General features: G+C 40.1%; 5 protein-coding genes across 6 annotated transcripts in view; all 5 read left to right on the top strand.

The window, feature by feature from the left end:
- The first annotated feature begins 3,230 nt into the window (after positions 1 to 3,230).
- LOC120717013 (target of Myb protein 1-like) lies at positions 3,231 to 22,593 on the top strand. Of its 2 annotated transcripts, XM_040004800.1 has the most exons (15): positions 3,237 to 3,442; positions 5,861 to 5,945; positions 7,297 to 7,375; positions 7,673 to 7,822; positions 8,651 to 8,785; positions 8,873 to 9,022; positions 9,168 to 9,284; positions 10,811 to 10,944; positions 11,027 to 11,069; positions 11,182 to 11,308; positions 12,835 to 12,901; positions 13,898 to 13,988; positions 14,077 to 14,136; positions 14,250 to 14,292; positions 14,379 to 14,940. In XM_040004800.1, exons 1-15 carry the CDS (start codon positions 3,370 to 3,372, stop codon positions 14,522 to 14,524), a joined length of 1,500 nt encoding a protein of 499 aa, XP_039860734.1. In that variant the 5' UTR covers positions 3,237 to 3,369; the 3' UTR covers positions 14,525 to 14,940. The 2 variants fall into 2 exon arrangements, with proteins under 2 accessions (XP_039860735.1, XP_039860734.1); XM_040004801.1 differs by lacking the exons at positions 14,077 to 14,136; positions 14,379 to 14,940 and adding an exon at positions 22,307 to 22,593 and having other exon boundaries at positions 3,231 to 3,442; positions 13,898 to 13,977; positions 14,250 to 14,260.
- LOC120717015 (noggin-2-like) lies at positions 15,035 to 16,589 on the top strand. The gene has a single exon (XM_040004803.1). It carries the CDS (start codon positions 15,219 to 15,221, stop codon positions 16,221 to 16,223), a length of 1,005 nt encoding a protein of 334 aa, XP_039860737.1. The 5' UTR covers positions 15,035 to 15,218; the 3' UTR covers positions 16,224 to 16,589.
- get3 (guided entry of tail-anchored proteins factor 3, ATPase) lies at positions 16,997 to 22,010 on the top strand. The gene is made up of 7 exons (XM_040004802.1): positions 16,997 to 17,139; positions 18,044 to 18,191; positions 18,643 to 18,791; positions 18,887 to 19,037; positions 19,209 to 19,316; positions 20,258 to 20,455; positions 20,546 to 22,010. The coding sequence occupies exons 1-7, from the start codon at positions 16,997 to 16,999 to the stop codon at positions 20,672 to 20,674; spliced, it is 1,026 nt and encodes a 341-aa protein (XP_039860736.1). The 3' UTR covers positions 20,675 to 22,010.
- Positions 22,594 to 23,115: 522 nt separating the features above from the next.
- LOC120717012 (bestrophin-2-like) lies at positions 23,116 to 30,164 on the top strand. The gene is made up of 8 exons (XM_040004798.1): positions 23,116 to 23,486; positions 25,410 to 25,643; positions 26,034 to 26,188; positions 26,281 to 26,358; positions 27,726 to 27,878; positions 27,995 to 28,075; positions 28,369 to 28,523; positions 28,768 to 30,164. Exons 1-8 carry the CDS (start codon positions 23,471 to 23,473, stop codon positions 29,546 to 29,548), a joined length of 1,653 nt encoding a protein of 550 aa, XP_039860732.1. The 5' UTR covers positions 23,116 to 23,470; the 3' UTR covers positions 29,549 to 30,164.
- A 30,725-nt stretch (positions 30,165 to 60,889) lies between these two features.
- LOC120716859 (transcription factor jun-B-like) overlaps positions 60,890 to 63,959 on the top strand; it is a 3,253-nt gene continuing 183 nt past the window's right edge. Inside the window, exon 1 of the mRNA XM_040004522.1 lies at positions 60,890 to 63,959. This exon is cut by the window's right edge and continues 183 nt beyond it. Within this exon, the coding sequence (XP_039860456.1) occupies positions 61,553 to 62,545 (993 nt within the window). The 5' untranslated portion in view covers positions 60,890 to 61,552 and the 3' untranslated portion in view covers positions 62,546 to 63,959.

The raw sequence follows: 63,959 nt of genomic DNA, 5'->3' as shown, positions 1-63,959 counted from the left end.
AAATATAAAAATAGGTCAAATCTTCCTTTAAGGCAACTTTCTTCTGATTGGCTGCGTCTAACAAACCTTAGAAAGTTTTGAACAGCAGGTGGGTGTGGCTTCTGTGCTCACAGTCTGAGATTAATTATTTATGCCCTCACTAACATCATTAAGATCCAACAGCATGATTCTTTTGCTGACACGGGACATTCAGAGCAGCCTGGAGTCTGAGCCCTTTGCTCAGAGGGATTATACAGACAGTAACCTCATTAATTGAAACTTAAAATGTGAAATGAATATCCACTATTGTAACAGTATATATAAAGAACTTGTACTTTTTTAGAATAATTTCTTTTATTCCTTGTTTTATACTCCACCACAATTAGAGTAAAATATTGTAAAATTCAGTTTAAACTAATGAATTACTGCCTATGCAAGGTATCTTAGAGCGAGAGGCAGGGTACACCCTGGACAGGTCACCAGTCTGTTGCAGGGCTGACACTTAGAAGAGGACAACCATTCGCACCTATGGACAATTTAAAATTTCCAGTTAACCTATTCCCACTAACTGCATGTCTCTGGGAGGAAGCCAGAGTACCCAGGGAGAACCCGCGCAAACATGCAAAATCCATACAGGAAGACCCTGGCCTGATGGTAGAATTGAACTCAGAAACTTCTTGCTGTGAGCCAACAGTGCTAACCACCGTGCCAACAATTCATTTTCATTTTTTCCCCACCCATTTCATTTTAATGCAAGCCACACTGACGATGCCAGATGGTGCAGTTGGCATTAACAACTGTATGAAGATGAGGTGATGATTTTGAATCAAAGTGCTACACAGTCTCAAAACATCTGAAAACTCAACATTTGCAAGACTGACAGTCATAAAAATAAGTGAATGAATTTAATAAAGTTGTATTTCCTGTTTTACCTGTATTACCTGTTCATGGTGAGAGATTCATTAGATTAGGGTCATTTGCAGTTTTGGAGAAGTGGTCAAACCAGGCTTTTCTCACTGTATATTAGAGGTTACGCACATATCCACTGCATGTAGATGGGGATTACAGTTAAAAAAGAATTTGCATCTTGGTCCTGTTTTGGACCACAGAGAGCTAATCCTGAAGTGTTTTTTTTTTCCAAGTCAAGAAAACTTAAGCGAATGGTTTATAGAATAAATGGCAGCACTAGTGGATCTTTTTTCCCCGCTGTCTTTACTGGCCTGGTGTGTTCATGCATGCAAGGAATTTAGTGAGTGTGTAGACACAAACATGGCAATAAAGTTGAGAAAAGATGGAAGCAACCAAATTATTAATATTATAAGATTATGACACTTAGAAATATAGTCTTTAGTCTATGTCTACTAGCGACTTGATTTTTAAGCATATAGGACAAAAAGTTTCTGTATACAGACAGTGCAAAGATCTGAATGTCAAGGTAGCTTAAATAGCACAAACCAGTTTCCCCCTCAACCCCAACCCCCCCTTTAAATTATTGTGTGGTGTAAATAAGTTTTACTATGTGCTTAAGATATTCACCTTCAATTAACATTCTATTTAAAATAAATAATTAAGGTCAGTCTGAGGTTTGAGAAAACAAGTGCAGGTTGAATTTTCTCAGTTTTTCCACATTCAGCCAATTTAATTACAAAGACACATTACTGTATTAAATCAGAGAAACCTGTCAGCAGGTTCATTGGACGTTGGTGTAGGATAACTGGCCATGGCTGTGATGTTTATTAATGAGAAAGCTGTAAAACTGACGAGTCAGACATAGGGCTTGGATTAAATTGCACCTGCAACACAAAGCTCTCTATGGAAAAATACAGTGAAAGCGTAAAATGCACATGTGGCTTCTTTGCAACTTTTGCAATGTGCAAACCCATCCTGTGGGCTAAATTGAACTCTTTTGAGGGCAAGCTGTATTAGATGTGGCTTAAACATTAAATAGGTTGTAGGTAGTGCTTAAACACTGTGTTTAAACACTGCTCTGTTGGTATTAGGGGCCAAGAAACTATTGCCTACATCATTAAACCACCAAGGCAGGATGGAGCCATGCTTGCCATCCTATCATCTCGAAGAAGCCTGAACATTCTCCTTTGACATTTCTCAAGACATTTTTGCTCAGAAAAATTACAATTAAATACTTTGTTACTGTACTTTTACAGGTATCTGCCTTTACTTGAGTATTTATTTTTCTGACAAGTTATTACTTTTATTTCCTACATTTTAACACAAATGTCGGTGTTTTCTACGGCTCAACAAACATCAGCAAATATCACACAAACTTTTTATGGAGTTTGTCACACACTGTGTCTGCTTTCTAAATGTACAGCTGTTGTATTTCCCAGAATGAGAGATAAGGTCACTCAGAGAAGGGGAAAGATATAAGAAAGACAGGGTCGGAGAGGAAGAAGAGCAGCTATAGTTAAAGGTAATGTCTGCCCATTGGCATTTGATAAACTGGAAATTTAAAGCTTACATGTAATTTCCTAATTTTTAATCAGGTATTGGGTGTGTATGTTATATTAGATATATATCATATCTGTTATTTTTGTTCACATTGTTAAACAAACTGTTAGTGACTAAGGTATACTAACTTAAGTATTTAAAGGTTGAATGAAAATACTCTGCAGTTTAGTTCAGAATAAACAGATTAGTTTGCTGTACTGTGGTAAATATGCAGTAAGTAACTGTGAATGGTTAATGTTGGTTTACATCAGTTGTAGCAGAAATTATTTTGAATTTAAGTTGACAATATTATGCTTAGATTCATTCTTCTACCAACTTTATATTGTCTAACATAAAGACAGAATAAACAACAGTACGCTGTCAGCGAAGGGAATGGAAATTAGCCAAGACAGCTTGTGAAATATTGGGTTACATTTTGTTGAAATCAGCTGTGTAAGTCCACAAAGAAAATCTGCTGGAGCTCAAAAAAAGAAATGATTATTATGATGATTTTATATATATATATATATATATATATATATATATATATATATATATATATATATATATATATATATATATATATATACATGACGTTCAGTTAGCACTGAACAAAAATAGCTGATAAGAAATGCCAGAGCCTGAACTTTTTTGAGTAATCGGTACTTTTACCATCTTTCACCAGTGTATTTTTAACACGAATATCTGAACTTCTACTTAAATGATTAAAGTCTACACTTTTTCCTCACTTAGGAAAGTGTTTGAGGTGTGAAGAAGCTTCAGCCGTCGGTCTGTACGCTGATGCTGTTTCCTGGCTGCGTGCGTTTTCACGTGACCCCACGAGCGAGTGCGCCTCAGAGCCAGCGGCTGACACTTAAAGCAAAAGCAAACACAACAAGCAAACTGATTCACTTCGGCAGCGGACGCCTGTAATTTTCGAGGATGTTTTCACTCGGGGAGAAAATGGAGTTTCTCATAGGAAACCCATTTTCAACGCCGGTCGGACAGAGAATCGGTAAGCAGCTGCTTTTTAAAACCGCTGAGTTGTGTTCAAGTCGGTTCAGTTTGCTTCCATTTGTATATTTTCCGTTTTGCTTTTAAAAGCTCCGCTAACACGTGACAGTGGCGACAAACCTATTTACTTCCGGTTTTCGCATTTTATTCTATTTATTAATCAACTCCAAATTTGCCAGGAAAAATAAGATAGTTTTTACAGTCAATGACGCAGGAGAGGCGGGATTAATTCCCTTGATTCTTCCACGTGATTGGTCGATATAAATTGAGTGGCAATTTATTTGGTGAATCCGGAAGCCGCTTGGCGTTCCTTCTCACTTCCTTAATCACTGATGTGTTACAGTTTCACACTATGCCTAAGTGTCAACAAGTGTGTGCCGTCACACATCTTATGAAGCATCTGCCATTTGCTCGTAATGGCACCGGGATAGTTCTCTTTATCCAGCCACTAAAAGCTCCCACAATCCACTGCAAGTGCAGATGCCTGCAAAGATGTGTAACATCAGGACAGTCATCGGTATTAAGAAAATGTCACACACCCATATCATGCCTTCCTTCCTCTTATCTCCTCCACTCACTTTCTCACACATAAATGTCAGCTACTTCTGAGGCAAATGAGAGCAGAATCAGCTGACAGTCACATGAAGTGGAAGGGAGCTGGGGAAAGAGAGTGGGAGGGAAGGGGTGAGGAGGGAAATGGAGTAAATGGGATTGGGGAGTGTGGGGAGTGTTGGAAAGGAATGAAGGAGATTTAGAGACTTATGAAGAGCCCGTGTAGGGTGGAGTGGGGAAAAAAAGCAGGCTTTGATTGCAAAATAGTTTGGAGGATGCAGGATTTTAGGGGAAACCTTTCTAATCAGCTCAATGCTACAAATAATGAGTTACTGAAACGTTTATCAAGAAAGTGTTATTATATTTTAAGTTTTTTGTTGGGTTAAAAAAGGGTGGGACCTTTTGGTAAAAGAATATGACCCATATTTTAATTTTTCTGTCAATTTATAGGAAAAATTCCTTTAAAGAAAACACAACATTTTTTTTTTATCTTACCCTGGAATTTAAAGTGGTCAGTCTGTCAGACATTGAGTATTGCTTTGTAAGAACTATTCTTCACTTTTCATATTTAATGCTCCACCTGCTTAGTCAACACACAAACAAACGCACAGCTCTCTCGTGTTTGCATCATTACATCCACTGATGAGGATGTCTTCAGTGGATGTAATGTCTTTTTTTCAGGCTACTTTTGTGTCTTGTGGTTAACCAGCTTTAATATGCATGTGGCAGCTGTTTACCTTAGAGTTAAATTAATTTATTTGAATTATAAACCCTGACGTTTAGCTGTCTTATAATGGGTAGCTGGATGGGCGGATACGTGTTTTGGCAAGACTCCTGCCCGTGTTGTAAAACTGACTGTCATGCATGTCTGACTTTTAAGAATCATGTGTAGCTCAACTACATTAATGAAGTCTAGTCAGGCAACATTACACTGAGGATTTTTATCTGAAAGCAGTTACATATTTTGAGGTTCTCACCAGTGTTGTCTTCGTTAACGGCTTGAGAAGGCAAAGAGTTAGTTAGAGAAGCATAACTAAATAAGCTGTCAGGGGTTATTTTTAAAACAGACAAAAAGTTCTCATATCTCTGTGCAGCTTTTAGCTGTGCTTTTTTTAGTGTTCTCATGAAGTTCCATATTTTTATTCATTCTGTAACTATTACTGTCCTTAATAAACGGTACTAATCAGTAATTTTATGTGAACAGTGAATGGGATGTGTCTGTGGCATGCACATAGTGTCTCATGTAGGATTTTATCTGTCACATCTTCACTTTTTTGCCTTTTTTTTCTACTAAAAGCTCCAAAACCAACTCAACCTAGTCAGCACTAAACAGCAGACAGACACACACTTGGTAACGACCTGGTAGACACAGAGGTATATTTAGCATGTGTATTTATGAAGTGTTAATAAGTGTGTTAATAAGGTATTAGTCTGCTTAAACGATATCGATTTTACTGTATGTTTCCCAAAACATAAAAAATCAGTTAACCCTGGTTTAATCTGTGCTGTTGCTATTTAATTCCTAGCATAATGAACACTACGGTATGCAAATGTGTAAGCTGTTTCCCATTGTAACTGATAATCTTTTTTTAAACCCTCCTCGTGAAAGCAGAGCATAAAATGATCACATGGTGACCTTTCTTTTGTAGAAATAGATCATTGGTTCACATTTTTGTCTTTTGCATTATGATAAGTAGACCTTCAAGTCTGGTCTGTAAAACAGAAATATTGAACCCTTAAATGTGTTGTGTTATGTCGATGTCATGAAAGAAGGGGGAAGTCTTCTGTTTACTCTGATTTTCAGATATTCCAATTTCAGTATTATCATATTAAATGTAGTTTGATCTCATTCCCTTACTTTTGACAGAGCAAGCGACCAATGGATCGCTACAGTCGGAAGACTGGGGGCTCAACATGGAGATCTGTGACATCATCAATGAGACAGACGAAGGGTAGGGATGATGTTGTTTGTTGTGTTGGGGTGTTTTTGGTCTGTCAGTGAAGCACACATGCAGGAAGAGACAACAGTTGTTCTATTAATTCCTTATTTCTTGTTTTCTCTGCACAAGTCACATCGAAGTCAAACTTGTTATTACACATGCTCACTATATAACATTTTAGCTTTGTCTATAATAGTATTAGTAATAATAAATGACACAAACTAATAAAAAGTTTAAATTTGTTTTTTAATAACTTTAAGAGATAAATAGCTAAGGCAAGTTATGTAAGCATGTTTCCATGTTTTGCTTTTGCATCACTGTGTCACTTCCTTTATGGGTTTGTTGCTACTTTCGGTGCTGGTTGTCACCATTGACCTACTTACGTCTAACACTGTCTTCTAGTTAATTACGCATGTTTTCTGCTGAGAAAGCCTCTCTTGACACATGTTTTTCTGAAGGTTTCCTGTTGTAAGGGACTTTTTCCTCCCCACTGTCATGAGGTACTCACGGTGGATAGTTTAATTGTTGTATTATAGGCTCTTTACCTTCCAATATCAAACACCTTAAGAAGACTGGGCCATAGAAATAAAATTAATGAAACGGAATTGAAAGTAGTTAATTCAGAAGAGACAGAACAGATTAATAGGGTTAAAAGTGTAGGTTACCTGTCCCAGTTAAGACAGTTATATTTTTTGTTTTGCTAGTTTTTACCCCTCAGCTGTAAAAGGCTAATGGGGTATTGTTGAGCTCATCCCAGCTGTCATGTGGCATGAGGCGGGGCACACCCAAAACACGTTTTAAAGCTTTCGTGAGATTTTAAAGGAGGAAAGATTTTAACATTTTATGTTGTCAGTGTTAAAGGTTTTTGTCACTGCATAAATACTTGTGGTAGCAGATAGTCAGAAAAAAAATCAATTTTCACCATGCCAATGGAAGTACACACTTCAATTACTGTAAGTGCGACTGAACTGAAGATTTACAATTTACAGATTAAAAAATTAGCTAACAGATATGACCATGAAACTGTGAAATTATGCATAAATATGCAAATAATTTTCAAACATGTACTTATTTCATATATTTAGTTATTTGTCCACTATAAATAACTATATATATAGTTATGTCCACTAGATAAACTGTGGAGAAGTAAACACTAGCATGTTGAAAAAAACAGGTTAAAGCAGCAAAAGAAAATATCTAAATTCTCCATTACAAAATAAGTTGTTATATATAGTTTTGCCAGAGAAAACCCATTTTTAATTTAATAATCTACAGTCTTTTGTTAATGACTTATGTTGCATATTTTAATTTTTAAACTTTAGTATGGATAAGTAAACAAACATCATGTGATGCTTTTTCCCAGGCCGAGAGATGCAGTTAAAGCCATTAAGAAGAGAATAGTAGGAAACAAGAACTTCAGAGAGATTATGTTTGCTCTCACTGTGAGTAATTGTCTGTCAAAGATTGTATGTTTTTCTTTTTGTGTTATTTGTTCTGTCATGGCCTGTCAGATGTGAGAGGAATATTTTGCAGGTCAAAATGATCTTTGTCCTGGTTGGCTGTTATCCAAGAGGAGATGATTTCTGTGTTTACTTGTGCAAGTAGCTCAGTTAACTCGGGTCTTAGTTAACCCATTGACGTCATGCTAGAGAGAGATAGACTTTCATTTTGGTGCAGCTAAAATCACATATTTTTTTATATGTTACGTGTTGTGTTGATTTTTTTTCACTCTCATATAGGTTCTGGAGACGTGTGTGAAGAACTGTGGCCATCGTTTCCACGTTTTGGTTGCCTCACAGGAGTTTGTTGAGGGGGTTTTGGTTCGTTCTATTCTGCCCAAAAATAACCCACCCACTATCCTCCATGACAGGGTCCTCAGCCTCATACAGGTATGTACATGACCGAGTGTTTGTGCACAAGTGCAGCGGTGTCAAACCCTACAGCCTGGGGGGCAGAATCGGCCCAGCAAAGACTCAAATCCGGCCTGCTGGATGGCTTTGGAAAATTTAAAGGAGGGCATCAATTTTTTGACTTTTTTGAAGCTTTACAACCCCAACACCCCCACAACCACTTATACTACACCAAAGTATTTAATCAGAATCAGGATACTTTAATAATCCCAACAGACTGAACTAATTAAATAATACAATATATTGCAAAGTTTAAAATTTTAAGGAATAGCACTATTATATACAAATCGCTCAATTATAAATATCAAAGATATTACAGAGGGTATTACTCAAGATCAAAATGGGCTGTATGTGGTCCTCGATGTAAAATGAGTTTGACATCCTGGCACTAGAGCTTTAGCTTAAGATGATTTGTATAAAAAAAATCAATTGCCACTGTTTAATTTATTAGTCAATTCAAATTAGACAACCTAACAGAATCACTTTTTTTATTTACATTGTGAGGCTGGAATCAGTCTCACAGACTCTGTTATGTCTATGGAAATGTGCAACAGTGTTATTTTTAATGCTCACAATCCAGGTGTCTACATTGATATGTACATTCCTCTGCTACATGGTCAGAGTTCTTGTGGGTAATCATAAACAAAGACCGCTAACATTAACATCTTATGCTTAAAAATGCTGTAGGACAGTACACTTCTGTTCTCTGCATGTTGCCTTTTATGTGTTGTTCTATGTGCCACTGGATGCAGATTTAGGGGTCAGTCATCTCTTTACAATCTGTTACATGCTCTCTTTCATCTTCAGTCATGGGCTGATGCATTTCGAAGCTCTTCCTCCCTGGCGGGGGTGGTACATGTATACGATGACCTAAGAAGACGAGGTCTGGAGTTCCCCATGACAGACCTGGATGCTCTGTCCCCCATCCACACACCAAATAGGGTGAGACTATCTTCCAGTGAAAAAAACAAAAGACCACTTGAATGTTTGGATAGTTATTGTACCGTACCTCTCTGGCAAATCTTGCAGAGCACCCCAGAAAATGGAACCGCTGAGATGCCCCCTGTCACTGCTCCTACAAATGAGTCACAACTGGAAGCTGCTTCAAGTATTTCCAGTCAGAATACATCACCTTCATTTCAGCCCAGTGAAGGACCAGTCTCACTTACTGCAGAACAGGTTCCACTGACCAAAAATACCTCTCATTGTATATAGACTGTTTCTGTATCTGAAAATGGCTTATCTTATTTTCATGTAACATTAATGCATCACTGTGGCCTTTCTAGCAGTGTTTGACTGCTTTTTGTATTTTTCTCTAATCTAGGAGCAGAAGCTGCGAAGTGAGCTCGATTTGGTGAGAGGAAATCTCAAAGTGATGTCTGAAATGCTAAATGAGCTACTCCCTGGACAGAGCCAGCCAGATGATACACAGCTGCTACAGGTCTGTGTGTGTGTGTGTGTGTCAGAAGTGCCTTTAGGAGCTGTGGACTGTGAATATAGTGTATTTGCTGTTGCCAGTTTAAGGACCTAAATTGTGTTCTAAAATCAATGCACCATATAGTTTCCTTACAATGTTCTATTGTTGTACATTTGTGGTATTTCATCCATCCATTTATTTTCAGCCACTTATCCAAAGTGGAATTGCAGTGTCAAAAAGCTAAGAAGGAAATTGCAAAATATCCTATTCCTTAGGAACATTTTCAAGTCCCTGCTGGGAATAAGTTCTCAGTCTGCACTACCTGGGTGAGACTGAAAAGCCTCTAAAGGAGAGTGTTCAGGAAGCATCCTTATCATATGCTGAACCACACAATTCCTTTTTGACACAAAGAATTGTCACCTTAATGTGGTTGAGGGGTTTCTCTGCTACTGTGATCCTAGGAGCATAACTTCTGAGCTCCACCACTTTAACGTTGTAATGATGTATACTTTATTGATTCCTGTGGGGAAATTCCTCTCTGTGTTTAACCCATTCACTCAGTGAAGCAGTGGGCAGCCACCAATCTAGCGCCCGGGGAGCAGTGTGTAGGGACAGTACCTTGCTCGGGGGTACCTCGGGGAATCCAAACCCCCGACCTTCCGATCATGGGGCCACCACTCTGCCTACTGAGCTATCACTTTGGCCACTCCTTGAGCCAAATTGGATGGGAAGCTTACTGCTGAGTGTCCAGTGGCCCAGCCTTAAGCCGTGGGGCCCAGCCATTCACAGCTCAAATGGGCCCACAGAGATTGGCTTTGAGGTTGGATGCATTTTGAAATGTGTGGGGGACAAAGGCATGGACCTGGGCACCATGACCCCCGCATTATAGACTCTGGTGATATTGCTAATTGCTGAAAGGCAGTTGCACTACTCAAAAGCTTATGGTGATGATGAACTGGGTGTTCCTCCAAGAGGCAGTCAAGTGTGTGTTGAGTGGCCGGGGAGGTGTTGGAGCTCCCCACTTTTATGCCCCTTTTCTACATTTACTTTTAGGTCACAGATAACAGTATCCACATTTCAATCAGTCCTATCCACTGTAAGACATTATTTGTGAAAAAAGACAAACATAAAATGTTTTTGTATATTATTTCACATAGTTTAGTTTCTGTTGTGACGAGACCACATTAGATTACCAACACTGACTGAAAGGTTTCAGAGGTGTTTCAGGTTTTAGAGTGATTGTTTTCCATCCTTTAACGTCACCAGTCTGAATCTAAATTAATGTTTAGCTTTATTATTTTGTTTTTACTGAAATGCACGTTTGCTTTGATGTCTCATGCCGCCTGTAAAACCGTTGCCTTTAGTGTTATCTAAGTTTAGAGCATGACTCGTGTTGTTGTCAATGGATTAAAATCAGGATGAAAACAAAACATGAAAGTAATTTTTGATGTAGCAGAATAATACCACTGACTGAAAATTATCTATTTAAAATCACTCCGTCATTTGGGGACAAAATAATTTGATTTTTCTTTCCTCCTCTGTCCAAGCAGCAGCTGTTCTCTGTCTGTAAGAGCATGCAGACTCGGGTGGTGGAGCTCATCCCTCAGCTGCTGGATGAAGGATTTATTGAAGAGCTGCTCGTGGTCAATGATGACCTCAACAACGCCTTCATTCGCTATGAGAGGTGCATGTTTCAGATTTTATTTGTAAGGCAGTGTTGGGATACAACCACAGTGTGCTCAAAAGTGTGCTGCATTGTTTTTTAGGTTTGACAGATTGAACAAGGCACAGATTGCTAATACACAACAGGTAAAAGATCCTCTTGTTTAACTTTCTTTAACATGACGCGTGCTGCACCGTGTGTCTGAAAATAGTAAACTGTCATTTAAGCAATGAGTATAAGCTCTCACCCACTTTTCAGAGCTCTTCAACAAACCTTATCAACCTCAGTTCTGAGCCTTCCACTGTCAGACAACCAGCTGTCATTTCAACAACCAGCCAACCAGCCGCCAGCACCAGTACCAATCAGCAGCAATCAGCCAATCACAGTCAGTAAACTTTGAGTAACTTTGAGCTTCTTTCCGGTTCAGTTCAAAAAACACTGTCTTTTCCTCATCACGTTTCTTTGAAGTTGTTGGGAAAACAACCACTCATCCAAGACGCTTCTTCAGTAATAAAACTGAGGTGGAGGTGGAGAGTCCCAGGTATTGATATCCTAGTTGGGGTTGTCCCGTAGGAGGGTCGTTAACCCACTATCAATCATTATCACATGAACCAAGGTGTGAAAAAAGGCGTGGGTCATTATCACCGGAGGTTTCGGGTGAAACCATTGTGAGACGTTGCCTTACGCTATCATGTGGTCTATTGACGTCACCTGACACAAGACGTGCATGGAAGTTGAGCCATCTGGGAAGGGATTTCATGATTTTATTGTAAGTGGGTGACAGTTGGTGTCATAAACCACCCCATGCTCGTTCACAGTGGACATAGAGGGCGTCTTTTGCTCCTCTTTCAAACCATCTGTCTTCTTGGTCCAAATGTAAACATTGGCATCTTTGAAAAAGTGACCTTTATCCTTTAGATGCAGATGTACAGCTGAGCCTTGTCTTGTTGAGATAGCTCCTCTATGTTTCTATCCACTGAGTTGATGTGAAAAGTGATGGGTTGGAGTAGGTGAAAGGTGGAACCTCTTTATGAAACTTAAAGTACTCCAGTTGTTTTTTCCCCAAGCTCAGAAGAAAGCAATGAACATAATTAATGCAAACTAAAATATTGCAAATCTGAAAATCCCTGTGATCATGATTACAATTAGTTTTAGGATCTTAATTCAAAGAGCTTCCTTTTAAATAGTGTATATAAATTTGTGTTCCTTAGGCAAGGCGTTAACTTCATAAGAAGCAGATCTTACTTCCTGTGGGTTAAACATAGCCTGTTGGTGAAGTTTCATAACATATCATCAGGTTATGATATGAAATGATAAACATCCTAACAATGAACACTTACATAATATTCTGCATAATAATCTGCATTGTTATTGTTTTGGGGAACTGTTTGATAGTGTGTCGCTGAAAGAATTTTGGGAGGGCATTATCTCCTTTCCTTTCATAAAGAAAAGGAGAAAATATTGAATAGAAGTAATACAGGAAGTGCTGAATCACCTTTTTTAGTGTTTACAGTTTCCGAGCAGATCTTTTAACAGCAGCTCTATAGAAGCCTCTGGGTAATTGTGCTCCTTGAGCAAAATTGATTATTCAGCCGTAGCATTTGTCTTATGATTGGTAAAAACAGGATGCTGTGTCTGAACGTCACATGGGCAGGGAATGTTTAAAAATGCATAAGCTCCATGTTGACCGGTGTCACCTCATGTGATGAATGGCAACAACAATGGTTATAGGAACTTTTCTTCTGTAACTGCTGTAACTTCTATGCTACTTCTGCTTAACATTTTAAATATATGTTTTTGAAAACATGGTCAAATTTAATACAATTTTGTTTTTCTCTAAAGTTATACCACAATTTTAATTAACAGCAATTAGATAACAAAGTAAATAAAATGAGGACTTCTGCATTGCAGATGAAGAGGAGGAATTTGACATGTTTGCCCAAACCAGAGGCAGCTCTCTGGCTGACCAGAGGAAAAGGTGAGTGTTACTTACTTATGATGGATATAAATGATATCATCTATGCGTTTTATATGTTAGGGATCTGCATGCCACTGATAACAAGTCGATTTATTAATGTTCTAGATAATGAATCACATTTATATTTATCAAAACAATACCTTAAGGCCCTGACAATTACAATTTTCCTATCAGAGCTGTGTTTCATTTCTTAACATTAAGCTAAGTTTTGAATTTTGGACAGTTGTAAGCAAATACGCTTTATTAGAAACACAGAGCCTTTAACAAAGACCTTTCCAATAAGGAATCCAAGCGACCTTGTCATCACCATTTATATTTAACAACTAGTAAATGATTTAGAGCAGCAGTCCCCAACCTTTTTTGCACCACGGACCAGTTTAATGTCACACAATATCTTCACGGACCGGCCTTCAAGGTGTCGCGGATAAATACAACAAAATAAAATGATACGAGCAAGACAAAAACTCTGGGGTGACGTGGGCCACAAGTGGCCCCTGGGCCGCGAGTTTGAAACCCTTGACTTAGAGCAGGGGTGGGCAACTCCAGGCCTCGAGGGCAGGTGTCCTGCAGGTTTTAGATGTGTCCTTGATCCAGGACAGCTGATTCAAATGGCTAAATGACCTCCTCAACATGTCTCGCAGTTCTCCAGAAGCCTGGTGATGGACTAATCATTTGATTCAGGTGTGCTGACCCAGAGTGTTATCTAAAACCTGCAGGACACCGGCCCTCGAGGCCTGGAATTGCCCATCCCTGCTCTAAGTCAAGGGTTTCAAACTCGCGGCCCAGGGGCCACTTGTCCCCTTTCTCCACCGTTCTGATGCTTGGTTTGAACTTCAGCCTACTTGTCTACGCGCGTAAATGCAGTGAGTTGCTGCTCTGTGATTGGCTGATTAGACATTTACAATAACGAGCAGTTGAACAGGTGTACCTAACAAAGTGTCTGAGTGTTTTTATGTGCTGTATATGCCTGATCTGTGTGTGGTTGTGTGTGTTCAGTGTTAGGTATGAAGATCCAGGAGCTGTAGAGGGCCTGGCTGGAGCTCTTGATACCAGGCTGCAGGTCACAGGAGGAGGGAGTACAGCAACAGTAAGATGCAGCTGGATTTTGTTTGGAGTAATATCCCTGTTTTAATATTACAAATAAATAAAACTCCGGGTCATTTAATTTCTTTTAGATTCCGCCAGCGACAAACTCTATGCAGAATGATATTGACAAATGGTTATCTTCTGATGTGGTAAGAGAACACATGTGTGTGGATAGATAGATAGATAGATAGATAGATAGATAGATAGATAGATCAGGGTGATAATAGCATGACATAATCTTTATTCTTTGTCTACGAAAAAGCCGGAAGAGCAGTCTTCAGTTTGCGAGGGAGTTTCCAGTGAAGGTATGTCTGGTCCTGTCGCTTCTTTTGAGTAATGATAATATTTTCAGACACACACAAATATTAAATTATACGTGTCACCATTTCAGAGTTTGATAAGTTCCTGGAGGATCGGGCGAAGGCAGCAGACTACAGCAGCCAGACGATTCTCAATGTGCCATCTTCCACACCCAGACGGCCACCACAATCTAGCCAGCAACAGGATAGCACACATGATCATCTGTTCTCACTCTGAGAGTGTGAATAAGCAAGACGACAGGATGGAGGTCAACACAGGAGTATCACAAACTGAAATATGGTTACATTCACACGTATAGTGTGCCAGGTCGGGTTTTTTCTAAAGGACAGACACACACACACACACACACACACACACACACACACAGATGAAACCTGACACTACAGAACTGCTAATCAATCAGCTTGTTTCATAAATGCTGTATTTCTGTTAATTCTGCTGTTTGTTATCTGTATGTGCGTATATACAATTTTATGTGACTGTATTTATATGTAATATTATAACATGGGAGTAAACTGGATGTTTAGTATGATGCAGAAAATATACTTGATATTACACCAAATGTGCCTTTGATCCATAATGCTGATTTTGTGTAGATGAAAATAAATGGGGCATTTGCCCCATGAACATTTTTCACGTGGTCTCTTTTTAAAATATTTTACTCCTTAGTCCAATGATTTACACACCAACTTTATCCAATGAATATTTCATTGATAACCCATTTAAAGTTGGCACTTTGCAAAAGTGTGAAGTGTGGAAATTTTGGTACGTGACACCTTGCATTAAACCAAATTTCAGCATAGTTGTCTTATATTCAGATTGTAAGTTAGCCAAAATATCAGAGTCTTGGGAACTCAAGTGTGCCATACTCAATAGAGCGCTGCTTGTGTGATAAGACACTGAATTCAGTATGTTGTTGTTTAAGAGCCCAAGGATGTCTGGTGTTGGGTACACAGAGTCCCTGAAGCACCTAGCACCAACTGAAAGCATAACTAAAGGACTGAAGGGAAAAACTAAAAGAGCAATTTTTCATTCTTTGAGCTACAGTCCAGATCTGAAGACCATGTGTGGGCAGTTTGCCATTTGTCTCTGCTGGATTTTCCTATCTTTTCTCCTGGATGCATCTCTGGCCTTTATTTCCAACATTTCAACTCAAAATCAGCATCCAAATGTGACTGTTGCTCAAGACCAGGATGGCACAGGCTGGGATTCACCATTTCTTCAGCTGGGAGCCAGTCTCCCATCCTTCTCACAGCCAATCCGTCCATACACCCTCATCACAAATGCTGACGACTACCACTACATGCCCAAAGTCAGACATCGCCAGCCTTCTCGCCTCCTGCGTCTTCTGGGATCCTCGTTTGACCCGTTTTGGATGTCCGTAGATCACCCTTTTGAGTCCCCCAAAGGAAGTCAGCCCACCCTTACCACCTTCAAAGAGAAATTTAACCTGCGTGTGTCTCCAGAACTGAGAAAGGCTTCAGCAAAATATCAGCAGAAACTAGAGAAGGAGGCTGCAGAACTGGACCTCAGTTCTCTGCCATCAGATGCTGCCAATTCAGTCAGAGGATGGCTGGTGCGCTCAGCAACATGCAAATTACAGCACCAGTGGGTCGATCTGGGCCCAACCTTCTGGCCACGGTGGCTGCGGCAGACTGACTGTGAAGGGCCAGATGGAGGGCAAAGTTGCTCCTTTCCCACTGGGATGAACTGCGTGCGAGCTCAAACAACACACATAAAGATTCTGGCTTGGCACTGCATTGAAGTCAGAGATGGAGATGATCGCTCCAGAAAATTGAGAGGTGAAAACTCTGATGGCAGTGCTCAGATGGGGACAGGTGAAGCAAGGAAAAGATGTTTATGGAGACAAGTGCCTTATCCTGTGGTGACTGCATGCATGTGTTCATGTAAATGAATGTTTTTATCACTGCAGACCGGCTTTTTTTCTGTGCACACTGTGTTTTTTATTATTTTGTTGATTTTCAGTGTTATAGTTGAAATGATCGAACATGGCTACTTTTAATTACTAAGACGATGCCGCTACCTGCTCTTTCATTTTCTCTGCTCTAAACTTTCAACATTTTTAGTACAAACTGGCTTAATAAATATTTAAGTAAATATTTTACGTCAGTAAACTGCAATTTCTAAGGCGCTGAGTTTAGTGTAGTTCGTGCTACATTCATGTTTATGGGAAATTCGTGTATTGTGCATGTTTCTTCCAATTTTTCTTTTTCACTCTATTTTTGCACTTTCATATTCAAACAGTATCAAACATTTTTTGTTTACAGAGAACATTAAAAATGAAAGTGTTTTTGGTAACTCACTGTTGTGTTTGATTGATTGATCATACTTGACAGTATTAATTGAAGATATATACTAATCATTCTAAATAATACAAAATCTACATAAACCTGTTTCTAGATGACTTCCTTGCAAACTATTCTAACGTACACATGCGCATGAATATAATATGAATAAAATATAATTGTCAGTACCTATGTGATTCCTTGTCTTCTTCTGTCAAAAATTAATAGTGTCTTCAATATTAAAACTACCAAATGTCGTACAACCCTGCGGCAGTGTGAAACCTTGCGTGGATCAAAACTCCGAGGAGCAGTGAATGCATCAACTGTGGATACGTCTTTGCGTAACTCCTGAGCTGTACGTCGCTGACTGTACACATACAAGATGGCAGCTTTGGTGGAAGACGAATTTGAAGATGCGCCCGATGTGGAGCCGTTAGAACCAACTCTGAAGAATATCATCGAGCAGAAATCTTTGAAATGGATATTTGTGGGTGGGAAGGGTGGCGTTGGTAAAACGACATGTAGGTAAGTTGATTAAAATGCTAAATTGCCTCCGGATACTGACTCGGCTTGAGCGGCTGGCTAGCATTAGCCGTTACCATAAGTTGACGTTGATCATTGTCCGAAAATGAATTGCGTGGGTAATTTTCCCACGACGAGATTAGACTGGTGTTAAATTTCTACCTAAAGACGCGCTAGCATCAAAGAAAAGTGACTGTTATGTTTTAGATTTGAGTAAGGAGTCCTTTCGCCGGGCAGTTTGGTAGCTGTGAAGCGCAGTCAGCAGCTAACGTTAGCAGCTGACACATGGATTCACGACTTTCTCAACACCTTCAGTAATCACCGTATAAGCCATCATCAATAACCTGCTGCTAACATTACCTGTTCTTTTACTTCACCCAGAGTTAAAGGAGACTCCAGAGTTAGGCTGTCAAGCCCGTATTATCACATCTTTAGTCATAACAAGAAGGAAAAAATATGAATAAATGCGATTCCAAATGAACGTGGATCTAGTCTGTAGCGGACTTATTTCAAACAAGATAACTAACAAAAATCTAATGTGTCAAACAAATATGTACATCACTCCAGAGCAGCCACGATAACATTGCGCATAGATCAACCACTGTCGCATATGCTATCCCTTAAGTTACCGTATCTACTGTGTTTCAGTTGGAATATAATTGCATGCGAAAGTTGCGTTCATCAAAGTAACTGGGGGAAAGTAATGTTCACAAAGTGGAAATGGATTCGATTTTTACTTTGTGCTTTACACGGCATGCATGCACATGAAGGATTAAGAATTCAAAACATTGCGGATCTCATTGTTGGTCAGTTGCACAGCATTTCTTACATGCTTACATTGGGCACAATATACTCTTAACAGGCTCTTTAAACACAAACCTGTCCCCTTTCCATGTCCTTCTGACAGCTGTAGTTTGGCTGTCCAGCTGGCTGCTGTTCGGGAGAGTGTGCTCATCATTTCCACAGATCCTGCCCATAACATCTCTGATGCTTTTGACCAGAAGTTCTCAAAGGTACCCACTAAGGTTAAGGGCTATGACAACCTCTTTGCAATGGTGAGTATATGTGTACACCTAACAGCTATTAAATGTTACAAGTGTGAGGTGCTGCTTGATGAGATTAAAAATTGAACTCAAATGTTTGCAAATATATTTTTTTCTGAGAAGCATGTTATTAATATTATTAACATTGATGAAGTCTATGAAACAACAATGAGCAAGCATCCACAGTACAAGGATTTTCTTATCCACATTTTCATCTTTGCATCATATTAAAGACTAACGTTTAGACAGAGTTTAAAAAGCACAGAGGGTTTGTTCATTCCGTTTTTGGAAAAAACAAGTTAGTGCATGAGATCACCATCTTTTCAGAGTCATGAGGCTAGCCAGTTCCACATGTGAGTCTCACAAGCACCACTGTGTAACAAACTCAATCACTGGAGGGCATAAAAACATTTGCAATCTATTTGTAGTGTTCTGATCTTAGGATTTGGGCATGTGTATACAGGAGATTGACCCGAGCCTGGGTGTGGCAGAGCTGCCTGATGAGTTCTTCGAGGAGGACAATATGCTCAGCATGGGCAAGAAGATGATGCAGGAAGCGATGAGCGCCTTCCCCGGCATCGATGAGGCTATGAGCTATGCAGAGGTCATGAGGTAGTTTTGTATTTGAGTTTTCTCGCAGCATGTCTGAAGTTTTAAGGACAGTTAGTGAGTGTTATACTTACCACTGTTGTTTGCCTGTATCTCAGATTAGTGAAGGGAATGAACTTCTCAGTGGTGGTCTTTGACACTGCCCCTACTGGTCACACACTGCGACTGCTTAACTTTCCCACCATCGTGGAGCGAGGTCTAGGCCGCCTCATGCAGATCAAGAACCAGATTAGCCCTTTCATCTCTCAGGTGGGTGCTGAGACGAGCAGATCGGTTCAAACCATTTTCATTATTCTGCACATAAAACATGATTTCTGATTAAATATATACACTTTGTTGGCCTTTTTCTTTCTCCAGTGTTTTCTCTTTCTCTCTTCTCTTGTTTTCACTCACACTGTCCATCTCTTTTGCTGTTTCTAGATGTGTAATATGCTTGGTCTGGGTGACATGAACGCAGACCAGCTGGCCTCAAAGCTTGAAGAAACCCTGCCAGTCATTCGCTCAGTTAGTGAGCAGTTCAAAGACCCTGTAAGTCACATTTATATATTCTTATACAACTTTGGGATTTATATAGTAATAGCTTACTATTGATTTGATGATTGAGGGTAGAATTAACTGCCTTTTAACGGGAAGAGCCCTGTCTGGTGGAAATCAGGTTAAGGGAGGGTACTCCTCTCTGATTTTATTATGTATATAAAAATGTGTTTTCTAGTTCTCTTACATTTGGGATCAACTGAAAGCTTTTCAGAGAGCCTTTAGAACAACTCGATAAAAGAAAATTACAGTCGTCTAGCCTAAAAATAATAATGATCCCTGGACATTTTTTTTTTTTTTCCTTCAGCCACTTTCTAATTTTGGCATTATTGTACAGATGAACCAGATGCAACATCATTGTCAGTTAAAGATGTAATTTCTTTAATGGTTGTAGTCTCCACCCACCCACGATGAATAAGCCTTTTCACACTACACTTCAGTCATATACTGTTCTAATGAGGTGCTGTGGTAGCTACATGCACACCCTCTGTAACAAGTCTTATCTGATGACAGAAGAAACTTTAGCTGGTTCGAGTGTCAATAGTGTGTGTGGATACAAGAGTTTTTTTGGAGTGACTCACTGTGCACAGCGGCCTGTTGCACATGCATGTATCCCTCTTATCAAGCCCTCTTTATACTATTTTGTCATTAGGACAAAAGAAGTTTCGACAACAGTTTCACCTTTTTATTATTTTCTTTTAAAGTTGTAACTCCACCCCTGTTGAGCCCTAGTAGCTAGTCTGTTTTACTTGACTGCTTTAGGTTTTGTTATTCCTTTTGATTTTGTTCTTTGATGGGAACTCATCTACCTGTTTAGACAAAATATTTAATGTAAATAACGAATTCAGTATTTGGAGCAAATTTGAGCTTCATGAAGTCATATTAATAGTTTTTTATCTATGTGTGTTGTGACGCACCTTCCTCTCACCCTTCAGGAGCAGACCACCTTCATCTGTGTGTGCATTGCTGAATTTCTGTCACTTTATGAGACAGAACGGCTGATTCAGGAACTGGCCAAGTGCCGCATCGACACTCACAACATCATTGTCAACCAGCTCGTTTTCCCTGATGCAGACAGGCCATGTAAAATGTGTGAAGCCCGCCATAAAATTCAGTCGAAATATTTAGACCAGGTATGAATCAGGAGAAATGGGAAAGTTTATTTACAATATTTACAGTTCAAAGTCACACAACTTTATTGGTGGTTTGTCTTCTGCCCACAGATGGAAGATCTTTACGAGGATTTCCACATAGTCAAGTTACCTCTACTGCCCCATGAAGTTCGAGGTGCCGACAAGGTCAACACGTTCTCTAAGCAACTTCTGGAACCCTACAAACCCCCAAACAAGTGATGTCCTGCCCCCTCGCAGGGCCGCCTCCTCTCCCCCCATTCTACAGACACAGCTCTGCAGTCTGAGTTATCCTCCTCTGAGCTCCATCCCCAGCAAGCCTCAAATCCTGCAGCAACAGCCTCAAGACGATCCATTCAGTCCTCAACACGGTATCTTCACAGCACGGTTACAGCGAGACACCCGCCCGCATTGAAGGGTGCCCCACCCCCCACGACATCACAAGTAAACCCATAGAGAAGCTGCATTATTTTTGGAGATAAGATGGTACATATGCGTGCCGCCTTACTCTCACTTCACCTTCTCTTGTCTTCATATCCACTGTGGCAGTTCCTACTTTAAGCATTTAACTTTTTCTCGACAGAAGAATTGAAAAATCGTCCCCTCCTCCCCCACACCCCGTGCAGTGTCCGGCCTCAGTTGTGAAAACAAAGTGTTTCCAGTGACAGTGCTGTGTGTTTGAGGAGAAAACAGCTTTCAGATGGTTGATGTTTATGACTTGTTTATTCTGTGTGATTCATGGTGACTGTGTGTCTTCTTCCATTTGATTTGCAACTAAAAATTCAAACAAACTCGTGTATCACACTTTTTCCATCCAGATTTCTATATTCAGGTTGTGGTGGTGGCAGGGAAATAAAAAAGAAAACACTAAAAAAAAACCCAGGAAGACAGCCTGTGTGGTCTTTAGTTACAGCCTTGTTATTGCAACCAAAACAAACTGAAACAAAACAAACTTGAGTGTCTTTTACCATTTATCAGATCATTAGATGACAATAATGAGAACATCAGTCAGATTTATTGTTTTCTATCCATAAAGGACACTGTAGTTGCTTTGGTTGGTATGTGGAGGAAGGTTGCAGTTTTATTTGATGTGACTGGTGATGTTTGAGCTGGAAGCTAAAGCTGTTGGGCACTGCTGATCTCCCTGTTCATGTTCCTATACAGCGCTCATAAACTCATCCAGTGTGTTTCTGTCAGACCTGTGTCCATCCTGTTGACTGAGAACTATATGGGAACACCATTGAAAGATATTAGTAGCCTTATTCAGCGCTTTGTTAATTAAAATACATATTGAATGTCACTTGATCAGATGTTAAATGAATGGTGAGGTGAAGGAAATTTAAAGCATCCTTTCCCTTTTGATTGAATATCAGATTCCTGGCTGCCTTGATTGGTGCTTCCCAAGTGAAACATAAATAAATGACAGGATAGTGCACTCTCAGTTAAAAGCTCCATTTCCCCTCTGTCACGGACAGTTTTTGAGTTGGTAAGAATCTGTTTTCTATAGATTTTCCTTAAATTATAATGTCAGTGTTGATTAAAACAAACTTGCCTCAGCTGAAAGTCTTTCATGGTCATTTCTTTTTCATCTGCGTGCCAGTTGAATTAATCGTTTAATTGGAGGGGACTGAAGCAAATTCTTGCGTGCGCACAGACCACCAAACTGAGCAGTGTGCAGATCGGCTCCGACAGAGCATGAAGCCCCATTTAACCTTCCAACAAAGCAGTTCAGGAGCAACATAAAAGCCTCCCACTGAAAAGAACACAAAAGTGGGAGGAAAAATTACATCCACAAAATGACTATTGTATCAATGAACGCCAAGAAGTGTCTCAGTTTAAAGTGTGGTCGATAAGTCGTGTTGGGTACTTTGGAGACATGATTTAAAAAAAAAAAAAAGTCTCAGAAACTATATCCAGGTGGGGAGCTCCACTCCACTGATATCTCCTTATTACAGTACAACTAAGTTTAAGAAAAGTGGAGGAAGCTTTGACATAAAATGCTCCTTTAAGCTGGTATGAGTATCTTAAGATGTTTGTTATTTAAGCTGCAGCACGCAGTAATTACTGATCTGTAACTGGAAAATTGGGTGATTTTCTTTCGTATCACTTAACACGAAACGTTGCCATGGTTCACTTGCTATTGTTGCATAATTTTCTACTGTACTGCACGGTCCTGTGCGCTCCTGGTGCCCCGGCGCTGCGGCCTGTCGCTTGTGTTCCATCACCTAGCCCCGCTCTCCCGGTCGGGGGTCGCGTTAACGAGCTCCTCCTTCTCGTTTCGGGGATTTACCCCGGGGCGCACTGACCACTGGACGCACTGAGGAGGCACGTAGGATTACTGCCACGCAGCCGAATGAGCTTCAACTTAACGGAGCCACTTGATCACAGGCTTCCGAGCTCATTGAAAAAACAGCACGGAACAAGGCAAATGGAAGACGGTACTGCTAAATGAAAATATGAATTCACTTATCCAGAGGTGCCAATTACGCACAGGGGATGCGCTGAACATTTCAGCAAGCTAAATCACAACAAAAGGTAAGTAGATGTTTTGGTTTTTTTTAATAACTACAATCAATAACTAGAAATAAAAACTTTTTTTGTGAGATCATGTTCTCATTGTCTCTGGCTCACCTGAGTTTAGCTGTTTCTTCCAAACAGCTGTTTTTTTTTTTTATTCTGGAGACTTGTAGATCTTCTGTCACTGATGACGGTCACATACACGGCTAGAGTTGCAAACGCCCGATTCTGTGGCTTTTCCAAGCTGCTCTGGGCCTGGAAAGGGAGCATCTACAAGGTGTTATATAAAGAATTCCTGGCTTTCTTTGCCATGTATACCGCCATCAGTATTACTTACAGGTGAGAAAGGAGGATTGCTTTATCAGTGCTTTGATCCATTCATCATACTAAACTTTGGAAAACTTTTACTCTGTTGTTTTTAGATTTTTCCTGTATGATGACCAGAAAAGGTATTTCGAAAAGCTGGCAATTTACTGCAATCACTATGCCAGTCTCATCCCCATGTCTTTTGTACTGGGTAAGCTAATGATCACCTTTTTGCTGTCTCCCAGATCTTTTTCACTTTTATGATTTGCTCCTGATGTTTGCATCCAGAAAATAGGAATAGTTTGCTAAATAGGACAAGGCTCATGTTTTATAGATTTTTGTCAGGGATCCTCAGCTCTAGACATCGAGACCCTTATTTCATGGGTTTGTAGCTTCTAGAGTTCCATATCTGCTGTTTGTAATTGAAGGTTTGATTATGCAAAAATTAGAATAATGTTTTTAAAAAGAGATCTACACATTTTTAACAGTGATAATAGCAGATCTTTGTGTGGGTCTTAAAACCCCTTTAGTGCATTTACTACATGAGGGATTTTCAGTTTACAGACTCAGCTTTTGTTGAAGTTCATCTGTCCTTGCACTGTTTGCATGTTTCGTTGGTTTTACTTTGTGGATGTAAATCACCTAATTATTCTTATGCATCCTGTGAGTCATTAGTCAAGGTTACTGGTTCTCTATTGGGATCCATCGGGCTTAACAAGACATTATGTTCAATGCTGTGAAAAAGTATTTGCCTCTAATTTTTAGTTTTTTGGATATTTGTCAGATCATCAAACAAATTTTATCATTAGACAAAGATATCCTGAGTAGATGGAATTGCTGCTGTGTTTCCGATCATTGTCCTGGTGCATAATCTGAGTGTGTTTGATCTTCAGGACATGAACTGATGGCTGAGCATTCTCCTTCAGGATTTTCTAGTAGATATCAGAATTCGTGGTACCGCAAGTAATGGCAACTATGACTACCATGTTTGACTGTTAATAAGTGCTGTGTTAGTTTTACATCATTAAACCTTCCAAAAAAGTTCAACTTTTGTCTCATCAGTCCACAGAATATTTTCTAAAAGTCCTGTTTTTTTTTTCTTTTTTGGCAAATGTGAAAAAAGCGTTTGTGTTGTTTTTGGTCAGCAGAGAATTTCTCTTTGAAACTCTTCCATTGAGGCCATATATTTGCCAGTCTTTTATTTTAATTCACTGGCTGCCCATTTCTTTTAGGATTAATTTTAAAATTATTTTATTTGCATTTAAAGCCTCCATGGCCTAGCCCCATCTTATCTCTCTGAGTTGCTACAGCATTATATGCATAAGCTTAGAGGAGATCGTGCTTTTGCCGTAGCAGCTCCAAAACTGTGGAACAATCTGCCTTTAGAGATTAGACAGGCCTCTTCTCTGCCTGTTTTTAAAACACTTCTGAAAACCCACCTCTTCACCCTGGCCTTTGACTCCTTGTGAGATGTTGTTTTTTCTTTTCTTTTTATTTAAGTTGTTGTTCTTTACATGTCATTTTGAGCTCTTTGGTGATCCTGGTTGAGTTGTCAGTGCACTTTAGGAATAGTTTTGGTAGGATGGCCACTCCTGGGAAGGTTCACCACTGTTCCAAATGTTCTCCATTTGTGGATAATGACTCTCACTCTGGTTCACTGGAGTCCCAAAACCTGTGTAATCCTTTTCAGATTAATAGACATCAGTGACTTTGTTTCTCAGCTTTAGATTTTTAGACCACGACCTGATGTGTTTCTTTTAAGATCTTTTATCCTATTTCACTTTGTCGGGTAGATTCTATTATGTGATTTCTTGATTTAGCAGGTCTAGTGGTAATCAGACCTGGGTGTGGGTAGTGAAAGTGAAAGTTTTAAAAACGTGGTTAATCGCAGTTAATTCATGATTTAACATGAGTTGGGTTACTTTTTCACATAGGGCTGGATAGGTTTGGATTAGCCTCTCAGGAAGGGGGCAAATACTTTTTCACAGCACTGTAACAGTAAACTCAAACCACTTGACATCCTTTAGACCCCTTTATGGACCTCACAAGATAGCATATGATCTCATGTTTTTTAAAAGTTCCAGTTTGTAACTTAGATCTACAGTAGTAATCATCTGTCCACTGCTGTTTGCAGGTTTCTATGTGACCCTGGTGGTGAACAGGTGGTGGAACCAGTACACCAGCATCCCACTCCCTGACAGACTCATGTGCGTCCTGTCAGGCGGCCTCCAGGGGAGCGACGAGCGAGGCCGTCTGCTGAGGCGCACCATGATGCGCTACGCCAGTCTGTCAGCCCTGCTCATCCTCCGCTCTGTCAGCACTGCTGTCTTCAAACGTTTCCCCACCATGGACCACGTGGTAGAGGCTGGTAAGAAGGATGGTGAAGGAGGGAAGATGGTGATGGGAGTGGTGTGGGTCTATTCTTAGCTGTTAATGTAAAATAGCCATTCACTCGCTGATGCTGATGATGAGTATCAGTGATCAGATGTTTCCCAGGCTGTAGTCAAGAAGTGACCCAAAGTGTTTTAGCCCAGTCACACACAAATGACTCTCCTGCTTTGATTTGCAATGTGAAGTTATTTCACAGAGTCACAAACAATTCTCAGAGATTTGAACAGCGTCAGAAGACTATGTTTGTCTGTCTGTCTGTCTGACACAGTTCTTTGTGACTATTGTCTATGACCTCTCATCCCAGTTTCTTGCTGTTATTTAAACTGAAGTCTTACATAATAAACAAGTCCGGTTTTGGTCCATGCAGGATTCATGACAAGAGATGAGCGAAAGAAGTTTGAGGGTCTCCACTCTCCATATAACAAGTACTGGATCCCCTGTGTTTGGTTCACCAACTTGGCTGCTATGGCTCGCTGCGAGGGCAGAATCAAAGACAATCACACTCTCAAACTACTGCTGGAGGTACAGCAGAATTAAAGTTGTGTTTTGGTGGATATGCAGGTTTAGATATGCATTCACACAGACAGCTAGTTTCTTTATTTGTGTGTGAACAGGAACTGAATGCATTCAGAGGGAAGTGTAGCATGCTGTTTCATTATGACATGATCAGTGTTCCTCTGGTCTACACTCAGGTAAGTGCTGACTATTATCGCACTGCTATTAACACTTACATCTTTAATTAAACTATGATTTTCTTTCACACAAACATTTTTTTTTTACATTAGGCTTTTGTTTCAATTTTATTCACTGATGTCAAAGAAATGACTGCGATTGCTTCCAGCTGAAGTGACAAAAACTTACAGGTGAAAGACTGCATCTCTCAAATTGTAATTGTTCAAATATAAATAATAAATTAGTCCCTAGTGACAAGTCATGTACATTCATTTGAAATAAAAAGTTTTCACAGCACTCTATGCAGTCTCGTGAAAAACTAAGTACATCCTGTGATTTAGTAGCTTGTAGATCGACCTTTTAGCAGCAGTAACTCAAAGTAATTAGAAAGTGCCCACATCCTGTGGCTGGAAAATAAGCCCAAAACACCAATGTGCTTCACAGCTGATATGAGGCGCTCATGCTAATATGCTGTGCTTGGTTTTCATTAAATGTGGTACTGTGTGTAATGTCCACCGGACATTGTTCTGGGAGTCTTATGGTTTCTTTCAGGTGTAACTTAAGTCATGTTGCCATGTTCGTTAGAGAGGAGAGGCTTTCTCAAGGGGAAGCTTCCAAACAAACCATACTTGTTCAGTCTTTTTCTAATTGTACTACCATGAACTTGAACATTGAGCGCTAACTGAGGTCTGTAGAGTCTGAGATGTTGTTCAGAGTCTAATTCTTGCAATTTGTCTCAGCACTGCACACTCTAACCATGGGATGAATTTGCTGGGATGTCCACTCCTGGAATGATTGCAGCATTGTGTTAACACTTACCTGAATGCTTCAGACTGGCAAACTGCTAAAACCTCTGCTTGTACAGAGGTGGTCACACTTGTTGATTATCATTTCATTAAGTGCATTTGATTAGCAACACTTAGCTGCTACTTATCCTCTTATTTCCAATGGAAACAGTAAGGACGTACTTAGCTTTTACAGTGATTTTTATAAAAAGTAATAATTTTAACTAATAAAACAAATCTATAACTACAGCTGCATTCTAGAGCTTTGTGATATATAGGATCAAAAATGCAACAGTCAAAAATAAGTAACCAAAAAGACTTCTTTACTTTGTTAGTGTTTATAAGTACATAACTTAATTAAGGAATATGGCTCAGTGTATTTGTATGCAGCTATTAAATAAATTTTTGATTAGTCAGATTGCATTTGTTGATGTTCACATAAACTGTCTTTAATAAACACTTAAATCTGTTGTAAATGTAAAATAAAATAAGTGTATTTTAGTGCTTATTTTTGATAATTTTTTTATTGTAATGATAAAAAAGAGGTTAAAGAAAAGCTGCAGAGTAAACCATAAAACCACCTAAATCCATCTGTCCCTCAGGTGGTGACTTTGGCCGTGTACAGTTTTTTCCTGGTGTGTCTAATTGGTCGCCAGTTCCTGGACCCCAGTCAAGGTTATCCAGGTCATGACCTTGACCTCTATGTGCCCATCTTCACTCTACTGCAGTTCTTCTTTTATGCAGGCTGGCTCAAGGTCAGATTTAGGCTTACAGCACATTTATTCCCTGTTTGATTCTAAAAATAAAAAAAAAGTAACACATGGAGAGTTATTGCGTTTTTTTTTTTCATATTTTATGTTTTGTTCTGAAGGTTGCTGAGCAGCTGATCAACCCTTTTGGAGAAGATGATGACGACTTTGAGACCAACTGGCTGATAGACAGAAACTTCCAGGTTTCTTAATGCTCTTTTTCTGATCTTGTAGCAATCAACTTCTCAGGGAGGAACTTTGTGGCCTCATTATCAAATGCAGCTTCTTCATTGTTTTGTTTTTTAAATTTCTCCTCCATATCTCTGGCCTACTATAATGACACTGTGGCAGTTATTGTAATCTGTTTTAAATGTTTGCAGAGAGCGACCATCAGGTAAAATTTATGTTTCTGTTGTGCTTGCTTGATTTTAATTGGACTTTTTTTCTTATTGTGGATACTTATTATGTGTGCATCTCTTTGCATTTCATTCTGTAGGTTTCCATGATGGCTGTGGATGAGATGTATGGAGATTTGCCGATGATGGAGAGAGACCGTTACTGGAATGACTCCAATCCCCGTCCACCCTACACCGCAGCCACTCTCTTCGTCCTGCGTAAGCCCTCGTTCCAGGGGTCCACTTTTGACATGGCGTAAGTTTTACATTACCTTCTCATTGTACGTGTACTTCCTTTGTGACTTTGACACCTTCAACTGGATTCCCCCCTCATGGTGGGAAAATTTCAGTTGTGAAAATGAAAGTAATGCACCTAAATTAAATCAAGTACTTTGACGTAGTTAGGGCTGAGAAATGGTAAAACCTGTTCCCCAGAGGAAGGCTGAAAACGCAAAACACAACTCTGAACATGGAACATAAATTGCTGTATCACTTGACAGGATTCCTAAAGAGGAGATGCACTTCCAGCCTCTGGAAGATATTGCTGAGAACTTGGAAGAGTCAGGAACTCGCCATCCTAACATGGCGCTCTTCAACCGCCTTCTCAACTCAGCCCCATCACCGACTGGCCTAATGGGAGGGGCCCTTCGACGCACCTCAGCACAGCTCCAGAGACTGCGCCACTCCCCCGGCATTGACCAGTACAACAGCGATGATGAAGACGAGGACAGCTGTAAAATAGGTAAAGCGGGGTCTCTGCCATCAGGGCTCGGGCAGGAGACACAGAGCACTGTGTGCAGTTTTAGGGATGAGAAGAGTGCCAGAACACCTTTGCTGGAGATTCAGTTTGGGTCTGAGCAGGACAGGCCAGGAGAGCAACCTGCCATCAAGGAGAGGAAAGAGTTGAGTAGAGTGGAGAGTAAGTGCAACGAAGAGCACCAGATTGGGGAAGAAGAAGGGAAAGGAGAGAGTGGAGAGACAACCAGAGCTCCAGTGTCTCTGCTTCCTCCCCCACCTAAGTCCTCCAGAGAGAAGTCTTCTCGACCATCCTCCTCCATTCCCATCACCTCGAGTCACCCCTCTGCTCTCCTCTTTCACCCAGCTGCCCACTCTAGTCTGGAGCTCTGCAGCTCCCAGCCAGCTATCAGTCACAACAAAGCTGTGTCCACCCCCAAACCTCCCTTGGGAGGAAACAAAATGTCCTTCCTCACTGTGCCGTCCTTCAGTGAACCTCAGCGTTTTCGCAGTGTGAGCATGGGGTCAGAGCTCACAGGGTCTTAGGTGGACAGTTGGTAGGGTCACATGAACTTGCGATGGTTTGAAAATATAAGGCTTGATGCAGTGCATGCTTTCAGAAGTGAAGTTAGTCACTGAAGTGGGACTTTCAGTCTTACTAGTTAGTAGCACCTTCGTGGCCACAGTTTTTGGAAATTAGTTTAGTACATAAAGCACTCTGATTTTGTCATGCAACTTCTGAAGTTTGGCTTTCAACAATGATCTGTAATTAGTTTCAAAAATCAAAAGGAAGAGAGGGATAGGAAATATGAATAACACTGTTTTGATATGTTTAAAGGAATACGATGACCTTTGGAAATCCATGTTTGTCTGAGATAGAAAAAATCTATTTAAGTTTGATCATTTTGAATTACTGTAACCGGAAGCAGGTGGAAAATTATTGTTATTTCTATCATTTTTAAAAGGGAAGAGCTCAGAGTAAGCTGCATGCTGCATCTTGATAGTCGATGAGAGACACCAGATTTTATTTTAGAGTTGTAAAACTTAAAACTTTTAACTTTAACCAAAGTTTATTCTGAAAAGAAAGCAAAATGCATGCGTGACACAGTTTTCTATGTTCATCTTATTCATCTTGATTATTTAAAAAAGTAAATACATACACATTTATGACTTATTGCTTTCATTTTCTACTACTTATTATAATATATTCATAATAATAATATTGGCTTAAATTAATTAACACAATAATTTAAAAAAAAATTATACATTTGATACACTGTTTCAACAGACCAATGAATGCGTATTTAAAAACACATTTATAGTTATAATATAGCTACAACACTGTTATCTGCAAGTGCCAAATGTACATTCTGTACCAACAGTGACCAGCAGGGGGCGATAGCAGCAAACAAAAAACAGCAGAGGCACAGAAGTCAGTTAAAAGAAAAGTCAAAGTACTTAAGCAAGCCCGATCTTAGCCTCACACAGGCTTTGCTCCTACAAGAGGATACAATAATTTTCACATTTCAAACTAAGGGATGTTAACTACAGTTTCTCCCGTCACGAATCACCATTTCGATCATGTCTAACAGTTGCCTCAGAGCTATATCGGCTCTTTGGATTAATAAACTACATTTTTAACATCTAATAAAATGGAACTGATTTGGGTGCATGGGTTGCCCAGAGCCAAAACAAGACTAAGGAGCAATCATTTTAGGTGGCTTGGTTGATTTATAGGCAGTGAAAGACTTATTATGGGTGGAAAAGAGGAGTGCAAAAGGTCACCTCAGTAAAGTGGGAAGTGGGAGTTGTTTGGTCGCTCATATTTTTAGATTCGTATTGATGCTGGCTCAGTCTGATCTTCTTAGAAGCAAAGGAGATGGGTAAATAACAAAAACAAGAAACAAACAGTGATATTGTTTAATCCATGCAATCACTTGTGGACTTGTTTTTAAGTTAGTGTTATCCTCAAAGCCATTCTTCTTAACTTTTATATATGCTTTCTGAACAGTGCTGCAGTACTCGTAATGCTTTGCCAGGCTGCCAGGATCCATTTCCCCTCTTCTTCCTGTCTGGGCCTTGTTTAATAAATCTGTGACGCTTAAAATCAATTTAGAGAAACAAGCAGATACGAGCTCACCTATGAGATAGATGCCTTTGTGCAGACTTGCCTCTGCGTTGCTGCTCATTATTTCAGATGGATCAAAGACAAATATGAGCAGAATATAACCAAAATGCAACTGCATGACTGACCCAATGACACAGCAGAAGGCCCATGACCTACCCTCATCACAGCTCAGTGCCGCTCTCGGCTGTTTTGGAGCAGAAGACCTTACGTACGGAACAATATGGAGAGGTGCTCCGAAGTGTTCTGCCTCCTCTCCAAAGTCAAGGATCCCATCCTGCTGATCTGGGGACATTCACTCAGTCCCTCGGGAGGGGATTAGTGCAGTGACACAACACAATAAGCTTGACACACGTGGAAATAAATAGGGTATAAAGCTGCGTGTCGTAAAGTGTTATCAGCACAAAAATTACGACCTGGAAAACAATGCTAATAAATTGATGTTAGAGATTGAGACTGAATCTTTTTATGAGCTGCATCATGTCGCAACAATCTGATGTTTCTACAAAGAGCTGGCACTTACTACGGTTACACAGACAAACATGTTTGTTTGTCTGTGTAACTGAAGTTTCAGTGACCCAAAAATTCTGTAATTCCCCTCATTATCACTTGACCAGCATCAAAGGCCAGCAGTATCTGCATATCAGGGAACATCAAGAAACACAGAAACTGTCCGGCCACATGTGGCTATACTTTTGTACTGAAGCCCTCTTTTGTCAGTCTCCCAGAGTCAGTTTTTACAAAGGTCAACCCATTCCAGTCTTTGTGCTGGCTTCAGGGGAAATGTGGTTGATGCTTCTGTCATTAAGTGTGAAAACATGAGTGTGGGGGAGGATTTCAAAGAAGTGTGCATTTCTCTGGAACCAGGAGAACTGAGGTCAGCAAGCAGGCTTACTGAAACTATCTCAGTAAGCCTAAGACTCAGAGCTGCTCTGCCGTCCAACAATCAGCCCATATTTACCACATAGTAGTGTGTGTTTGCACACTTCAGTACTCACACTGTTTATATGTGTTTGCCACTGTGTAGTTTCAGTTTATGGACTTTGTGGAAAAAGAAGCGTGTTCCTGAAACAGAAAAAAGCAAAAGAAACAAAAAATGTGGGAAGAAAGGAAACTTTCACAAGATAAGCTTCTTGGAATATGAAACCTGTGAATGTTTACTTTGTTATGACAGATGTGGATCACAAGACCACAACAGACACAAGAAATGCTGCAGATTCCTGTTAGTTAGCATTGCTTGAACATCAGTTGTGAAAGCTTCCTCCTACTTACTTCAATTTCTGCTTCATCACAGTCAGTTTCCTCGCATCAGCTTACCCATACCAAAACCTATAAATATAAAAACACTCAAGTTAAAGGAAATTCTTATTTATTCCATCTATATTTATAGCTTTCACTATAACTCGATCGGGAATGATACACCGATACACTTTAGTCCTGGGAACACAACACACAAGTCCAGCAGGTGTATTAAGTACGAGTGGGTGGATGATCAGTGAGGCCAACCACAAGAAGACGGAGCTCCTAAACCGCTTTATTTCAAACTAAAACTGAAAGTGAGCACGCCCAAAATGTCAGTAATACGTTTACATTGCTCAGGAAAACGGTGTGTGTGAGCAAATATACTGTAAGTACAGTAGAGCAACTCTGGATCAGGAAGACGGGTCTTGAAATGTGGCAGCTTACAACAGACACTCGTTGTCTGTGTTTTGTTTTCAAATACTTGGGAAACCTGTCTGTCCACCGGACTGCTTGTGTTTCCTGTCCTGTTAGACTTTCCTGTAATTTTGGCAAAATCTCGGGGAGGAAATCGCTTTTGTGTTAAATGAAAACAACACAAGACAACACTAATAAAAAAAACTGTTTAAATACAAAGAGAATATTAAATACACGTTATTGCCACTGAAAGAACTTAGAGCTGCAGTGTCTTCATGATTATAATAGATAGTAAAACACACACACAGACACGTGAATGCATGCACACATTAAAAACAAGTTGTTAATATGGCAGCAACAATATTTTTATTGATTTGATTTTCCAGTGAACTGTGCAGACACTCCGTTTACTACCTCAGCAAAGTCTAACGTCCTCTCTCAACTGCGTAAACACACATGTGACTGCAGTCAGTGTTTGTTGTACCGTTTCTACCCTGTACTTTCACATTTGTTTTTGTCTGGTGTGCGTGTGTGTGTGTGTGTGTGTTTCGGGGCACTCCCTGTCTTACACGCCCTGCCTCGTGAAGCGGTAGCTTCTGTGCTTAAGGACTCGTCTGTCTCGTTCTCCCTGTGTGTGTCTGTCTATCAGCCCTGTCTGTTACAGACTGGTTGTCTCTCTCGTATCTTTTTGCTCTGTACCAACTTTGTTTAAACAGAACCACTCTATCAGTATCGTCAGTCAGAACAGAATGAACCTACTGTTTCTGAATGGTCTGCTTGACAGTGTGATCTTATCAAGATGAATGGCAGAACAAAGACTTGATTTAAGACAAAGACTTAAAGCTTTGCTAAGTGTGTCTACAGGAATCTTAAGTGTGTATTAAACCCAGCATGTAGCTTATTTCCTTATTGCGCTTTTTTCAGCTGGTCAACAGTCTTCTTATCTTTCAAAGGTAATATTTGATGCAACGTATTAATTAAAGTGCCTCGCTCGTGGGTGGATCTTGTTACCTTCAGACACAATCAAGCTTCTCGTTTCCAATATTTATGCAAAGCTAAGCAAACCAGCTTAGCTCCTGTTTGAAAACATACACTGATTATCTGGTCACCCACATACGCTGACAAATATTTCATCACAGCAGGGTGCAGGAGACCCCAGGGGGCCCAGGGTTGAATATCAGGATTCCAGATTCAATATAAGCATGTCTTAATGCCTAAGCAAAATATATAAATATGTGGACTATTCTCTTGATGGTGCTTGTTCTTCAGTCTGCTGGCATCAGATGACAGTTATATAATTCTCTGCCAATTTATATTTAACAACAACAACAACCTTCTCAGATGTACTTCCAAAGGATCATTTTTAAAAAATCTAATTAAACAGGGTCCATGGTATAATCCGAATCAGTTTTTTTTCCTTTTGGCAAAGGGTGAGCTGTGGGTGGAGGTGAAGAGACTTTGATATGAAAAGGTTTGAAATCCCTACACCCAGTGTGCTCGCTAAAGATTCACTTTTCAAGTGTTGGCATGCCAAATGACAGCTCCCCAACAAAGTGACTCTGTTTCCAGAGCGTGTTTTAAATTTGGTGAGTTTGCACCTGAGTGTCACAGCGCTGCAGACATGTTGGTCACTGTCTCCGTCTGGCTGCCAACCTTCATCCGCAGCAGCAGCGGCGGCCTCAGAGCTTCCTCTGCCCGGCCACATCGATGTTTATGTCTGGGCTGCAGCCCTTCAGAAGTGGCCAGAAGCAACAAAACATGTTTTTTCCCCTTTAGGGTCTGAAAATTGGGCAGACAATGTCTCCACAGTCGGACTGCAGCTTATTATCCAAGTCAACCTGAGCATGTTATTATTGAGAGTGAGGTGGAGTAGATTTTAAAAAGGGGAGGGATTCAAAGTAGAATGGAAAGGATAATTTTCTTGCGACACTGCAGGGTGGCATGGCGATGCAGTGGAGAGCACGGACACCTCACAGGCACACAGTTGCTGCTTTGAATCCAGAGTTGGATGGCTGCATGGGTTCTCTCCGGGAACTCCTGCTTCCTCCCACAGCCCAAAGACATGCATGTTAGACTGGCTAATGATCCTAACTTGATCACAAGTGTGAATGCGAGCATGTCTCTTTGTATTAACCATGCTGTACACTGACCTGTCCAGAGTGTACGCCACCCCTTGCTCTATGGCAGCTAGGACAGGCTGCAGTTCTCCTGCAACCCTGAATTGGATAAGCAGCTAAGAAAGTCAATGGATTAAGATTGCACCTGACATTAAATAACCAGTCATGCAGGGGTTTCCCTTTAAAATCTACTGGTGGCAGTTCTTAAAAATATTCCATTTTATAAAATTACTTTGCTTTTTTCTCAAAAAAACTGACAGTACTGGTTTTAACTCCCCAAAAATAACTAACAGAGCTTAATTTGAGGTAGAATTTAACTTAAAGATTTTGGACGCAGAGATTAGATTTAGAAACTGGCAGTTTAAACCTTAAAAAAATCACCTAAAAGTCTGCTGACTGCTGTCAACAGTAAAAAACAAGACAAAAAACTTTCCTTAAACACTCCATCATCAAGTACAGCTGTCCAAATCACAGACAAGAGTTTATTCTATTTTTAAAGAAGTGAAAACCAAAAACTGGTGTCCATTCAATGGTTTATTAATCATGTAGTGACAGCATATCTTTATCAGGACTGGTTTAAATAGCTTATCTTTTGTTGTCACTGGTGAACACCTTTCTAAATCAGCCCTCTGAGCCGTTATGCACCTGAAGGGGTTATGCTGAGTCCTCTGTTTTCACTATACATATTGCTTCTTCTGTCTATTTTTAAAACACACAACACGTCTCTGACAACACTCGTGTTTGCTGAATCCGGCCACTTGCTCTCACTTTTTGTCAGTTTTCTAGCATTTAAGCTGATCGCGGTTCTGTGAGGTAGTATTGCAGAAATCATAGAAGGGATCTAGTCGTTCTTTCTTCTATTCTGTTTAAAATGAAAATGAAATCTATTCTTAACTGTTTGTCAGGCACATAAAGCCAATCAGGCGTTCTCCCTGTGAGCCCTGAGAGTTTGAAATAACCTTCAGATCAGGCTTTATTACTATTAATTAGTTTTAATTCTGAACTGAATAGCTTGTCTTGATTTTTTTTAAAATGTGCATCACTGTATTTGTTGTGTGTTACATGTAAGTGCATTATCTAGATAATATTACTAGTAAGACCGATCTGATTTGTTTAGTGGGCTCGTTAAGTATTTACCGTCACAATATTTGAGTCATAAAGTGACCAACAGATAATGTCTTCTATAATCTAGATATTAATGAGCGGTTAATACAAATATGCTTATCTCACTGACACTTGCATGAGAAAGTTGATACCATGGGAGACTGAAAAAATCCTTAAATAAGGGAGAAATCTTCAGCAGCAAAGATGGTGGTGCAAATATAACTTGTAGGGGGAAAAGATCACGTGATCTCAAAACAATCTGAAAACAATGATTGCTGGAATGTTTGGCGCAGATAGTGTTAAAAATCAGTCTGGTTTTTATACTCATTAAGCAATCAGCCCAGCTATTGCATGTCTCCCACAAAATCGTCTGAATTGGTTGCTTTATTTTTCATTTATTCTGATTTTCTACTCTCCCAACTATAAATGGTATGTTGCCAGTTAACATCAGTAGCGTGTCTGAATTATTTCCAGTTAAATACATTTGGATGCGAAACAAAACAACTATCATGGCCCTGTGAAGAATATCTTGATAAATCCAGCAGCTGGAGGGCTGCACATCTGCACTGTGAACAGATGGTAAGGGCAGAACAAACAAGGCTGCTCCAAGAGCTGAGGGGATGACTAGTCGAAGGCCGACTCCCTGCCCCGACCTCTACCCCCCCTCCTCCTCCTCCTCCGTTTATTCTTCCTCTTTTGCCTGCTCCCATGTCACCCCTGGGCTCCCTGATGGATGCTGACAGTAACGGCTGTCCTCCGTTCCCTAACCCATCACCCCAACCCTTCCGCTCCCATCTCTCCCACCCCCTTTCCTCATCCCTCCTTCACTCTTCCCTTTTTCCTCTTGCCCATTCTGGTCTGACCATGGTGACCTCGCTTTTTGAAGATGTCATCCCGTGGCTTGGCTTTGAGCTTCTCGAGGGACAATAATGCCTGAGCTCGGCTGTCAAAAGCACATCGAGAGCAGGATGTGCTGCCCATCCATGACTATTAATCTCTGGTGTTCAGTTAGATTTGCTAAGACTGCAAGCAAATCACTGCATACGTCTCTGAAATAGCAAAAATGTAGTTTTACAGCAGGTATATCAACACTTGTTTCAACTCAAATGAAACACAGAAATATTTTTTGAGGTGAGTCATTTTGACATCTGTGTTAAGACGAAACGGTTACTCAACGTGTCACAAGTGAGCTGATCACCATATGTCAATTGTTTCTTAAAACTAGGGTGTGGCATAACCTTAAAAAAAAAACCCTCGCACTCAGTCAGACACATGCACGCGTTCTTCTTCACTTCCTGTTGTGCAATTTCATAAACCTCCGATAGCAAACTTGTTGAACTGGATAGAAGATGGCAAGATAATGGGCACAGAAGCTCGAAATAAAAGTGGGGCAAACTTACACACAAACACTCCACATTTCCCGCTGACATGGGTCAGTAATGATGAAGTAAACTTTATGAAACAGCACATGAGAGGGAGGGGAAAGTGGGAGATGTCATCTTTCGGTGAGGACATGCATTATTCATGCTGTCAGAGGAGACGTTGGTGAAATCACAAGAGTGTAAGTAATAGCGTGTGTCACATATATCAACAGCAATGATGACCTCATTTTTAGCGCATAACTATGCCCGCCCACACAATCTTTAAGGAGCCCCAGATGCACGAGGGTGCACACACCTTAAAAACACGTGTGTGCTGTTTTTTTCTTTTCTTTTTTTAATCATTAAATTATAATAAGTCTAAAATAATAACATTAACTTGTGTTGATAACATGGACTAGACATTCTGTAGACTTTCTTAAAATGTAATTACTCTGAAGCATTTTTATCTTTCTCTTGCCTGCATATAGATACACACACTCTTATAGGCACAGCCAGCGGTGCAAGAAGAACCCTTACTCTTTGCAGCACCACAGCTACATAAAATAGCACTCTTTTATTTAGTATGCCAGTTAATATGTCCCAATACTTATGGTATGATAACAGTAACTGGTCACATTTTGCAGGATGAAAGCCAGCACGCTTTTCTGCCTAATCTGACCTCCTGTGCAGGAAACTACAAGACATATATCAAGAGGGAGCACAGATGCTTTAAGTTATATATCACATGGTCATGTTGCGTACCTTTTATTTCAGTTATTATGCTATATTATATTTAACATAATATTTAGGCAGACAAATGTATACCCACACTCATTTAAGGGTCACAGCTGGAGCGTTTTCCTCCATTGGGATATATGTTTTCTATCGCTGCATGCCAGGCAGCATATGACTTACAGCTGTGCAGAAAAAATGCACATATACTTTATAAGTAAAGTCATGTGAAAAGAAAGTTTTCATGCACTAAGTACTCTCTTATTTCTTCAGTGGGAAATTAGAGAGTAAGTAGCAGCCAGGTGCTGATAATCAAATCCATTTGATCAACTGATCATCGACAAGTGTGAAAAGCTCTATAAAAGCAGTTTGCTGGTCTAGAGGATTCAGGTGTGTGTTAACACAATGCCACAGGCTCAGGACTGGGGTGAAAAAACAAACAAACCCCTCAAGAGCTACATCTCAGACTCTAAGTTAAATCTTAAAGTTCATGACAGTTGGAAAGATTGAAGCCGGGCGCGGCAGCAAATCTGCAACACAATGACAGGAAAAGAAAAGAAACAAGGTGTTGCAATGATACAGTCAAAGTTTAGACCTCAGTTTAATAGAAGTAGTGTGGTGAGATATTATGACTTTTGCATAAACAAATGACTGCAAACCTCAATGAAGTGAATCAACATTATAAAGAAGAGTGAGCCTAAATTACTCCCCAATGATGTGGGAGACTGATAAAGTCATACAGAAAACAGTTACTTTGAGCTATTGCTGCTGAAGGTGCAGCAACTGAATCTTGGAGTGCACTTTGGTTTTTCTGCTCATAAATTGGTGGTTCATGATGATAAATGAACTTCTGAACTGGTTTAACCATAAGTGCAGTGGCTGGTACATTCTTTGACGTATATGTCAAAGTTCAAAATGATCAAGACGGTCACATTGGTACAATTCAATTTTATAAAGAAATCCTTGTCTCATTCTGCGCTTTCATAGTATGACATGCACTTTCTTTCTTTGCCGCACTCGTGGGCGTATTAAATGCGATAATCTTCCCAGGAGTGGACCGTTGTGGGCACAGCCACACTTTGGGAGTCCATGATTTAGAGCCACCAATTAACTGAGCAAACATGGAGAAAATACACCCTTTGTTTAGAGGCCAACAGAAAAAATATCTGAGAGTAATTACATAAGAAAGGAAAGAAAATGGAGAACTCCTCTATCACTTGGTACTTTCCTTGGTCTGTGACATAATAATGTCTTCTTTCTTTTTACTAGGGAAAGTGGGCGGCTTTCTAGAATCTTTTGTAATGTAATGTAATGTAATGTAATGTAATGTAAACACACACACACACACTAAACTGTGTTCAGCTGTTTTTGTCCACATAGGTGTAGTACCTGGCAGCAAAGCTAAACACTCGTCCGTCTACTGCCACACCTGGCTGGAACCGCAGACAACCACTTGGCAATAAACTCTCTTTCATACAAGCAGACATGAGTGTACATAACAACACACACCCACACACCACCACACTCTCATTTGTAGCCATGATGAGATGATATCTGGGGCACAAGTCATTGCCATTGTCACAACACAGACATGCTCACAGACAGACAGACAGACAGTGAGGCCGCACGAAACATTTCTGCAAACACGAAGCAGACTTCAGTACACTCCCACCTTCTCAAGGGGAAAGAAACTCCTCTAAAGTAGTGAGCAGTATTTTCCCATGGCCCTCAAAGCCACACACACACAAACTACTCACATAACAAAATATAGTCATCAGCTTTGTGGTAAAGACCTTAAAATATTGTCGACACCTATCAAACACATCTCCCTCTCTTTAGTTTCACAAAGCAATATGTTCAGTGATTGCAAATACTTCTTCAATGACTTCTTCAGTGAGGAGACTGCGGGGTAGGTTCTTTCCCCATTCCTCACCTCAGGCAAACCTGAAGCCAGGAGGGGATGTCAATAATTTCCCAAGCCTTCATTTTCCACTTCTGTTCTTGTCTTGTCTTGCTGCCTGTTGTTTTGCTGTTCAGGAGTCTTGAGAGGTGATCTCATCTGTGCCATGCTCCTCAGCCCCTGCTCCCAAAACAACAGTGTATTTATCTGACCAAAATAGCCACCTCAGGCTGGAAAAACCCTAGACAAACAGAAATAGTCCAAGAGTTTCCAAGGAAGCTGGTCTGGACTGGAGGTGATGCTTTTGACTGACAGCAGCCACGGGGCAACAGAACAAGACTCTACATTTCCAACACTTAAAGTGGTGTTTAAACGCAGATAAATAAAAGCTCCTATCATTACAACTACTTCTTAGAACCACAACAGCTCTAAAGTGCAGTTCAAGGGAGGAAAAACAGAGCAATTTAAGCTCATTTATATGAATTATTATTATATGAATGATTCTTTTATTACATGCAACTTTTATTATGAGTCCCTTAGAAGCAATGTTATTCAACGTACTAAAGGCTAAACATTAAACAATCCAAACTATGATAGATTTATCTGTATTTATGTAGTATTCATATCGGCAGCTTAAAGCATTGGATTGGAGGTACCTACCGAGAAACAGCTGCTCCATTTTCACCTGCATTTTTGATTTAATGAACACTAATGAGTCTATTCATGAATTCCATCAAATGTACTTAATAACCAAGAAGTTCTTAAACTGTGGGTCATGGGGCCACTGCAGGTGAGGTGTGGAGGACCAGGGGAAAAACTCTGAGTGTAACTAAACTGAACAATGGAAGTACAAGACTTTGTTGATGTTACATTGCTGACTTTGGAGGGTTTTTCCTTCATTTTCTATGACTGATAAAAAATGTGGGGTGCTGAGTGTGAAGTTTTTCAGTCTGAAGTAGGGCAGGGCAAACAAAAGCCTGCGAACCACTGACCTAGCTCAACTGAACAACTTCCCCCATATATCTGTAGACCTTTGAAGAAGTTGTTTACAGCAGCATGTTTAGACTGTCTTGTGTTTGAATCCAGGTGAGGCCCCCGCATGTTCTTCCCATGCTTGAGTAGGTTTTTTCCCAGAGCTCTGGTTAATCCCACCATGTTGTAAAAGACACTCGCGAGAGTGTTTCTTAACCTGTGGAGTTTCACTTCCAGATTGACAAAAAAAAAAAAAAAAGAGTTCACTTTCTAGAAAAGTCACATAGGTAGCAACAGTTAGTAAATTGTTCCAAAATAATAGCCTTTTGTAATAATTTTGAGGCAAGTGTAAGACAATTATAATATATTCCATCATATTCATCACTTTAGAAAGTTCAGATTACTCTGAAAAATGCAATGGAAAATACTGGTGTATTTTAGGCTATTTTAAACCGCTGAGAGGAAAATTAACAAAACAACAAAAAATGTTCTGGGACTGAAAAGGTTAACAGGAAAAAAGGAGACAAACCTCATGATTTTCACTTCTGTTTTTAACTTGTGCTGTGGTTTTAAACCTGTGTTCACCCCCCGGTACTGCCTTGAAGAAATTGTTTAACCTATCTTCCTGTCATTATAAGGTTATAAGGCAGGAAACCAGCGAAAACTTCAGGAAGTCACTGCATCCAGCCAAGAAATAATGGCATCAATAGAAACCAAGCTGCAACTTCCTTGCTGTAAAATAAAGTCAACATGACGTGGTAAAAACTGCAGTTAATGAAGTCGCTGCTTGAGTCTGTCTTCCAAGTTACAATGCCCAACTTTCCATTAGAAATAAACATGTTTATGGCTATTTTGCATGACAGGTTGGTAGCTGTCCGCTAGGCTTTACCTTAACTAATTCAAGTCACTGAATCAATGTTGATGCCTCCAAAAATTAGTCAAAATTGATTTGCTGTGTGTTGGTATTTAAACTCACTTTATCCAATACATTTCTGTTCCAGTTTCAGTGAGAGAAATTCTAGTATTTCATATGTGTCACTTAGTAGTAATTAGCAGGTATCTATGTCTATGCAATGCACCCATGCAGTCTATGGATACACCTTGCAAACCAAGATTTCTAGTTAAGCCTCTATTACACAGGTCTAGAGACTTGTTACCCAACCCCTGGCAACCTCTTGGTCTCTAGAGAAAAATGTGTAATTGGTGTAGCTGAAAACCTCTTTGTTATTTTTTTGTTTGCTAGAGGTTGCCTTGGTCACTAGTGGTTTCATTTCAGTTCAATTCAATTCATTTTAGCTGTATGTATATAGCACTGAATCCCAACAACATATTGTAAGGTAAAGACTACAATGATACAGAAAAAACCACAACAAATAGACAATACCCTATGAGCAAGCACTCGGCGACAGTGGGAAGGAAGAACTCCCTTTAAACAGGAAGAAACCTCCAGCAGGAGCAAGCTCCTATCGCCAAGTGCTTGCTCAAAGGGGGTTTGTTGTTGGATTGTTGTTGTTTTTCTTTATTATTGTAGGGTCTTTACTATAAAAAACCTTCCGGTGACTATAAATAAAATTGAAATTGAAGGGAATTAACTTGAAGTGAAATGTTCTCTGCTTCTGGTTTGCATCACACTTTTTAAACTTTTACTACCACTCAGCATATAGCTGGCAAGTGTTTGCAGACAACTGAGTATCTTCCATGCAACTTGCTAGCTACCAGAGCCATCACAAAAAGGTTTTCACCACGCACCGCTTTGTGATGAGTTTCACCTAGCAACAACCAGCAAGCACTTACAACTGTGAAATTACAACCAGTGGGGAATTTTGTGTTTTTCGCTACCGACCGGTGGTCCCTGAACAGGCCTTGGCCAGTAACTTAGCAATCGTCTAAATAATAATAATTGTCTAAAATTATGTCACTTATGGCTCCACGAAACCAATAGCTGGTCACATAGTGGCTTTTAAACGTCATAATAGAAACATGACAGCTAGTGAGAGTAACCTAACACGTCAGTTTTACATTTCAGTATTTGTACAAAATAAACTAAAAAGATGTTCGTGTAATTGGTGAAGCTTACAGATGTTGGCAAGTCTATTAAAATTACTACGGAAAGAGGAAAGCTAGTTCTTTCCCCATATTCTCATTGGTAAGCTAAGCTGTACCCAGTATGACATTTAAAAGTTATTTTTGTTGGAAGCATAACCTTTATTATAGTTTCATTTCAGTTTCAGTTTGACAGTTTAACAATGTATTGTTTTTGTTATTTTTTTGTTACTTTCAGTTTTAGCTGAGAATATTTTTCAAGGGAACTAATATGGGATTAGATGTTATAGGTTATATTACAAACAACAATTTCAGAGGAAAGTTGACTCAATGTTACCTTCAAGTCCTAAGTTCAATAACACCCCCCTCGTGTTTACCATGTAAAACATTTAACCCAACTAACAGAAACTAAAACTCAGTAATCTACTCTTTAGATTTATTTTTAGTTTAGTTTCTTGTTTGGGTTTTAATTTAAGATGATCAGAATAGCTATATGTACTTATGATTTGTGCTTTAACTTCAATTATTTACTTGATTCCAAAGCAGGTCTTATTCTCCCACAGAAGCACTTTCAACATTTCAACTTTCTCTAGACACCTGTGAAACAATTTGGGTTATCTGCCCTGAGCTATAGACTTGAGACACACAGACGAACAAGCAGACACACCACAGCATTCACACAGACAGACAAACATTAAACCACAGTCTGACCCTCCTCTGCTCCACCTGAGCATGCAGCAGGAAAAAAAAAAAAAAAAGGCGAAGAATTAAAAACACATCCCGTTCCCGTAAAGCCGGGAGAAGGAGCAGTGAGTCACTGGAGCAGTTAGAAACTGGCCCTTTTTTTTGTCTTTGAACATCTCCACAAGGCGCTTTCAACCTCCGTGGGTCGTCTCAGACGGATGTTGTTGATTTTGTCGCTCCTTCCATCGTCACGCCTCCTGCCATTTGTCCAGTCTGAACCGAAACAACTCATTTGCTGACTGCGGTTCCTTACAGCTGAAAGTTATCGTTGATCTCATCTACTCAGTTCATCTGGGGGTCATAAAGGTACCGCATATTCTGGGAAGAGCTATTTAACTCTAAAAAAGCTACACATTCATCACAGTTTAATATGTTTTTAATCTTTCAGAAGACTTAAACATCTAACACACATATACAACCACAAAATTACACACATAAGCACACATGATGTAAACTCCCAGCAAGAAAACCGCACGTTTAATCACAGCTGAGTGTTTGTAAGAGGCTACTGTTTCTTTTTCCACCCTTGATGATGCCAGGAAAAAGAGTTTTACAGTAAAGTCATACTACAATCGTGAGAATATACCCTCCTCTTTTCTCTCTTTTCATCTTTTACATCTATTCCCCCAGTTCAGACAGAGACACCCCCCAAAAAACAGACAAAACCCCCAAAATAATTCTGGTTTTCCATTTGGTTCACAGGCATCATCCTGAGTCACAGACTGCTGGTCCCGATACAATCACACACACATGCCGACAGCTTAATTGACTCCACTAAGGAAGAGACCATGGTATCTGTTCTCTACCAGCTCTCCTGCTGGTGGGACTGACTCAGACGCTGAAGCTCAGGTGGAGCAGCTCTCAGCCGAATCTGTTCGCTCTTAACAGGCGGTCTGATTAATGACCAATCACACGATTGAGACCAGCTGGATGAGGGCTTCTTGCTGTCGTTAAGTCATCATCGTGTCCAGTCTGTTCTCCAAATTTTCAGCTCTTGCTATAATGACTTACTATCTCACATACTTGCTATCATTGTGAATTCAAAAGGGAATGAAAAAATGGCATTCACATCAAGTTTATTCTTTCAATAAGACATAAATCTTTAAATGTTAGACAGCTGTTGTATAACGTTTGTATAGAGGTATTGGGCTTTTTTCCAGTGTCAATCTAATACACTAGACTTGTTTATGGACTGAGAGTTCACTGGTGATTTTGGACTATTAATATGATTTCTTACTGCTAAAGTAAGACTACTATTTATACCTCACTATTCTTATTTTATTCACATCATTTGTGATTCATTTTCTACTCAGTGTTGGGGCAGTTTTAGCTACTTTTCCCTTTACTTTAAGAACACTTTCTCCTGATTCGCTGCCCCTCACGAGCAGAAACTTTTAACACCAAGTGGGTGGAGTTTCTGTGCTCACAGCCCCGGCTTTGTGCCTGAGATGACCGTATTAGGAATATCTGCTCCCTATGACATCATGCAGTGACAAGAACTGAAAAAATCTCAAGCTTCAGTTTTTGTCTCATACGTCTTGGTTTGATAATCTCATTTCCTGAACCTTTGGTCGTGTTTGATATGAACACCACTGTGACATTATGACAGATAATGTATTAAATCACTTGAAGAAAACTAAAAAATTTTAAAATGATGAACTTTAATGTGAACTGTGTGTGGGAGAAACTTAAACCAGGCAGTAAAACTCTCTTGAAAGAATATAGATTTGAACAGATTCAGGACTGGATGCACTCAGTCTTGACTCATCCGAGGAGAGTGCTCAGGTCTGGGCAGCTCCACAGGACAAATAAACACACAAACACACCAATATATGGATGCTATTATCCACACATGTGCATACAAACATGTGCACTCTCCTCACTCTCACTAACCCACACTCGCACATAAACCCGTGTTCATTGCCCTGGCTGTGCACCCAGAGGGGCAGCGGTGACTCAGAGCGAGTCATATGCACACACACGCAACACAAACTCTCACATACACGCAAACAAAATGCCAAACTGCTACAAACTTTATTGGTTGTGGTCCTCTGAGCTCCCGTAGATGCGAGCTGATTATGACGAGTGACGTTATATTTAGTCTGGGAGTTAAATAAGCTGGACTCATATAAGTTGAAACAAAGAGTTTCCTAACCTCACTTCGAACAGAAAGGTGGAAGATCCGATGGCATATGACTATATGATGTGTCATCACATGTGCTCACTTCTGTTTGTGATTATAAATGCAGCAGGAACGAATAAACATCTTTAATATATATGTTCAGAAGCTATAAAAGTGTGAACACAAACATTTAATTTACTTATCAGTAGTGAAGGATGGATTTGATGGTGGATTAAGGATTAGTCTTTAAAAATAGCTATTGTTGTCATGTCAGAATTAATCCATATTAGGTGGCACAGCCTTAAAAAATGCCAAAAGTGTTATACAAGATCTTGGAGCCGCTCAGATTTCTTATTTACGGGGATAATTATCAGATCAGCAACAATAAAATCCATGTCATGTGGAAAGTGACAGCTGGGCAGCCTTTCACTCAACAGTCAGATATGAAAATAAGATTTATGTTTGCCACCAGATCATCGTTGTTGTTGTATAAATGTAGGTTGTAGATGCCTTGAAGGGACAGAGGAGAAGGGATTCTGGCTGAGCTTTCCATCCTCCCCCCATCCTCATGTCGAACCATTAATCAGAGACAATATGAAGTCATCACTCCCTCATGGGATTTTACTGCCTGTAAAAATAAACCTTACATGGCTCATAAGCAGAGTTGCTAACACTGATCTCACGAACTAACAAGCTTTGGCAGCCTGTGGTGCATTCTTCTCTTTTCCCGGTGAAATATTCTGGTTTTTATAAACTTTTTTCAATAGACATTAGACTTGGATTGATCAGTAGTGTTTCTGCTGAGCCAATAAGATGTTATGACTGAAAAGAACAGTAATCGATCAAGGAGATGTAAAGAGAGCGTTGGATACGATGAAAGGAAAGGAAAGGAGGAAAGACAGATGAGAAGTAAGAGACCACCAGAACGAGAGGGAGAGAAGAGAGAAAGACTGAAGCATGAAGAGGAGAAAGAAAAGAAATGGAAAAGGAAAAGATCAGAGGACAGATGGATGTATGTTGTAACAGAATGGGGAGGTGAAAGAGGGCGGTTAGCTGGCATGGTGCGAGCAAATGTATGCGTCACTGAAGCTATTCCAAGATTTACTAATGTGCACACACACACACACACACACACAAACACACACACACACACACACACGCAAACACAAACACAAACACACACACACACACACGCAAACACAAACACACACACACAGAATAAGCTTTGGCTGTTTCCTTGACAACAGTATAGTATTTTCAGGGATCAGAAGTAGCAGCTCTCTCTCTCTCTCTCTCTGTCTGTGTGTGTGTGTGTGTGTGTGTGTGTGTGTGTGTGTGTGTGTGTGTGTGTGTGTGTGTGTGTGTGTGTGTGTGCGTGCGGGCATGTGCTCCATGCACCTTGTTAGTCAAGAGGGATGTGGCCGCAACTGCAAAACAAGGTCATGTATTCTGGTGAATTCGACTGTTTACATCACTAACAGAAGGACTACTTCTCCATCTTAAAGTCATTACAGGTGTAAAAGTTTATCAAACACAAGTCGATAAAATGCAAGAAAAGTGCGATGTATATGTAAAGGGCCTCAGGCAACAGGTTTGAGTTTTTATTTAGCAGCACAGACACCTAATCTTATCAGTGTGTCAAATCTCTTATGTCAGATGACCTAATTTCTTAGAAATTTACTGACATCATTTAAGGCAATAAGAAAACAAAGTAATGACAATAAAGCTGGATTGATTCTACAGTATCAGGTGCTCTTGATTAAATGACTGATGGAGGTGATAAGAAAGATTTTCACACTTAAGTGATGCTAATGCATCTATGGCAATCTAATAATCACCCAGAAGAGCCCTGCCCTTATCCCATGTTTTAATGTTTGAATGTGTTTATCAAGTTGCCTTTCTAAGAGGATCTTTCTAACAAAAAAAAAAAAAGAAAGAAAAAAAAGATAGTGGGTGACAGATTTCCAGATAAAATGTAGATTCTAACAGACAATCATACACTCTAATGTGTCAAATATACACAGCGAGCAAATATGTAATAGCCCCCACCTACACTTCACTACAGGAAATTAAGCATTTCCTGCTGCTTTTACACAGGATGTGAGGTTAGTGCCTTGCCGTGTTTCAGTCTCTTATGAATGAGAGCTACTCTCACTGTGTACCACAGTCTCACTCACAGTACTTTTGAAGTACTATAATCAGTGGTAATCATATTTATATGAGGTCCTCGTTCCCACATGTTTAATGAATGAAGATCTGTGTCTTTTAAAATGCCACAATGGTATGAATGTGAGAGGTGGTAAATTAAAAACAAGATGCATGCTGAGAGAACCAACTGAGTATTTTCAAAGACAGGAATTAGATTTAGCTCATTACATCAATTTATTTCAAAGATTTTTCAAAGGTTTTTTTCATGCAGGGCTGCAGTTGTTTTCTTGAAATAAGCCCCAAATCCCTCCTTATGTGTAGTTCTTTTAGAGTAGAGTGTAAATGCAATTTAAAACTAAATTATGCACACCAGGTCACCATGATTTAGTACTTTACTTCATCAAACTGTCTGTGAGAAGCATCGTCCTTCATTTAGGAAAGTAAAAGTCTGTAAAATAACACCCAGGATGGTGAGCTTCATTCGACAAAGAGGTGCTGCACATCTGAAGTGTTCAGCCAGATCATTACTGATTATAATTAGTTAGATTAACAGGTTCTCATTGTGGCTTTGTTCATTAACACTTATCATTGTGGGCAGCTAATTAGCATAGCTGGCTAATTAGCTGACCACATACAGAAGCAAACTAATCCTGGCTTTTAATGAACTTATTCACCACATGTTACTTTTATTATTCACCATTTAAAACGTGTTTCTAAAGCTCAGCCTGTAGTGGAGTATACCTACATTATAATCCAACACAACACTGGTATATGAACAGTGGTAGCTAGCTACACATTTCTACATTTTAACTCTTTTCTTTTAAAACAGTGTTTTAGGAAAAACTGGGGTAAATTCCAGCTTCTTTATTTTCATTTCATCTCATGTAGTATGAACTGATTACAACTTTGTTTTCTTTTAATTCTGGGGCAATCAGATTTAGCATCAGTGTCTCAGGTTTGGGCTATGGGCATGACAATGGTAATCCATCCGCTTGGCTGCAGACTTAGCTTTTTGTCATGCAGATAGCTTATAAAATAAGATTACGTTATTGTCTATGATAGAGAAGAAAATCTTCTTAGATTAGGCAACTGTTGCACAGCAAACCAGACAATATCAAAACCCTTAAAAAGGCACACTTAGGGAAGAACTTAGCAAGTAACAAATTCAATCGTCAACTTGAGATTTCATTTTCAGTCAAGGTACAAAGTCAGTGCAGTAAAACAGATTTTTTTTTTCAAATAAAAAGCATATGTTCAACAACATTTGTACAAACTTAAAGGCTTGCTTAAAGAACTATAATGATCTCTGTGCCATGCTGGGGCAGAAGGCGAGGCGTCAGTTAGTCGAGCGTCTGCATGTGCACACTTGCAATCCTGTTTAGTTTTATAAAGTTAAGTAACAACATGACAAGAAGACTTAATCTCATCATTATTGCGGATGCACCTGTGCTGTAAACAAGGGTCAAGTGTTGCCCTGGGCAGAATTTTAAGTACTATGCTTGTGCCAAAAAATGTCTGCATTAAAAAAAACACCCAAAGGGCACACACCATGCTCAGCAAAGCACGCATAATGTATGCATGCCCACAAGAAGAAAGAGGAAGACAAACAGGTAGAAGTATGGATAGATAAGAAGAGAAGACAGACAGCAAGAAACAAAGGGAAACAGTTTTCCCGAGAAAAATCTCAAAGACAGTTTTTTCACGCATTGCCTAATGGTTACTATCATACCCATCTGATTGATAACACCCTCCACCTCATTTCTGGGCATCAGGCTCCACCAGTAATACCAGACAGCTGGGAGGCAGAAAAAGCAAAAGTGCAGTTTAACCGTTTCACTGCCAGACAGAATTGAGCTGGCTGTGGTTATCTGACTAAAAGCTTTCTCTCTCAGTCTCTCTATATTAGTAGTTTCATTCTAGTGAGTATTGATGAAAGTGTCCCTAGCCCTCTCCCAGTCACGCCCGTCTCTACTGCTACCTGATACCCAGCTGAACGCTATGAGGACGCATTTTTAAGCCTTGCGCCTCATCGCTAACGGCTGGGTGTTTGCTCTATAATTTGCACCTTTCTGAAATGAATCCAAATGTTTTGATAAACTCAAGAGTTCTCAAGGCAAGCGCATTTCCTTCACGTCTTGTGAAATGCTGATAAAGTGTTCACCACTTATGTATTTCAGTGCTTGTGCAGGAGGGTGTTTTTTTTATGACTACAAATGACTCTGCATTTCCCCCTTGCTCTATTTCTGTTTCCCTTTGGTCTCATGGGAGTCTAAGGGGGTAAATATGAGGGGTGAAACTATGTAATGAAAAACAGATGAGGATAGAGAGTAGACAAATGAGTTTTGCTAGCATTTACAAATAAATGTGAATAAGGAATAAGCAAATTGGTACATTAACTGGCATGTACATTGCACTTTCCTTGAAGCACTCTAACTCTTCAAACCACATTCAAACAGTCATACAGCTCGTATTTTACATGTACACCACATTAACTGTCACATTCACACTCATACACTGATCGATGCATCAGGTGCAATCTGAAGTTCAGTACCTTGCTCAAATGCACTTGGACTCCTTTTTTCTTTTAATTTGTGGAGCAAACTGTGCTAACCGATTAATTAAATGTCGTGCTATCTGAATAAGTAGGCTTGATTTCACAAAATCTTTGCTGTACTGAACATTTTTGCCCGTGCACTGGCCAATGGAATCAGGAAATTATGCTATCAACACTGCTCGGTTTTGCAATAGTTGTGCAAACTGGAATTATAACACCAAACAGAGTCGTGGTTAATGATGAAGAGGTTTATGAAATCAAAGTTAATGCAGGCTTTCGGTAAGTTCTGCCTTACTTCTGTTTTAAAGTGAGTCTCTGGAACTTTGGCTAACAACCACAGTATGTGGTCAGAAGTGACATTTCTGAGGAATTCTGAGCTGTTAGAAAAGAGCAGATCAGCAACACGGTGAACTTACTCAGTAACAGCAGTCAACGACAGAATCCCACTCACGGTTCACCATAAACTACTTGTCATAACAGAAAAAGTGGGTCTGTGAGGGTGATTTACTTGAAAAAAGAAAGATATGGTGGAGTTTTTAAAAAAAAATTATTTCTAGGATGCGCATGCTAATTAGCGCTAACTTGCTCATTCATAATATGCAGAAGATTGTTTAAAAAGTAATCAGACCGCAGAAAGCTAACCACAGTGGAATCCACAAAAACTGAAAACAAGTAAAACCAAAACACTTCACACCTATGTAGTTGCACATGTATTTTTTTGAGGTGACGCAGCTGAAAGAGTTTTACAATCCCACGGCCTTGAAAACCAAGTTTAAATTCATCATGTAAAGTTACATGCAAATGCAGATTCAATCTACATTTGCTCGGTTTAACAAATCTGCTGCACAGGGATAAAAAGTTTTCATTCACATTAACACTTGTTTCCAATTGTAGACCACTTCAGTGCAATCAAGTTAGTGAAACTACTTTTTCTCTTGACTCTCTTTATCTTGACTCTATAAATGACAAAAGTTTCCTTATGTCTGTTTTGCAGGACTTGTTTCAAAACTGTAGTGCTTCAGAATCAGTGCAATGAGTTGGCAGCTATTAACTGAAAAAAGACAACACGATCACCTTTGCTTTTCCCACTGATGGTATATTAACAGTTACTTTAAAAAACAGACTCTTAGTTATTCGGAAAATGTTTTAACTTTTCCCCCATAAAGACAGCATGTGACCTCCTGTGTACCCTTGATGACGAATTTTGACACCACAGTATATACATCAATAAAGACGTGGTTTGACAACCATTAGAATAGGTTCTGGGTTTTTCCAAGGGTACCCCTAGTACGCTGTATAGGCAGAGATCACCCTTACTAACTTCTGATGCACACCCAGCTGCTTTGTTCTGAAAGCAGGCCTGAAATATGACAGAAACTTCTCATTTCAGAAAAGAGAAACAAGGCATTCAAGGGGGAAAGAGTTAGAGTCACGTTATCAACAGCAGCCTCCCCTGGAGAGCCGTCCGCTCTGTCATATTGCAAAACCTGGTCAGAAATGGTTCAACAAGCCAGGAAGCTTCCACCTCCTCTGAACCCAAAAGAGCTTCTGCGGGATGTGCTGGAACAAACTCGATTCATGTGGGTCTGCAACCCACAGAACCCAAAGGATCAGCTGCAGACGTCATACGCAAACGCCCACAGTGGACTCATACCCACGCCCCAAAAGGGTCGGGGTCCTTTAAGTGGCACAGGGGCAATCCACGGAAGATTAGGCAGGTGGTTTTAATGTTGTGGCTGGTCAGTGTTCCTTGTGGCTAGGCAGAATTTTACAGCGGTACAAATATGTCTTAGATTTGGTTAAATACTGGGTGCTAAAATGGCTTTCTGATATGTGTCACATGATAATTAGCATATCTTTCCCTGCACACTGTGTGGCGGATCAAGGCAGCCACCTATACACCTTTACATATGTATTACACTACAAGATCTGTAGGCTGCAATATGATGGTGAGTAATTTATCAGGAAATTCTTTTTACATCAGAGAGCTGTCAGATAACAGGCATCCCAGTACAAAAGGCTGACAGAATTATCTCTCACACACACACACACACACACAGATTCACACTCACACACACACAAACGTCAGTAAAAAGACTTGAAAACAGCAGATCCAGTAAATGATGGAGCAGGCTGCTCATTTAAGGACTGAAATGCCTCTTTTCACAGTTTGATTCGTTTACAGGTTGGCCCAAATTATTGCGGAAGCCAGTTATAGCGCTGCGTGAAGGCATTCAGTGCACGTAGATATAAAAAGCAATCCCCTTTGACCGCCTTTGTACTCTCTCACTTGGCTTTCTTAGTATGAGAACAACTATCCTTTGACAGGAAAGTTCCTGTCGGCGTGTGTGAGTGTGTGTGTATGTGTGTGTGAGTGCGCGCACATATATGCGACTGTGTGTGAAAACCCAAGCTGGTGAACCACTTCTGGTAAGTTAAATAGAAGTGGGCTTCACTTGCTGGTGTCATCGCTACATTGCTGTGAAACAGACAGTAAATAATGAGGTTGAGTGAGACGCTTCTCACTCCTGAATTCAGATGAAAGTTTGAGGGGCTTGAATGACTAATTAGGAGATTAACTTAGCATGTATTATGACTGTAACCCCTCTCACTGTAAGAAATTTGAATACGAAAATAATATTATCTTAGTTTTGTGTTAAGTATTTGATATTGTTGGTTTGTACGCTGTAATGAAATTGCTTTAGAAATCGAAACAGTAACTTCGAAGTTGCACATGCTTATTTAAAAGTTTAACAACATCGATAATCTGATTTTGAGTCTCTTTAAGAAGCGGTCATCTGGAACAGAGTGGCCATCAGGATTCGGCACTGTTATCAAAATGTACATGGCTGCATTGAGTACAGCATGATGAACTTGCTGTTCTGATGAATGAATCAATGGGTGGGGAACCACCGTTGAACCACTGAACCCACTGAACGTAAATTAGCAAGTTGTCTAGATTCCCTCTTTCTGTATATATAGCTCCCGTTTGCTGGTGCACAACATTCAGACTTTGATGATAATGGCAACAGCTATATTATTATACCATGGCATCTGTTTCTATGCACGTCTCTTTCTTTTCCAGGAAGCAATGGAGTTCAGAAGTGCTGAGTTCAATGATCATCAGTGACAGTGAGTGCATCAAAAATGCGCTTTTGGCGCCTACACAGTTTCACCAAGACTCGCAACATTGATCTCTAGTAAACACGCAATTAGATAGACTGTCCTCCCCCTTTGTGTGTCTCTTTGGTAAACATTTCTCATAATGAAGGTGCTCTCGGTTGCATGGCAGTTAAACTTCTGAGGTCTAAGTCATCATCGGTGATGACCCCAAGCCTTTACTCTAACCCTAACTCTCACCACTACTCAGAATATTTCATTTTTGTTTTTATTAAATTGTTCCCTCACGTTTTAGAAATCAGGGGACAATGAAAATCACACACAAATCAAAAACTTTTAAAATTGCATTTATGTAAAATACAACACACAAACAGATTTCCAAGATATCCTGGAAATCTGTTTCCTGGGTATGCTGTTTGGGTTTCAAACTTTTTTCTATATCAGTAACATAATCTAACATTAGCAACACTAACTCTGCCCTGAAAGATAAACATAGCTACCATTTCTCATTTAAATTACCTGCTGGGAAATTGTGTAGGCTGAAGTGAGGCTCTCACCTCAAACCAATACCACAGCTTCTCATTTGACATCCCGAGAGTAAATAACCAAGTCATTTACCCGCTACTGTGATTAATGTTATGATCAACCATCATGTGAATGAGTTCTCTTTCTCACAGGTCAACATATATTTTAGCTCTTTCTTAATTTCACAGGAGCGATTTGCTCCTGTGAAATCGCATGCGCACAAATCCATAAGGCACAGATAAATTCATGCCCACAGATGAAGCCTTAACATGATGAAAATAAATCACAGCCCTGCTCCTGCTCTCAATAATAATGTTAATTACAGTAATCTAAAATCCAAGATAGACATGCAACAGCATACTGTGTCACAAGTACATGAAGTAAGTTACTCACTACAAAGGAAAGCTATGTAAGAGCTTATTGATAGAAAGACATACCGTCTGCATTGAAACATTTTTGGAAATGATTGATTTTCTGCCAGAAGCTGTGACTGTATTCCCAGATATGCAACAGAGCTTTTAAATGGAAAACACAGATATGTAGCTTTCCTTAGTCTTCTGGTCATCTTGGAGGTTTGTGTCTGCAGAGAGACAAATTATTCCTCTCCCAAATTATTATATAATTATTATTATATTATATTATAATAGAGCTATTGCATGAATTGTCAGACAGGCTGTTCAGATGCTTGTAGTGATGGACTGTTTTTGCACAGAGTCACTTCCTTTTTTGAGTTTTAGGTGGGTTCCCTTGCAATTAAAATAAAACACTCTCTCAGCAAAGAAGTTTACATCACTCAGATCCTGTTGGATAAAAAACAATCAATAGTAAGCCTGCCTTAGCATAAAGACTGAAAACAGGAGGGAAAACCGCCATGCAACTACACTGAGTTGCAGTAAGACATCAAATTATATATCCACGGCAACTAAGACATGGCAAGCAGTTACAGCACTGCAATAAGGACTACTGCGTTATGACTTTGTTTATGACTTTTGAAAGTCATTTGTGACTTTTAAAGGTCAATAAAGTCCATAAAGCACCTGGAGTTTCTCATTGAATCATTAATATTTGTTCTCAAATGTATTTTGGGCTTGTGCGTCCTTTTGCTTGATTCCTGACCTGAACCCTTCCTTCAAAGCTTGCTGTTGCCACACTGGTACCACAGCTGACCCATTACTGCAACTTACTGGGGAAATGAAAATGTGGTGTACCCAAATCCTCCACACCCTGGCCCCCTGCCAGCTCACATTCACTTCTCCAAATTTCACACAAAGAGGAACTCTCGGTTGGTGTCAGACAGGAATCAAACATCCGCAATACACAGCATCTCTTCTCCCTGATCCAGCAGTTTAAAGAAAGCCTGAATCCCACTATAATTTCAGTTCAAATTTTATCTGACGATTGTATTGCCTTGTATTCACAATGACATGGGCGTATGTACTAAAGGTTAAGCCACTCTTTATGTCACAACAGTCTGAGTCTTTTAGTCATTTACAGTATGTCAGCCCTCCCTCATAGTTTCACAACAAAGGTTTGACGTGTCTTGTTTGGATGAGTTTGCGGAAAATGGAGTGTTTGACTTTTTGCTCACCTTTTTCATTTTAGCACTATTTTTAAGAAATCATTAATACAAGTCACGGACCATTTTGAGACAGTCTGTGTGTTTTGTTTCAATTGTTGCCATGTTTACTGCAGGAACAGGAACAGGGGTTATAAAGTCGGGGTTTTGTAATTAATCAAAAAGTCACAATTTTCCTTTAATGTTTGAGTCAATGACAGGGGAAATTTGCAGCTTTGCAAACAGAACCATGTTTGCAAAGCTGCTGAAGGACTGAAAATGATTAGATAAATTAGACATTTGTGATCATTATAGGATGTGTTTTATTGATTTTTGGCTAATTTCTCCCAAATTCCAGTATAAAGCTGATATTTGTGGTTTTGAATAAAATTTCTTTTAAATTGTTGAAGGAATTTTCATGTTAAAAAAAAGAAGAAAAAGAGCTGTTTGTGTTTCCTTTCACACTTGTGGCACAAAACAAGAAATGGACTTTATATTATGAAACCAGAGCGTTAAAACATTTTCATAACTGATCCACTGATTGTGCCAGACATTCGTCCTCTCACTACACCTCAATCAGGAAATCTCTAGAAAACTTCAAAGCTGCAGTCCGAAAATGACTTTTGGTTTATCTCTCTATTTGTGACAAAACTCCTGAGCTTTATGTTAGAGCTAATTAGAAAACATTAGCATGTTCCCACTAAAAGTTAGATTGTGAACATTAACGAGTTAACGCGTAACACTGTCATTGTTCATGTTGTTATGTAGCATTTAGGACACACTCCGCGTAGCGCCTCAAGAAGCTGCCAGCAAGGCAATATACTCGAGTTCTGGTATTAGGTAACAGATCAGTAAGCAATCATTAATAATGGATTGACATTGATATTGCAGTCTCCAACTGCTTTGATTGAAAAGTGACGCATCAAACGATTCTGAAGCTCGTGGTTAACGTCACTGCACTCACAGTTCTCTTCCTACTGATGATAATTATGATATTTTCATCTTTTTGAAACAAAAAAGCAACAAGGAGCCAGCTCAATTAATAACCAAATGAGCATGTAAAATCAGATTAGATCTAATTGCCCCACTTCCTGCTGTTTGACTTTTTTATTTGAGACTGGCAGAATGACATGGAGTTAAAGCATCCGTGTAGATGGAAAGGAAGTGGGAAAGACAGCTCCATATGTGTTACGTCAGCCTGCGGGGACAGCTGGGTCTGACTGTCTTTTCCTGCCACGCTCATTTGGCCCCAGCAGTCATCATGCCTTGTGCTAAAGGTCTCTCATTGCTACAAGGCTACTTGGCACTATCTGGGAGCTAAAGATGAAAAATATGCTGATTAAACATGCATTCATTAAAGCGATTACATGCACAGGGCGGCTCAATTTCCCACGGGCAGCCAAATAATAATGAAGGGGAGGAAGAAGGAAAGTAAAGGGCTGTTGGTGTATGGAGGGGTTTAGTGCGGAGGGAAGGGTAGGGGGGTGGAAGAGAAATTGATTTAAAATGCGTTGATTTAAAATGACCCTCACAGTCTTTAAGGACTGACTAACAGTCCTTTGACTTATTATGCTGCGCGGGGCAGTGAGCTGTCCACTCCTTAAGGGGACAGCCAGCTTTTTTTGCCCTGACGAACACCCCCACCTTACTCACCACACCTACAGGCCCCTTCCAGGTCATTGAGCTTCCAGCATGGAGGACCTTGCCAAAAACACAGGAGAGATGTTAGTTCTAGTTCATTTACTTAAGCCGGGAAGTGTTTTAGTGCCTGAATAAGCTGTGTAGGAGAGAAGGACAGGAGGGAGTTAAAGTTGAGATCAAGGCCAAATGAACATCAGCAGCTTACAGGCATTTTTTCACTTTTGTCCTTTTTAAAGTTTTGTTTAAAGTCAAACAGACGCATAAAAGAAAATGGTCGGAAAAGACGCAATCAAACAGCATTTTCCTTCTGGCGAGAGAACATTTACACAAAAGAAAGGAATTCAAGCCATCACTTTTCCTGTTAATTCTTCCAAACAACCTGAATTTTGCAAATCAGACTCTCTAATTTCCTGTAAATATTGGCTCTAATGCTTCAATTATTGCACTTCATCTCATACTGTGGTTAAATGTCAGCAGTGCAGGCAATATCCAGATCGCTCAATTCTCAGTAAAAAAAATGTTTTGGAAGTCTGACTCAGAATTAAACTAATACAGGTGTCTCACTGACATTATAGACTTTCTTCTAAATGACACACTTTACAGCTGTGACAAATTTAATTACTTTCTCTTATGTGCTGTTAAGGACTCCTACCTCACTTCAGTGTCTCTGCTGGGTTCAGTCAGTGATGTGCTAATAGCCACTGACAAACCAAACAATCAGAAAAACCAGAAACTATCTTTATACAGTTTAGCCACAGCTTCTGTCGACGCTGATGTGGTTTATATCACCTATATGCTTCTTGGATGCTTTCATCCTTTACTGTTCTTAATTTTTGTGGCTGCTGCTTTTGTTCTTTGCCGTCCTATCTGTCAACCTGAATCACACCAGTGTTCAAAGAAAGTGACAGAATTGCATGTATGAGGTGTTTGCTCAGTAATTCTGTGAATTTCTGTCTATTGCCATACATAATCATATGCACGGGAGCAAGAAATGTTTCAGAACAGAACAACGATGCCAATTAGGGATGCCAAATAAGAAGCTTTATATGCTGTAAATATCCCAGCCAGAGAAAGCATTTTCATTTCCTTGATTAGATCAGGTATGAGATTCTCAGTCTCCTAATCTGCCAAAAAAAGAAAAGACAAAAAAACTCAACACAATAATATACATTAGATTATATCATATACAAAAATATTACCAGAAATAATCGCACCATTTACCATCTTATCTGAGGCAAACAGCTGTCAGTATCAAGCCATGAGTGAGAAGAGGTCACAATTTTGTGCTATCTCAAAGCAGTGACTATCGTGACTTTTAGTAAGTGGATGAGATCACTCTGAAAGTGGAACTGACCACTGACTGATACCTTGCCCTGTTTCCCTGAACTACTTCTGTTTCTCTGTTTCCCCTGGTGTTGTCCGCACTGACAGGCTGACCGCTGCATGATAGCTGACCAAACTTCAACTTAGACTCACATCATTTAAAAAAAAAGCAGGTGTAAAGTATTGAGGATAATAAAACAGTAAAAGTAACAGCAACACCTAGAATGCGGTAAGAGGCACAGCTGAATCAAGGTAACTTAGATCTGTTTTCAAGTAACTACTGCAATTTTCAACCGAGCCTGTCGCTGATGTGGACGCCGCATTCAGTGAATGCAATCTCATGAAATTTGTGTGGCCGCTAATCAGTACCAGGCATCCTTCAATCAGGAGGTGTGTGTTTTGGGTCCATTTAAAAAACAGAATCGGTAGCATTTTTGGATGGCTACGAACTTGGATCTTGAAATGAAACATTAAAATGGATATATTGTTTATTTTCCTTAATTTCTGCAGCAGTTTTAGGTCTTAAAATAGCCTCAGTAATATCAGTGTCTCTGTAGTCTGTAATTTGGCTTCGATCAAGTGGAAATAAAAATGCAAGTGCACTCTGGAGTTTTTCCACTCTTCCACTGGCCTCGTAATGGGGACTGGGAGGTTTATTGTATTCATTGTATCCAAATTCCCCCAAAAGTCTCTCAGCCATGGAGATCAGGGTTGTTCATTTTATTGCTGTGGAGATATTTCAGACTGAATTTGAGTATGTTCATTTTTCTTCTTGGAGGGTTTAAGGTTCACTAAACCAATTTTCCACATGAAGATCAGTTTTTTTCACCAGTATCTTCATGCATTGCTGTATTTGTGTATTTTGAGGAGCTCACAAAAGTCTGACAAATAACCCTGACAAATAACTGTGATAACATCAGGTTATCTCACAAGAGACTTAAAATAATAATCAGGTATTTTCAAACATGGTGTGTGTGGCTTGAATTGCAGAGGCAAAGAAAGATGTAGAAAATGTAGGATTCAGAAGTAGAGTTGTTCAGATTTATGGAGTTCTGTGAATTTCATTTCCAATAATTCCATTCTTGGAAATAAAAGTCAAAATATCTCACCTTGTGTTTTCTGTGCTTTCTACATTGAGTTTTCTTATTTAATCTGCCTTTTGTGATCAAATTACAGCACTAAAATGCTGAAGTAATTCTTTGAAACCACAAATGCAGACAAAATTGCTCAAATTGCCATCCAAAAGACCTGCAATTACCCAGCTATCAGCCACATTTTCCTTACTCACATGGCGCAGCCTGGCAGAAGTCTCTAATATTATACAAGATACCGAAAAGAAAAGTTTTAAACGATTAAAGAATGCAGCTAGACTTCTTCTGGTTCCGCCATAACGGAAACACATGTACACTCATGATCAAAACAGAATGTGACCTAAGGACAAGTGTAAGCAGAAGACAGAAAAAACAGAAGAAAAAATATGGATGTGCGTGTGCGCATGGCCTTCTGGGTCGTGATTCAGAAGTCATTACCATACGGGGGAGACAAAGACGTCTTTCTATCAAACAGGTGTTGGGGGCACGTGACGTGTCTTTAGACTGAAATACCTGAGAGGTTGTGTCATGTTTTTATGCTGCCATAGGAACACAGTAGGTTCAGAAGGCTACACTTACACTGTTAATTAAACATAAATAACACATGAGCAAGTAAACATGGTAAATTCAAAGTACCGAGCACTGAATTCAAGTTGGCTGACTATTATCTCCCTCAATCTTATGAGTGTAAGCCTTAAAGGTTGTTTATTACATCTTTTTGCTTTTTTTAATGCACTAATAGTTTGCTCTGATTCACCGAACATGTCCTCCCTTGCCAGACACCCGTTAGGCTTCGTGCGTTTTTGAAGACATCTCGCCCAAGAGTTACCCATCCGCTCCCTGCCTGCGGGGTAAAGCGGGGCAGCGACGAACCTCCTCCCCCTTCTCCTCCCACATCCCGCAGAGATGGAGCTGGAAGTGCGCCAGGATGGGATTGGCTTCCTGCTCCTGTCATTGAGGAACCGGTGCGCCAGGATAGCCAAATATGGACCGGCTGATATCAGTTTGTAGCACATGACTCAGCACCAGATTATATATCTTCACTGGTGGGATTACTGTTAAGGATGAAAGGCAAAGTGGCAGCGGTTTAGGTGTCCGAACAGAGCTGGAAAGCGCTCGTTGCCGTTTGTGGTTGGCTTTGAGTCGCTTTTGGGCTGTTGGTAACATTTCAAGTGACTTGTTAAAAATGACTATGAGTGTGAATGCTTGAGGGAGCCTATTTTATGTGTTTATGCTTACCTGGACTCAGTTTCCCCCGCGCCGAATACGTCTTGTCGTGTTTACAGTCCATTTTTCCTGGAAGCTGCGTCAAGTCAAGATCAGACGGAGACAATACAGAAACAGCCAATCAGAGCGTCTTCTGGAGGGCTTATATAAATACAGCAGAGCGCGTCAGCCGCCTGTCATTAACAAGGAAACACAAGTGGAGCGCACACTTGTAGAAGAACAGACTCTCCTTCTCACGAGTGGAATGAAAACATCTGAGTTAGTCACTGGACTCCGCTTTGATTCCAACTAAAGGTACAAATCGACGACTTGGTACAGTACAGTTCCACTATTTGGAAGTTTTGCTCTGTTTTGATAGCTTTGGTCTTCAGTATAGTAATACAGCGGGACTTTTGTGCTGGAGATTGACTCATTTTGGGACACTGAAGCCTCGGTGTCCGAGCAACATCTTTTGCAGCGCACTCTTGTATTTGACTGTCTGATTTGAAATATGTCCACAATAATGGAACAGCCTTTTTATGACGACTCGTTTCTCTCTGCTTATGGCCATCCAGGCGCAGCCCTGCAGGACTACAAGCTGCTTAAGCAGAATATGAACTTGAACTTCTCCGATACATATCGGAACTCAAACTTCAAGTCACAGCACCTGCGCGCCGACAGTGATTTCTATCCAGCAGGGACGGCAGAAGTGGGCTCTTTGAAGCTCGCCTCTCCTGAATTAGAGCGACTGATCGTCCAGAGCAGCAACGGGGTCATCACTACGCCGACACCTGCTCAGTACCTGTATAACCGCGGGATCACGGAGGAGCAGGAGGGCTTTGCCGAAGGTTTTGTTAAAGCGTTGGACGACCTACACAAGATGAACCAGATGGCTCCTCCAAACGTGTCCATCGGCACAGGCGGGGTTGCCTGCTCGGCTCCAGTCTCGGTGTTCGGCTCATCCATGCAACCGGAGCCGCTTGAGTATACAACCCTGAGCAGCTGCACCACGAACCCCAGCCTGACCTCTGCTGCCAGCTATCCCTCCACCACCATCAGCTACCTGCCTCATCACCAGTACCACCAGCATCCTCAAGCCGTTGCGCACGGATCACACCACTTCCAGCACTCACTGGCCGGGGCCGGCATCCACCCTCAGCGGTTCGGAGGGATGAAAGAGGAGCCCCAGACAGTCCCCGACATGCAGAGCAGCGACAACAGCTCTCCGCCCATGTCCCCTGTCGACATGGAGAATCAGGAGCGGATAAAAGCGGAGCGCAAGCGGCTGAGGAACCGGCTCGCAGCCTCAAAGTGTCGGAGGCGCAAATTGGAGCGCATCGCCCGTCTCGAAGACAAGGTTAAAGTGTTGAAAAATGACAACGCTGGACTGTCAAGCACGGCTTCTCTACTGCGGGAACAGGTGGCCCAACTCAAACAGAAAGTCATGACGCATGTGAGCAGTGGCTGCCAGCTCATGCTAGCACCCAAAGTAAAGTCTTATTGAAGAAATAATGCACTTATTAAAACACTGGACAGTACCTGGACTGACAACCCAACCTGGTCTTTATACGTTTTTAGTATGAAAACTGGATTATTGTGATTTCTGCCGTCTAAAGAAACATCACCCATACACAGAAATAATACGAGACTAAAACACTTAGGGCATTTTTGAATAAGTTTTTGAAAGTGTCGTCTTGGCGTTTCCTGTTTACATTTTCTTTAATTGCTATTTGTGATGCTTTTTATGTAAGTTATTTGTGTTAGAGTTAACCTCATGGACCATTCTTGTTGTTTTTTGGTTTTTTTTTTTTTTTACCTGTATAGTAAATATTTAAGTAAATGACATTATGAAATTAAGAAACGTGTTGCTTTGTTTTTGAGGTCGTGTATTTTTTTTTAAGTGCCACTTCAACAATTATTGTATTTCTCGTGAACATTAAACCACACCGCTGTCTCTGATCAGCAGTGAAGTTTACAACACCAGAAGTTGGTTGACGTTGGAGACGTCCCAGCGTAGGATTTTTCCCTTACTGACGCACAAGCGTCAGTCCATATATGGTGCATGTTGCTGTCAAACGTCACATCACGATAGGTTTCCGGGAACTCCCTCCCACATTGCCCGTCAGAAGGGCTGCGCGCTCCCCTTTACACCACAGTGTGTGTGTGTAATTGAAAAGGTTTGTCAATGAGTGGTTTATTCGCGTTAAGGGAGTTTCCCCATTCTGCTTTCATTTTCCCAAAACAAGCCGTGAGAACACTAGGTGAGGAAAAATGGTTAAAAAAAAAAAGTTCCAGATAAACATGTTAGACTGATTACTGAGAGCTAGTTTGAGTTACAAGAATCGGCTCGCGTAAAACTGAGAAAATGTTCCAGTAAGCCGAGAACATTTGGTAAAACAAGCAGGATTGTGTACTGGAGCGTTGTTCTCTGAATTAGTAAATAAGACAAATGTTATCAGGAAATCGGAAATATTAAACAGTGAGATATCAAAAATGTTTGTGGAACTGTGAAATGCAGGTTGTGGTTAGGACGGTCATTATCATATAATCATATCCAGTAATCTTTCCCAATGTGCTTCAGTACCATTTGGCAATAACAGGCTGTTGTGCTGAGTCAAACACAGCAACTCCAATATTAACCAACTCTTGGCAGCGTCGTGACGCACTCAGATCTTCTGCCAGGTACAGGAGCCAAGAATGATACACCACAATAAAAAACACAAATAAGAGGTTTATTCCAAGAACTTTAAGTTCTCAGTCACCAAGGGAAAAAAAAAAAAAAAAAAAAAAAAAAAAGCCAAGAGTAGCTTTAGAAGAGTTCTGCCGCCACCTAGTGGTTGCAAGTGGACAGGCATTCACATTTTGATTTAAAACAAACAACAAAAAAAAAAAAAAAACAAACAAACAAAAAACAACAA

This window comes from Simochromis diagramma, unplaced genomic scaffold, assembly GCF_900408965.1.
Source record: "Simochromis diagramma unplaced genomic scaffold, fSimDia1.1 OVJJ01000487.1, whole genome shotgun sequence".
NCBI classification, from domain to species: domain Eukaryota; kingdom Metazoa; phylum Chordata; class Actinopteri; order Cichliformes; family Cichlidae; genus Simochromis; species Simochromis diagramma.
Note: the sequence above shows the minus strand (reverse complement) of the source record. Positions and strands in the feature narration are given on the sequence as shown.

Coding starts and splice junctions, on each gene's coding strand:
- get3 (XM_040004802.1), top strand. CDS start 16,997: ATGGCAGCTTTGGTGGAAGACGAATTTGAAGATGCGCCCGATGTGGAG. Junction 17,140..18,043: donor GTTGGTAAAACGACATGTAG/GTAAGTTGATTA, acceptor TCCTTCTGACAG/CTGTAGTTTGGCTGTCCAGC. Junction 18,192..18,642: donor ATGACAACCTCTTTGCAATG/GTGAGTATATGT, acceptor ATGTGTATACAG/GAGATTGACCCGAGCCTGGG.
- LOC120717015 (XM_040004803.1), top strand. CDS start 15,219: ATGTTGTTGTTTAAGAGCCCAAGGATGTCTGGTGTTGGGTACACAGAG.
- LOC120717013 (XM_040004800.1), top strand. CDS start 3,370: ATGTTTTCACTCGGGGAGAAAATGGAGTTTCTCATAGGAAACCCATTT. Junction 8,786..8,872: donor CCATCCACACACCAAATAGG/GTGAGACTATCT, acceptor CAAATCTTGCAG/AGCACCCCAGAAAATGGAAC. Junction 9,023..9,167: donor TCTCACTTACTGCAGAACAG/GTTCCACTGACC, acceptor TCTCTAATCTAG/GAGCAGAAGCTGCGAAGTGA.
- LOC120717012 (XM_040004798.1), top strand. Junction 26,359..27,725: donor TTCCTCTGGTCTACACTCAG/GTAAGTGCTGAC, acceptor TCTGTCCCTCAG/GTGGTGACTTTGGCCGTGTA. Junction 27,879..27,994: donor TTTATGCAGGCTGGCTCAAG/GTCAGATTTAGG, acceptor TTTGTTCTGAAG/GTTGCTGAGCAGCTGATCAA.